Source organism: Siniperca chuatsi, linkage group LG8, assembly GCF_020085105.1.
Source record: "Siniperca chuatsi isolate FFG_IHB_CAS linkage group LG8, ASM2008510v1, whole genome shotgun sequence".
Lineage (NCBI taxonomy): Eukaryota > Metazoa > Chordata > Actinopteri > Centrarchiformes > Sinipercidae > Siniperca > Siniperca chuatsi.
Genome location: NC_058049.1, coordinates 1,502,503 through 1,574,591, shown reverse-complemented (window position 1 = coordinate 1,574,591; position 72,089 = coordinate 1,502,503). Strand labels below are relative to the sequence as shown.

Sequence of the window (72,089 nt, the reverse complement as noted above, 5' to 3'; positions counted from 1 at the left end):
AGAATACCATTACAGAAGAAGAGGGCGCAACGTGCATAATTAAAAGAGCAGCAGTCAAACTTGAAATGGTGGAAAGACATTTACAAGGTTCCAGCCTCCTCATCGCTCCACGCAGACCTGATGTTTTCAGCTCTTCACTTTAAGTCACATGCTTCATGTACGTCATCCTTTATTCTCTGAGTCTGTTTCCATTGCACTTTGCCACATTTAGCTTTTATTTTGATATTTCTGTTCGTTTGTTTTTTTTTTATTTGGCTGTTTCCACTCCATTTTTTTAATGCGCAAATTGAAAATGCGCATAACAACAGATGGATGGAAATACGGCTACTCATGTCTTGTTTCTGTTGTAAATTTCATGTAAAAACCTTGGGAATATGAATCCGTTGTCAGTAAGTAAAGTATTAGCATCCCAGAGTAAATTAAGATGGAACAAAGTAAACATTTCTATTAATTCTCAGATCCTGTGCATAGTGACATACCATAACTGCTTCCTCTATGTAACTAACATGGAAGGAGTCTCTGTCTGTCTGTATGTCTGTCCTTCGATTATCTCGACAGCCGTTCATACAATCGACTTCACACTTGGCGGGTGTATTGCTGAGGATCCCACGAAGTGGAGTGTCGAGTGTGAAGTTGTTTGGGTGAACGGTTCTCGAGAAAGCCGCAAGCAGCAATACTGGAGGCCAAGCAATCGGCCCGATCCGAACAGGCACTGCAGTTTATTAACTAAGATGGCGAAATCACAAACCACTACACTTTTACAGAGTTTTGAGCAGGGATTCACAAAACATGCTACTATTACTTACCCTGAAATACTGTTGGCTTCCATCGCTGGAGACTTATCAGGGTTTCACTAATGTCAAAAATTACCTGTATTTCAGTATCAATACATTTTAATTTCCTGTGAGGTTACATTAAGACAATGAAGTTATTGAAAACGTTATTAGATTTACTGTATATGTAGTGTCCTCCATCAGGTTTTGTGTAATCTGATTTGAATGTTTCTGACCTAATTGGTGAAGCTGTTAAAATTTTAAATATTTTTTAAAAGTCTCTCCTCTATCTCACATAGTTGTTGGAATCAAATCATTAGCTTTATGGATCAAAATCATTTATTTATTTAGAATTTATAAAACTTATTTAGGTGCATCAGTGTGAGTGAGTCCTGACACCTGGGTTGGAAAACATCAAGTCCCGAGGCTAACAAATATCTTTTTTCTTATTATTATTTAGCAAATCTTTGATAAATAATTTAAAACATTTCAATTTAAATATGCATTTTTCTCACTCTATTTTTATTAGCAAAGACATGCTATAACATGCTAAACATTCAGTAGCAGCTTCTCTTTTTTAGCCAGCGTTTGAAGATGAGAACTAACCTTAAATAGATTCAATAAGGGATTTGAAGTAGCCTGACTACCAGACTGCCTGGCCATTTCATTTCACTTTATTATACATTTGAATAATTAATTAACAATGGAGATGTGGGCAGTCAATGCGAGGTCTGAAACCAGGCGACATATTTGAATGAAATCGATACTGGATTTAGATTTGATAAAATGCTATAAAACCCCAACTCCAAAGATGCACATCTCTGTCCTTTAGGTCCCGAGTACAGCCAACTGGATTCTTTAGAAATCTCTTTGTTAAGTTAGTTTGCGCCAGGGATTCGTGCATACTCTCTGTTTAGTGTTAAAAACATTATGGATAAATTTTATTTCTTTAAAAACACTGAATGTTTTTTGAAAAATGTAAACGTAGAGACCCTGTCATGGCCTCCCCAGGCTTCCGTAGGATGGCCTCCTTCTCCTCTTTCCTCTTTCGTCTTTGTATAGCAGCAGCAGAGCAGTTGTCTGGGAGGTAAAAAGGAGGAGGGTAGCAGGTTTCAAAACATTACAAAAAGGCATCACATTGTGTTAGGAGGTTGGAAATGCACAGTGGTGGAAAGTAACTAAGTACATTTACTCAAGTCCTGTTCTAAAGAACAATGTTTAGGTTCTTGTACTTTACTTGAGAGTTTCCATTTTATGTTACTTTATACTTCTATTCCACCACATCTCAGAAGGAAATATTGTACTTTTCACTCCACTACATTTATCTGACAGCTGGAGTTACTTTCCAGATTAAGATTTTACAAAACATATTATCAATTTATATAATATGATAGTTATAGATTAAACTCTCTGACAGTATATAAAGTATTTAAAATTAGCTCCACCTCCACCAGCTGTAATGTTAAAATGCTGCTTGTGCGTTACTACTTCATAAACATTCAAATAATATGATATATATGATATTTTATCACTCTGAAATATACCCAACAAGTACTTTTACTTTTGATATTTTAAGTACATTTTGCAGATGATTCTTCTGTAGTTTCACTTAAGTCAAATCTTGAATGTAAGACTTGAAACAGAGTATTTGTACATAGTATTATGGATTGCTACTTTTACCAGTGTGTGGGATTTTGTAGCATCTAGCGGTGAGGTTGCAGATTGCGTACCGTAGGAGAAACTACCATGGACGCGAAACAAAAGACGCGAAAGGCCCAATCTAGAGCCAGTGACTGGTTTGTCCGTTCTGGGCTACTGTAGAAACATGGCGGTGCAACATGGCGGCCTCCGTGGAAGGGGACCCGCTCCATCTGTAGATGTAAAGGCTTATTCTAAGGTAACGAAAAAACAGCGATTCTTATTTTCAGGTGATTATACACTAATGAAAAATATGAATATTATATTCCATTTTCTGCCAACAGATCTCCCTAAATCTTACACACAGTAATATATGAGTACTTCTTCCACCAAAGGAAATGCATTTAGTGTGTGAAACTTTATATGCACACATCAAAGTACCTTTAACATGTGAAAGCAGATAAAAGCGGATTCCTTGTGTTGCTGCTCTGTAATGGAAACCCACAGTCAGGCTGATGATATGTTTTTCCACTGTATTGTACACAGACTGTGGTTCAGACCTGCACATCTCTGGTCACTGAACCATCAGCAGGAAAACACAGATAGCGAGCGCTCAGGATGAAGCGGCCGTTGGGATATTTGCTGATTGAGAGCTTTAAACCTACAAAGAAAGTGGAATTGAAAAGGCGAGTTTAGCCCAACAGCCTTTTGTGATATCTTTTTAATTAAGTTTCCTTTTCTAATGTGCGATCAGAGGGAGCGATAGAAGCGGCGGCGACACGCACAAGGTTTTGTTCATTAAAATGTGGATCTTCAAGAATGTAGCGCTAATTAAAATTCAGCCAGATGAGAAAAAAGCTGCTGTGGATACACAGCGACAATGAAACACAGTGAGTCCACTTCACAGGCAGCTGGGAGGAAATACACAAAGGATGAGCTGACACTGACACATACATGTGATTATTAGGAACACCATATGTTAGTGTTGTACAACATATATATATATATATATATATATATATAGTCTACAATTTATTATTATTATTTTTTTATCTTATCTTACTTATCTGTATATATTTTAATAGCAAATTTCTTCTGTTTATGTATATGTTTTGTATTTCACACTTGCTTTGGCAATGTTAACGTCTGCTTCCCAATGCTAACCTTGCTAGCATCACAGCACACTTGTTTATTGTTCCCACATAGTGAATTGAATAAAGAAAAGTAAACCTTTAACTCAGATTTAGCATGTTTGTTTGCATTAGTTTTCAGTCAAGTACAGTTGAGGTTGATAGGAAATCTGTCATCGTTTTGCTATCCTGTCATTAACTTTTACGTAGTCTAATATTTTGACCTGCTGGTGGTGGTAGTTGGAAAATATCCCAAAATGTAGGACCAAGTCTGAACCAAATGTCTTGGCGATCCAACCAGTTATGGAAATATTTCTGTCGGACCAACGAACCAATCAACACCTATAGAGCCCTGCTGCCATCGCGGTCAATATAAACAGTGAAGTGTGTGCAGGTGTAGTTCTTGACACTTACGAGGCTGGTGTTTAGTTTGACAACAGGACACTGAGTGTCTTTGATAGCTCTGAAGAGAGAAGATGGCGTCTGTCTGAAAGCAGAGAAGCCTTTGTCTATAATCGAGCAGAAAGAGGCGAGAAGAAGACGTCGCTCTGAATGAAAAGAAACCCTGAGGAGGGTTTTCAGCTGGAGCAGAAAGACCCCTCCAGTTTCCCTTTTTCAACATCAGTGAAGTCAGACAGTGAAAGCCCAATCAGAGCTGTGGGGTTAAAGAATACATTCAATAAAAGAGAGTCACCATAAACACAACAGTTTCTTCTGACAGCGCTGATTGAGCCACAAGAAGACACAAACGAGCAGCTGTTTGGGCTGTGTTCACGCTTACTTCCGATTTGTCTTTGCAGTTTAAAGAACTTTTTTCTTCAGTTAAGGCCTATTCAGCCTCTATGGAAACGGGCGTTCTGCCTTTTGTGCCATGTTGATGACTTTGGAGGCGAGTTAATGAAGAGCAATGCTGAAGGCAGAAAGCAGGCAGATGAGGAAAAATAAAGACCGGAGTGTTTTTTTTTAAAAAACACCAAATGCGACGCAATTATGGGATGTGGATTACTGCTGAGGGAGGAGAGTGTGTGTCGATGTTGATGTGTGTGCGTCTCCAGTGAAAGTAAGTTTTTGTGCTCTTTGTGGAGGTAGAGTCCATCCTGTCACTGAAAGTTTAAATATTTAAACAAATGAATTTAGGAGTTCTCTTTTAATGAGCCATTAATGTTCCCCAACCTAGAAACACAGCATCCTGGGTGATTTAACCACACTGGAGATTTATGTTGTGACCATCAATTTGAATAATTTCAACTCTGTTTCTGAGCAAGAAGACACTCAGAGGCGCGAATTGTCTTATGATCACATAAATGCTTGACATGCTGCACTGTTGGACCTTTTCACTAATCATGAGAACTAAGCTACACGAACCAAGCTTCGCGTTTTGGTCAGGAACTGTTTTAGGCTTGTTGTTTTGGCGGCTCCGTCCGTGAAGCAAAGAGCTCCCCTGCTCAGTTCAGATACTGGTCTGTGTGAGGCGGTTTCCTGTACACTGTCATCTTCATGCTCCCGTTAACTCTCACGTGAACACAGGTGAACAGCAGCTGAGTGCCTGAGGACTGCTGAAATGATCCTCGCTCAGAGCATACGGTCCCATTGGGGAGCCTGGGGGCCTGGTGTGGCCCCTGATTAGGGACCCGGAGAGCACGGCAAATCTCCAAGTCTCTGTCTGGAGCTGCTCTCATCTTTTCCCAGCATGCAACAGGGTTATCTGGAGGCCACACGGCGCCATCAGTTCCACGCCGCTGGTCACATAATCCTACAGGTGAGGTCAGGTGAGACGAAGCCACACGCTTGTTTTTAATAGGCTGTGTCAATAATTAGAAAGTGGACACATGCATGTGTTATAGAGGTGTTTGTTCATTATATTGCAGTATATTATATCAGTTTTTATTGTACTACAAAATATTTCAGATGCATTTATATAAGTAAAGTGTATTACAGTCTAAATCTGAAGTATATTGGACAAAATAATAATACAACAATGCACAATAATATTCTCGTGTTACAGCACTCCAACATGTGCGGTAGTGAACAAAATGTGAAAAAAACATAAATAAAATAAAAACTACCAAAGATTATAGTAGACTAATTACTTATTGTTTTTGATATTAAACACAAAGAGAAAAATTGGATTTTACAAATACCATTTGCAATGCAAACATTTTGGGGGTTTTCACGAGCTCCGAGACACATAATTACATAATCAGCTGCTAATTTCCACACAGTCCACAACCTTTCAAACATTTAGTGACCAAAAAAAACCATTTCTTTATTGTTATTTTCAAGAAGAACAAAATTATCAGGCCCAGGCAATATTAAAAACATGGTACACACTGGCGGCATCCGTCATGTTAAACCACAGTTTTCAGTGTAGAACACACACACAACTCTTTCCCAGCGTTGGTGCACTTCAGCTCTGCAGGACAGTTATCACATTCACTCCCCAAACCGGCACATCCCTGCTCCTGAACCTTACGCTCTTCTGTCAAATAATGGGACACACGAGGCCGGTGTGCTTCACTACAGTTCTTTACCATTGTTGTAAAGTGAAAACTGTAGAAAGTGCGCCACATGTTCCAAAAATTCTAACGTAGTTTTTGTAAAATAGCTGATAAGCAAGGCAAGTCCGGCAAGAGACTATACATCTGCAAAACTGAGTCAAGGTCTTTCAGTTACCGAGGTCCTGAAGTCCTCTGAATGAATAATCAGAATATGTAGTTACTTAATCAAATCATGCACCTTTCCCAAAACCAGATTATCTTTGGATTGACCCTCGTGCCATGGAACAAAGAGCCCTCGTACAGTTTCCACTTGATGCAGGAAAATGACTTGATAAATGATAAATAAGTCACAGAGAGATCAGACGTATCTTTTAACATTTTGAAAAACATGCACACACCAGCTCGCATGCATATTATAAGCCCTGTTTCACCTCTGTGTGTGTGTGTGTGTGTGTGTGTGTGTGTGTGTGTGTGTGGCTGCACTAATGAATTAAACAGCAGGCTCATTACACACCTAAACACACACATACAAACACACACACTTTCTAAACAGCCTCCAACAATGGCCGCTCACTGAATCCCATTCAGTCCCGATTTAATCAAACCCCGCTCGGCCTTTTGTCTTTTGTTCTATGATTATATTTTCCCTCTGCGGTGTGAGCGGCTGCAGGGGACGGACAGAGAGAGAGAAAGCTGCGGTCAGATAAACAAACGGGACGAAATAATCTTTTGTCACAGATTAAATAGCGACTCTTCTGCCCGGCAGGTTTTTGTTGTGAGGTTTTTATTTTTGATTCATTCAGTTCAGTTCATTAATTGCTGATGACAACAGCGAGGTGACGGAGGTGAACGGAAAATTACAGACATCCTTCAATAAAGAGGAGGGTTTCAGGAAGGAGAGGGCATTCACACAGAGCGTACGCAGGGGAAGGGTTTCGCTAATGGGAGTTTTCATTCATGTCAACTGAGCTGTGACTGAACCTGAAACGCACCTTCACTTCGGAGGAAACCAGACCTCACACGCTTCATTCACTGCACTCTCGAACAGTAAAGTCATCATTTTTTTAGTTGTTTGCTGCCTGTGTTTGTTCAGTGTTCATGCCCCCCAATGCAAGGGGGGAGCATGCAAAAAAATACATCGCAGTAAATCCCAAAGAGCAGGTTAAGGCGCACACGAGTTCTTTTCCTGCTGTTGAGTCGCATTACTGTCGTACCAGCACAGAAAGGCAGTCCTTTAACTGCCATAAACATTATATTATTAGATTTGTTTCCATATATTATTTATACGATTTATTTTCATTAATATTAATTTCTTTTGTTTCAACACTACGTAGGAACTAAGTATACGTTCTATGTTGTGCAGGGACACATTTAGTTGTTGCAGTTTCCTCCAAGAAGACACGTGAAACAGGAGAAGTTTTCATACTCCGCTCGAAAGAGTTTAAAGCGAGGATAAAGACACTCCTACAGAATGTGATTTCACGCTCACGAGCTGAAATTAGCTCATCTACAAGCGAAAACTTAACTTGTATCATCTCACTGCTACAAACTAAGAAGGGCCATTGTGCTTTGGGCAGAGGCGATATCAGGGAGGGGAGCAAATGATATAGCAGGTGCAGTGATGAAAATACAAGAACAGGTTGTGCATGATCATCCAGACGCCACTGAGATAGTAACATGGAGTGACAGCTGTGTGCCTCAGAACAGAGACTCTACAATAGCTTTCGCTGTGGCAGACTTCTTGAAAAGGCTTCCTCAAATAAGAAAGATTACAATGAAGCACTCCACTCCAGGCCACTCCGCAGTACAAGAGGTAGATAACACGCACCGCCGTACTGAAGAGGCGATGGCAGTGTCTGACTTCTGTTCACCGCTGTCTTTCTGTTTTACACAACCCCGATCATACAGATGAAGAATACAGTTACAATACGTTTCTGTGACTTTCGGCCATGTTCCAAGCTGTTCCAGTACAAACAGGTACCATTTTCTGAAGTGTCTCAGCTTTACACAAAACCACATGCACAGCCTCCAGGTATAGACCTGACGGCCGGGCCACACTGCCTGCCTGAGCAGTGCGCGTGCGTCACAGAACCTCTTGGTTTTCATCCCGGCGGCCATGTTAACAGATTAGAGCAGCCACGCAGCCCGCGCGAGTCACGCACGGCTGCATCGACGCTTCATCTGGAGAATACAGGTCTCGCCTATTTTTTAAAGAGCAGCAGAGTATAAAGCAGGATAAAGCTCTGTTTCGGAGAGAGAACTACATACATTCATGTACTCTCCTGTAGTCAGCTGATATTGAACTAATAGTGGAATAATCCTGGAGTTCATTTGTGAAACGCCCAGCGAATAACACAGTATGAATCCCTCGACTCTGCGGGAGCTCACTGAGCAGCAAACAGTAATTCTCTGTTCAACTTGAGTGCAGCCAGTTCTTCCATTAAAGGTCTGTGTGCTGTTTGCTCTGTAATTACTACAGCAGCTAGGAGCGGTCACTGCTAATGTTCAGTGTGTTAAAGTGGCTTCAAAAAAACATAGTGAGCTCAGTGCTGCTGTGCTTTTGAAACGACCATCGCATTAATAATGCAGCAGCAGCAGGAACGACTTTTTCACAACTGGACTAAAAACCTCCAGCGAAGAGTTTACCTCCTGTTTGTACATTTCTTCGAGTTTTTTTGGATGCTTTTGGACCGATAAAAGGAGTGGACGAAGGACATAGAAAGACGTTAAAGGGAGAGAAGATCCCCAGCGTCATTTTCCATATGCGTTATTGGCAATATTTCACAATGTTCCCTCTTTTTCACAAACAGCAGAGAAGGCATACGTCAAGTTTTAAAGGAGCAGTCAAAACATTTTGCGAATCGTATTATTTTTAACAAAATCTCATGAGAAGATCTGTTTTACCTCTGTGTGTCCAGTATAAGACATGTCCAGGACGTGATTAGCTTATCGTAGAGCAAAGACCGGAACGGGGGAAAGTGCGAGCCTAGCTCCACCAGAAGTGAAGAAAACGGTCACGGTCCTGGATGGTTACTCAGAGGTACGTAAAATTTGTTACGGGAAACATGTTGAACACAGTCTGAGTAATTTGTGTTTTTGTTAGTGTATTCGAGGGCTCCGGCCTGGTGTTGTTTTGTAACGTGAACACTGTAATTGCTGTTTGCCTGGCGATCATGGAGACGGAGGATAAAATGATCGGCATCGCTGTAAGTTGTCAAAGATCCAGTCTCGTAACATTAGAAACCACTCTGCAGTGTTTTGGTGTGGGATGAACCTCCAAACTCGTGGATCTGTTTCCTCAGGTGCCCTTCATTGTGTGCATTTCATCATCTCAACAGTTGCTGACAACATTCGCCCACCAACACAACCCCTTGTGTTTTTAAGGCAAGTCTGTTTTTGAGTGGGTGTCTTCCAAAGGTAGTCTTTTATGAAACAAATTTCCTCTTTTGGCTCAGACCTGGCAGTCACATGTAGGTTTGTTTCCAGGACACAAGACTGGCAATAAACCTACACGCGACTACCAGGACGAAGACACCCACTTGATTTATCTGAGCTTGTAAGTGAGATGTTTATGTGTATCTTTGGAGAACCATAACTCCAGCCTAACTCAGCCTGTGACTGTGGATTCTGTGCCCCGGGTCTCACAGTACGGTTGCGGTAGGAAGGTATCACTTCACAGTCAGAATGGACAGGAGGAATGATTACAGTGACCAACAAATCTTTCAATGCACATATGGCATGTGAGTAAGACTGACTCTAAAAATCCTTTAACGTGTGAGCTGCCAGTGTGTCCATTCCCAACATTTCAGTTCCCTCTCTAGGTATCAAGGAAGTTACACTTTATTCTGGAAAGTTCTTAAAAGAAGTTTAAAACAGAGGTATTTTTCTGTCTACACATGTCCTGTTTGTTTACACTTCAGTGGTGTTATAAAGAAATGTCCCAAGTTTTATTAACTTTAATAACTTTAAAAGTTCCCAGCTTCAGAGTGAGGAGTCAGTGTTTTATAATGAAGCCAGCAGCAGTTAATCCTCAGAGAAAAGGTTTTACTGGTAAGGAGGGCACAAATTCCAATTCTCAGCCTGTGGTGGAATAATCAGGGCCAAGCTGACATTAGCCTCACGCTAGCAGGACGCCCACTTCTCATGAAGGCCAATTACTGTACCTCCACACAGGCTGCGCTGGGTTTCCACGACTTTCCGCTTCTTCTTTTTTTATGTGAGGTTAAAAGAGGTGAGAAGAAGCGACTGGGTTTTTACCTTTACAAAGGGACAGAGCAGACACGTCTGCCAGACCTGACATGTTTTTTCTTTCTTTCCCCTTTTTTCTGCTCGCCCAGCTGCTGTGTAATGAGCCTGTCTGGCCTTAACAGAGAGCATTAGCAGTCCGCCGGCTCTCTCTGCTATCTGTGACACTTCACTGCTAAGGAGGAGGAGAGCCATTTTCTCTTTGAAGAAGATATCAGAATCATTTCATATTTCCTGCTCATCATCTTTCTGAGCAGCGCTGCAGGGCTGCTGGACTCCATCACGGCTCAACACTTCATACTCATGTCAGGGTCAGTAGGGGATTTGTAGGTATACAGGCCAGGAGGTGTATTTCTATCTGTTGGGACGTTAAATTACGTGGTTTTATGGATAACGACTCTGGCAGTGGGGAAATCAATGAATTAAAGTCACTTTTCAAACAGCTGTACAGTATTACTCTGTGATGATGAAATATAACAACAGTATTCACTGCAAAAAACCTACATTTTTGGCCAGAAATTCAGTTATTTTTTAATATTTCTTGATTCCTCAATAAGAACAAGTGATTTTGTACTTTGTACTATAATTAGTTTTAATAAAAGAAACTTTTAAGACTCAGTAGAAACTAACTTAACTTAGCTAACTTAGCTTAGCTGATCCTTTTCCAAATGCAAATTAAATACCCGGAAATTTGTGCTCTGTCTTTAAAAAATAATGTTTGGGGTTGTTGCTACAGGAGGGTGCTAATGAGCAGTTTCCATGGCATTAGTGCGTGGTCGCTGGGTGGGTGCTTGGGTGTTCGGGGCAGCTGTTGGGGCGTTAACAAGAAGTTGCTATGTGGTTGCTTGGGTCTCTCCAGACGGTTTGCAGGATGTGGGTGCCAGCGTTTCCTGGTTAGTTGTTCGGTAGATACTGAGGAATACTGCATCGTTTCGTTCTCGTCACGTTTGACATTGTATATTGTTTTGGTAATTTTTGATGACTCATCCCCCGATTGAAGTTCCAACTGCGATTTCACTGTTACAGACAACGACAATAAAGTACTATGTGTTATAGCAGTTAGTTGTTTTAGGCACCAGTAGTAGTAGTAGCCGTTTGTATCCAGGCTTCGATGTGCTCCAGACCTAACATTGTTTTACTTCCAGAACCCTTGGTGCCTCACACAAATCCTCCTGCTGTGCTCCTCTGTAGCCCACGTCCGCCCACCGAGCTCCACACGTGTCTGTTCTGGGTTCTGGTCGTGTGTTGGCTGCAGTATTTCACTGCCATGTATTTACACACCAGCTTCGCTCTGTGTTTGAGTGGAGCCTTTGGGCGTCGGCCGTGTCCTCATCGTGCTGTGTGTCACAGTCAGACGGCCTCGCAGCAGCCGGCCGGCTATCTTTTGTCTTTTGAAAGGCCTGATTAAAAAAAAGAGGGGGGGGGGGGGTGAGCTCCTTTAATCTATAATGGAACAGACGTTATCATTATTGTTAAATAATGCACAGCGGCCACCAGCATCAAGTATTAATAACTTATTGAACAGAGCAGTTTCCGGTGACCTGCCTCTGGGCCCAAACCATGACTTTGAACAGGACCTGTGTGTGTGTGTGTGTGTGTGTGTGTGTGTGTGTGTGTGTGTGTGTGTGTGTGCGCGCTCTTTATTGACAACAGGCCACTGTAATATCGGGGGTTGAAAAAGCCCAGGAGGGGCAGCAGAGGAGGATTTAAAACATAGAAGTTTGTTTTTTGTCGCCTCTGCTGCTGTGAATTATGCTCTTAATTCTGGTATTTATTCATATTTGTTTTCATAATTTCAAAAACAAACACAAAGCTTTCTCAGCTTGCTCATAAGAGCTGAATGATTTTTCAGGATTATTTACTCCTGACCTTGTCTCTGATCTAATGAATATTTTACAGATTCGAATCCACTCGCTCTCTGTTCTGAGAATTAAAATGTTTTCTACCGATGCTGTAATTCTGCTAAGAATTAACACTACTGAGACCAAGTCCATCATTAGCATGGTTAAACATAATCAATATACTGATGTGATGATAGCACAATAAAAACAAGTGATGGAGAGTTTGTAAAACCCAGACAGGTTCATGGAAGAAACCACCATCATTCTGGTGTCATTCATGAAATATTCTTATCACAGATTGGTTCTAAAATTATGTGCATGTATTCAAGTGGTACAAAAAGTACTCAAACTTTTAATAATAATAATAATAATAAAACTTTATTTATAGAGGCGTTATCAAAACAAAGCACAAAGTGCTTCACAGAGAGAGAAATAAAACACCGCAGTGAATGATAAAATATATTAAATACATAAAAGCAATCATAAATAATACACAATAATAATAAAACAGACAGCTCAGGTAAGCTCGGGATCTGCTTTCAGATAAAAATGTGTTTTGAGAAGAGACTTAAACGAAGACTCTGACTCAGACAGCCTGATGTCTTCGGGCAGGTTGTTCCAGAGCCTCGGGGTCCTGATGGCCAAAGCTCTGTCCCCCTTAGTTTCCATCCTGGACTCAGGAACAGACAGGAGATCTCAGACTACGTGAAGGTTCATAAGGGATTACAAGGTCTAAAATATAGTCTGGAGCCATGAAGAGCCTGAAAAGTAATCAATAATGACATAAGCAAAAGCAGCAGAACCACAGCAAAGAATGCCAACATTTCAAGTGAAAGTCAGATGCATCAAATTGTGCACTTAAAGCAGATATAATCAGTATTTTTTATATTAACAGTGCATCAAACGGATATGTGCAGTGTGAAGGGCGTATCCTGACTCAGCTCTACTGACCGTTTTAGCCTCTTTTAGCTCCTGGTTTTGGTTTTGTGGTTGAGTCTCGGTGTTTCCAGCAGCAGCAGCTGTGAGCTCCGATGAGCCCACTGAACACGACAGCAGGCAGACTCAGTCAGAGAGCAGCTGGTGAACAACGTGGAGCATTCAGCAGCTAAAGAGCCTGATGTTTCCCTCAGGAGCTGGTGGAGACCAAACCAGAGCCAAAAGGAGAGCGAATATTGGCCACAAACACGACTCCAGCGGGATGATCGTGTTGCTCTGTGTCCGCTGGATGTGGGAGTAGGCAGCTGTCTGCTAACACATGAAACATCTTTTGAAGACTACCTTTGTGAGAACCAATATGAGTTTATACCTGACAGTCAGGCAGGGGTCACGCCCCACCCGATATATGAAATATGGAAATCCGTTAACGTTCACTAAACACCTCCTGCTTCATGGATGCCTGGTGTTCATGTCAACCAGCAGCAGTGAACTCAACAGCTGTGTGCGGCTCAGGAGAACATGCCAAAGTCTCCGGTCGCTCTGGATCCTTCACAGATCTCTGCTCTACAAAAGTAAAACGTTCTGTTTCAATCATAGCATCGCTGATTTTGAACCTGTGTGTTGCTGCTGTTGTCCATTATGTCTGGACGGGTGTTTGTCAGTGCAGCAGGCTGGAGGACGATCGCTCACTGAACTGTGAGGCTGTGAACTGATAATTATGTTGTCGGTCAAACTGCACACACGCTCGTGGGTGACAACTCTGTGAACTTGCATGCGAACCGCTGTGTCTCCTGTGTGTTACTGAACATCCAACATGTAGCCGCCGGATACAGAGGAATACACAGTTTGATCATTTTTTAAAAAACAAGCTCGTATACGGACTTTGCACCAGGTGTGTGCGTATTTGGACATAAACAGGAGGCGGACTGACTAGTGAGACAATCTGGCCAGATAACATCAGACTGTCTACATAAGGAGCCAAGAGGACCTGCTGATGCTGGTGTGGCAGTATATATATATGTATGTATGTATGTATAAAGGGTTCCACGTACCCACCAAGCCGGCTGGTCCCCCCGAATTTCCAACTGAAGATTTCACCCTTGCTGAAAGTGAGGATAGGTTTAGGATTAGGGCTTCGGGTTGGACATGCAGTAGAGATGGATGGGGCTAGGGAATACATTATGCACTGTAAATAAGGTTCCTCCCATGTACAGAAGTACAAATGTGTGCGTGTGTGTGTGTTGTGCAACCACAGCACTAGACAATCTGGTCAAGTGAACTGGCAGCCGTGACCTTTGACCCCTCTTTATGTCCAGAGTTGTGTCTTTGCAGAAGTTTGAGCCTCTTCACAGATTTAAAAGGTTCACATCACGACGGATGTTTGTATTAGTTTGTTTGTTGGTTTGTTTGTCTGCCCGTAGTAGACTTTCCAAGCGTCTCGGCGGAAACACAAAAGTCCGCCTCCTGTCAGAGTCGATCCATTTCTGCTCGCGGCACACACACACACACACACACAAAAACTAACTAAAATGAAAAACGAAACGGGAGTTAACAAACATTTTGGCTGCCTTTCACTCAGTGAGCACCAAACATCCAGTATAAAAATCTATTTGCTGGACGGCTTGTAAATTGAAAGCTTTAGAGATGGTTGTCTAGCAACTGGGGCCCGGTTGCCAAGCTCGGCATTACTGACAATTATGGTGGGCAGCAGAAATTTTCTTTTTTTTCTCCCCCTTTTTCTGTCTGCTGAATGTCTCTTTTTTCCCAGAAGCAAATCAGCCCTCACTGGAAGATCTAACATTACTGTCGATATCGCCAGACATGAATGGAAAGTGATCAAAACACAGCAGCAAAGTTGATGAAAAAATCTCTTAAAATCACAGTTTTTTTAAATGGAGTTCTGTGAGGTTTTTGTTCGTGTGTGTTTCCTGCTCCATCGTCGTGTCTGTAATAACATAAATCAAACGGCCATTTTCAGCCGTTTGATTTATGCTATTACAGACACGAGTCTGTCACATCATCATCCAGTTTCTCATATTATCATCTTTCACGCCGGGACTCGCTCACTTGCTCGTTTTCTCAAAACACGATCCAGAAGTTTTGTAGTGGAAAAAAATAAAAGAAGAAGAAAAAACTGCAAACAATCCCAGAGTTAATGCGGTTTTTCACAATTAGATTTCAGCAGACATGTTTTGCAGCCCCACCTAGCTGCTGGGGGGACACTGATGAAAACTAATGCTGTAATTCTGCTCAGATATTGCCACCTGACTATTAGATTTTGCCCTTTCTCTTGTATGGGGGCCAATGTGCTTGTTGGTTAACCGAATTAGCTTTTGTGTGTTATTGCTTTACGTTCTCACCCAGAGGACAGTTTCAATAATCAGTCGAGGAGGAGGGCGGGGGTGAGGAGGGCGGGGGCGACGAGGTGCAGCAGGAGTTGGGGGTGCAATGGAACAACAGAAACCTTAACCTAACATTTTCAGTTCAATCAGGTTTCTGCCTCCCTGTTTTGTAAGTGTTTCAACAAGACACAAATAATACATCTGATTAGTGATAAAGGTCTGTTTTAAAGCTTCAAAGTGCTACAACGACACAAAACTGCTCCTGATCCACGTCTGTAAGATGTGTCCCAGACAACAAACTAGATCCAAATCAGGTATGAAATCAGATCAGACATAATTAGGCATTGTAATAAATGTTAACATAGACGTGAAAGCATTCTGAATTGGCTTGACGTGCTGTTGATGGACCCTGTTAGTCTAAAATGCAGTGCACAAAAGAAATGGAGCAGCAGCTTCCAGCCTTTTTCTGGCTGTATGTTCCCTCCAAAGCCTCTCCAGATAATGGGGGAGAGTGGATGGTGGTGAAGTTCTCACTTTTTCTTTGAAAAGTTTAATAGGCAGTAGCTGTGGGCTCAAAGTCACCTAAAAAGTGAGTACAAAAAGATAAAGTGCATTCTTTTTTGGAAACTAACTGCAAAAATAGTATACTGTGAAGATTAGTTCAAGCACAAAGACAATTATCATTTCATTTCATCATCAGTGGTGGAATGTAACTAAGTACATTTACTCAAGTACTGTAGTTAAGTACAAGTTTGAAGTACTTTACTTGAGTATTTCCATTTTCTGCTACTTTCTGCTACATTTCTGAGGAAAAATGTAGTGGAGTGCTTTTTACGCCGCTGCATTTATTTGATAACTTTAGTTATTTTGCAGATTGAGATTAATAACTCAAAATATAATCAACAAATAAATTATGATGCATTATTATAAGTTAAGATAAAATGAGAGTTTATTGATCCCTGGGGGGAAATTCACAAGCTAAACAGCAATTAGCCCCACCTTTACCAACTGCAATAAAAAATCAATTACACATGAATGCATCAATAACTATAATCCAATAATATAATATTCATTCTTCTGAAATGGCACATTCTGCATAATGAGTACTTTTACTTTTAGTACGTTAACTATTTCTAGTGTGGTATTGCTGCTAAGTAAAAGATCTGAGTACTTCCTCATCACTCTGAGGCTCCACTCAGTTATTATCCAACGATTTCACTGGGAACAATAATCTTAGCTGAAGAATATTTAGCCTTACCTGTTTTGTCTCTCTGCAGTCATTACAGCTGCTTCACCCCTCCACCACTGCCCACCCCCCACTGTCCAGGCCCTGTCTATTGGCTCTGTGAGGGGATCTCCTATTGGCTGCTTTTATAGGGCTCAACCCCCATGAATCTGTCTAACTCTCGGGGTCAACGTCAAAGTATTTATCAAATAAAGATTTGCACTCTCCTCTGCTTGTGTTTTCTTTCGTGAGTGAACCTTCTTCTGTCATTCGGTGGTCATAGAGTTTGTTGAGGAAAAAAATGTTCATAGCAACCAATCAGGAATAAGACGGTGTAGTCCCTCATTCGTCCAGGAGCGTTCTATCGTAGAAAAGGTTTCAGTCGTAGTCATCTGGACACTGTTTTCAGAATCAAGACGTTTCGGCTCCCATCCGGAAGTCATTCTCAATTGTGAAAAAATGGGACGGGAACTCAGAAATTTAAGCTACTCTGTGTTACATAAGCCCCGCCCTCAGGGAGGAGTCTACCTGAGTATCTGTTGATTAGCTAGTTTCACCTGAAACTGACCTAATTGTTTCCATGATGGCCCAGTAATCAGTAATCAGGCCTGTTGGCAATTAAATTTCTAGTTCCCGTCCCATTTTTTTTCACAATTGAGAATGACTTCCGGATGGGAGCCGAAACGTCTTGATTCTGAAAACAGCGTCCAGATGACTACGACTGAAAGCTTTTCTACGATTGAACCAATCAGGAATGTCAGATGGATGTGACAAAGCAAAGCAACCTTCTCAGAGTCTGGGTTAAGATCCTAGATGGTGCATTGAAATAATCAACTTTATTTATATATCACTTTTCAAAAACAGGTTTACAAAGTGCTTCACATAAAAACCGAAAATACACAGTACAATTACAAATGAAGTTCTATGCAGTCTAGAAATAAAGACAGTTAAAAGACACTGAATACAAATCTTTCAACAAATAAGAAGTCTAATGAAGCCATTTTAGAATAAAAAAACATTTTAAAGAGCTTTAAAAGAGGACACTGAGGTAGCTTGTCGGATTCTCAGTGGAAGGTTATTCCACAGTTGTGGAGACTTACGGCTGATGCCCTACTAGCGTCTGTCTCAAGCCTTGCCCTGGGGACGGAGAGCAACAGCTGGCCTGCAGATCTGAGAGTACGAGCAGGGGTGTAGAAGGGTGAGAAGGTCAATAATGTAAGGAGGGGCAAGGCCGCTCAGTGATTTAAAAACAAGTAATAACATTTTGAAATCAATTCTGAACACCATGTGTAACCAGTGCCATGAGGCGAGAACAGGGGAATTGTGCTTGTAGTTTCGAGTTCTTGTAAGAGCCCTGGCTGCGGTGTTTTGTATAAGTTGGAGGCGGTTAATTGATTTCGGGGGGCAGTCTGGTAAACAATGATTTATAATAATCCAGATGGCTAGAGACAAAAGCGTGAAGACGTTTATTTCTTCCTCCCTCGTGATTTAAGTGCTGCATTGCACTCAGTGCTGCCACTTGTGGCTGGAAGACAGACTGCACCAGGCTACACCACATAATGTACATCAGTATAGTTTACCAAAGACTGCAGTTCCTCAAATGGCCACTTGAGACTTGCTCCAAAAGCGAGTCAATCTCCATAACTCCCCATGTTCAAATGCCAACTTTACAGCAGAAATAAACGTTTTTACAGCCTGGTCCAAAAAACATGACAACTGTGAGGGGGTGAAGTTTTATATAACTCACCGGTTTAAATTATATTAAGGCTTAAAGTTACGCATAATTAAGGACGTGGCCGTTTTGAGTGACAGGTGGGTGCCGTCACAGGTGGCTGCTTTCAGCAACCGCCTCAGCTCCACCCTGCTCCACGCCATTTTTGGATTGTGTGAGCTTCACACCGTGGGTGACGTCACAGAGGCTACGTCCATATCTTATACAGTCTGTGCTTTGAGTCTAACAACTGTCTAATGCGAAAGTGTCTTTCTGGTGCTTAACCAACTGAGAATCAACACCAACCATGCAGCTCCACGCGGCTTTTTAGCCTCTTTTAAGCCTCTTTTAGCTCAATATTTTGGTTGCTGTGCATGTGCATACCTGTGTGTATATTATAAGGTTTATGCTTTAGTGTTGACAGTGCACTGTTTTGTCAGTTGGTACACAAGAAAATAAAATGCTGCACTTACTATACTAACTAGAAATGACACCGTGCCTATGCTGATGACTTTGGGACACTGCAAAATTTGGAAAACTTCATAAAATTGTGACTAAAAAATCATTTCCAAAGGCTTTATCAGTTTATGTTGATGTTTCCCGAGTTGTCACATCAGACTTTTTCTCTCTCCTTTTTTCAGCTTTAGGCTTTTAGTCTGCATGCTGCCATTTTTAAAGTAAACTTAATTTAGTCAGTTGTGTGTCACAGCACCGCAAACTCAAAGTTGCAGTCAGTTCAGTTCACAAACAGACATAATGGCTGATTTAAAGGCTGAGAAAGAGGGGCAAAAACAGCCATTTTCAGGTGTGCATGTCTTGTCGTGGTGAAACACACGCACACAAAAAAAATAATCTGATTTAGTTTTCTGCTCCGAGGCTCTGCAGCTGCTGCCAACTGTGGAAGATGACGTGGGGCTTTTTGGCTTTCACTTTGAGAGAAACCCTCCAGTTCAGAGCTGTCCCGCTCCACTGCGAGCGAGGCAACACTTCGACAGGCTTCTCACCGAGCCGGAGGAGGATAAACAGCGCGCTGAAAACCTTGCAGACAGCCTCTCACCTTAAAAACACACCTGAGGTGGCAGCCGGGGCTCCTCGGAGTCAAATGGCCTTTTAATCTCGCTCTGAGGCACGTCACGCTCGCTGTAGTTGGCCGCCACACCGTGAGGCGTTTTAATCATGCCAGGGATGTATGAAGTGGCGGGGCCCAGGCCCGGCCCCGGGGCCGGGGAACAGGGGCCACCGGGGTTCAGATTGTGTTCAGATTCCCTTCAAAAGGTTGAGCAGACAGAACGGAGAGATAATGCCGGGATAATGAGAATTCTCATTACGGAGCCAGGTGGGGAAAGTGAGCGTTTTGTCATCGCTGTCACAGACATCGAGCCGGGTCACGACTCGTGTCGGCCCAGAGTCGAGCGCTCGCGTGCGTCATTATGTGTGGGCTGCAGCCTCGGAGCCGCCGGCCTCTCGGCCTCCAATTGCTCGGGCTTTTCACAGAGGACACAGAGCCGGAGCAATTACCCACAGTTCAAAGTGGCTGTGTTACAGGAAGGACAGCTGTCCGTCGCACTTCCACTTTGAAGCTCTCAGTGTCCAAATAAAGCGGTGGACTCAGTGCTGCTGTCAGAGGTTTGATGCCATGTGGCTGCAGCTCGTTACAGTGCAGACGGATCTTCATCTGGAAGAGAAATCATACACATCCTGTTTTCCAACTCCAGCCTTCAGTAAGTGAACGGTACTGCTGCTTGGAGCCACCGGGGGGCGCTAAAATGAGCAAGTTCCAAACTGTAGCTGTCCAGTGAAAACCTTGTATCCCCACAGTCTCAGCCTGAACTGTAAGAACAGCAGAGCAGTTTCTCCAAATTCAAAGGTTGGAGTTTTCACTTTAGTGTGATTTCAAGGTCACAGAGACTGAAACTACATGCGAACAGGTGGACAGCGACTTTGTACGTGTACTCAGGTACTGTACTTAAGAACAATTTTGTACTTAACAACAACAAAATTCTGTCACCATAAATAAAGTTACTAAACATCATATCTTCTTACACAATAGAATACCTAACAGAACAGTATATAAACGTATTAGATTCAGCACTGCCTGGACCAGCTACGCTATGTGGTCAAACCAGAGATCAAAGAGAAATCCATCTTCTCATCTGACTCTTGGTAACAAAGAATTCAGTGCTCCTTTAAAATAAGCTAGCCACATGCTACGTGCAACTTTTTGTTTTAGGTTTATACTTTGTGTTTTGCAAAGTGCTGTTCAAATACTGAAAGTTTTATCAAGTTTATAAGATGTTATCCCTACAGTGCAGAGAAGTTGAATTCCCTCCCTGCGTTTAAAATCTGAATCGTCCACATCATTCACATCAATCACCAGCAGCCTGTTTATCCTGATGAGATAAACTCACCATCTGTGAACTCCGAGCCGCCGAGGAGATAAAAAAACTCTGACCTTTAGTCGGGAAACGCTCTCTCGGTGTTTGTCTCCATATCTGTGAGACATGGATGTTGTTTTCTTTCTCCTTCCAAGGCTTCTGTTCTCTGTGCTCTGCTTAGAAAGAGGAAAATAATTACTGAGGTCGTGGCTCGGGTCACACGGCAGCTAAACGCCGCGGCTTTGTCGACCGTTTTAAACTAATGTTTGGCGAGACAGAAGGTCGTGGCACCGGGCCCATTACTGGAAACAAAAATCAGAAAAGCAGCAGAGTGTCGCTGTGGGATAAATAAAAAATGCCGCCGAATTTTTTTTTTTTTTAAGTTTGGTTGTTTTCTTTCAGTGAAGACTCTTATTGACAGATTCACATTTCATCACATTGATCAGTTACTTTGTAGATGGTTAAAATAAAGCTTTGTCATAAATTATTCACATTATAATCCATAATACTGAGTCTAGCATTGTGATTAATTAATGAGCGGCTGAACGTGAGGTGAATATTGTCTCAGACCTTGCTGCAGGTGGAGGCAATGTTAATAATTCAGAGATGAAATTGGCAGATTCAGAACGCTCAAATAAGAAAAATAAAATTCTTCATGTCTGTATTCCAGACTTTCTTCATGCAGCTGCAGGTGAGACGGCCGGGCCTCGCACATCATATCACTGCAGATGAAATATTAAAGAGCAGACTGAGATGAGCACTCTGGTTTGTATCAGCAGCAGCAGACCGAAGCTGCCGGAGGAAACAAAGATGGACGAGTGTTGGGAGAGCTGAAGCTCAGACTGAGAGAGAGACGATCACAGTGAAGACTTCTGATGAGAAAATCTGAGAATCCTGATTCGTCACTGTGGCGGAGTGATGATATGATGTCTGCTGAATGTCTGAGAGGTGAGGTGTACAGCAGTCAGCAGGTTCACTGGACTCCTGTAGAGAGCTGAAGTGAAACCAGAACTCTGAGGTTCTGTTCCAGAAGAACCAAAACTTTCAAAATCACAGTGACATTTTGTAAAAACATAAACAGCTACAGCTCGACATGACTGTCCGGCGTGTGCTTCACTCCATCTGTCTGGACAGGGCTGATAACAGTTTTTTGAAAACAATGAAATATTGTTGTTTATTTAATATTTCTAATGAATAGTTTTTATCAGCCTTTAACAAACACCATTTCCCACAGGCGGCCGTAAAGCTCTTCAGCTACACTGCGCACAGACTGAGGAGCTGAGAACGGACACAGAGGACTGAACGGTGCAGATGTTTTTAGCCATGCTAGCGGCAGTGGCGGCCAATCGGTCGGTCCACCACTTAGTGCTAATTAGCATATGTTAGCATTATAACATCAGCATGTTCTCAATGTCATTGCAGACATGTTAGCATGCTGACGTTAGCATTTAGCTTAAAGCACCACTGTGTCTAAGTACTGCCTCACAGAGCTGCTAGCATGGTCGTAGACGTTTATCAGATCTTTTTGTCTGATAAAATCACTGAAAATCAGATTAGACGATTATAGAGTCAAAAATTCTTGCCTGACATGACAGACTACACGTTGGTCCCCGACCAATCATAGCTCGCCGTCTGTCACGACCTGCATGATGTCACCAAGAAGGAGGTGACTGAGACTGACTTCCTGGATCATGAAGGTAAATATCTGCCCGAAGCGGTGTGTATGATACTGCTGATGTGGTGGGAAAACATCATGGGAGCTGTAACAAATGAATCGTTGTTTAACTTCTAATATCACGTGCTGCCGTAGATACTAAGCTACACGGAACACGTTTCACTTTTTTCGAAAGACCAATGAAAGAAACCCTGAATGAGATATTTTGATAAATAGTTCGAGCACATGACTTCCTCTAAAAACACAAATTGTGTTTTTTACATTTCTGTTTGAGATTTGGAGGTTAAAGGCAGAGGAACTTTAGACACAGCCAGGCTCGCTGCATGCTAAGCACCCGGTAACAGCGCTAGGCTGTGAGGTAATTCTGGCGTAGGGGCCTCAGTCAGACCTGCAGGATCACGTGACACCCAAAAATACTTTGTACCAATACACATTCATTACAAAAGAGAAGGCTGTAAAATGATGAATACATTTTTCTGAACCTCACAAATACCCTGAAATCAGAATTGCATCCATTCGGTCCAATGAAATTTGAATGAACAGTGAATCAGTTTCATGTGCAGAGAGCCATCAGGAAGTCAGCCAACATTAGGTCTTAAAAGTCTTTTACGCTCATGTTCTTTGGACCCAAAAACATAGAACCCTGAAAACCTTTTCTGGGTATACACCCAGTGAGCAGCTTACTTTAATGGGGGGCCATCTTGGAACATGGTATCAAGCTCCACCCTTAGCTAGGCTAACCTCGTCCTGACTCCAGCTCCGTACTTCACACACAGACATGAGACTGATATCCATCTGTTAGTTGCCAAAACACTCAACTATCCTTTGAGTTGAGGAAATGAATGAAAGAAGTTGAATTACTGAATTTGATAGAAAGGTTTGTGAAAAATGTTCTCCCTCATAATCTCTGCAGCATACTGAGACTTATTTAAAGTAAAACAAAGATGATTAAGACCACAAAAAACTAAATAATCTCACCTCTTTCTCTGATTTTAATGCTTTTTTTTGTTTTTGTTTTTTACAAAAATCTTTTCTGTAGAGCTTTGTAGAGCAGGCAGAGCTGCAGCCATCAATTCTGGGAACAGACTTCGAGTCAGACCCAGGTCTTTGATAACCTTCCTGGCTCTGCTTCATCTGCGTCTCTGCTCATTGATAAAACGTCCTTTTACAAACCCTCATTTCTGTCAGACAGTAAAAGTCGAGCCAGACGACGAAGGCAAACCATCAAACCATTTTCTTTGCCATTACTGTAACAACGTTGTGTCTGTGTCGGGCTGATGGCTGGCTGGTCGACTTAAGTTTAAACTTTTAAAAGTCTCCTTTAAAAAGTCTCAAGTCCCTCCCACCAGTGGCTGACTTTAAAAAAAAAAAACTGGACCAAAACACACACATAGACACCGAGGGCGTGTAAGTTAGTGTCTGAAACGTCAGTGGGGTCGGACACTTCCTCTAATTTGCCACAAAAAAAAACAGAAGCCTTGTTGTTGTTCAGACTGGGAAATACAAAAACACACAACAAACTATAAATGAGCATTAAAGAGACACGAGCACATCCACTTCCAGAGGACAGACACATCATTTAGTCTGGGAGAGTGAGGAAAAAAGTGAGGAGAGATGGCAAATAGATAATGAGATGGCTAAAAGCTTGATCTTGAGAATAATTTGCTTCTTTTGCAGCATGGCCTCGAGTGGGGAAACCGTTAATCAAAGGTTAGAATGAAATAAACTTTGTTCAAAGATCCTTTTCCCCAAACATTTAAGACTTGGAGGGTGAGAACGGCAGAGGGAAAAAATCCAATTATTTTTCTCTTTTATCACTTCACTCGTTACAAATAAGACATGCTTTCTGAGAAGCAACAAAGTTTAGTTTTATAATTGCTGTTTTACCACCTGCCAGTTCAGCTAACAGTCACTCCGTCTGTGTCCTCCCCTCTCACGGCCCGAGATAATCAGCCCGGCTCAAATTAGACCCGTCGCTCCTTCTGAAAATGACAAAGCCGTCGATCGTTTGCTAACTGAAATCCAAATGAAGAGCGGTGAAAATAAGATGTTTTTAATGTCCGCCTGCCCTCGAGGCCTATTAGTCAGTTAAAGGTGACCCTGTTACCTTCTCCGATGGATGCTCGGGTCAGGAGGATGTGAGTGGGTCGTCGGCCACGTTGGAGGCTCAGGAGGGAAACAAAACAACAAAGAGGTGTCATCTCAAAGAATGCTTGGAGATGGAGCATCTTTCTGTGGTACGTCAAAACGTGTACCCACTCCGCTTAAAGCAAAACACTCTTTCTTTTCCGGATCAAAATATTTCTATTTAGTTTCAGATTTCTGTCAGTCCATCCAAACCACCCCAAAAAAATAAAGGCAAAAAAGCCCCAAAAAATACTAATAAAAAAAAAAGAAAAAGCTGTGGCTGTTTATGGTGCCCTGAGGATGAACCCTACAGATTATGGTCCAAACCTTTCCTATAGTGCAACTATCAAGCCAAAATGTCCACTTGTACACAAAACATTTCAAAATCTGTTATGTAGATTAACGTAAACCTTTCTGATCATGTTCCTGCTCCCCAGAGGATGAACTTTTTAGATTTTAATGAACCTATGACCTTTCTTCTACCGCCGCCCTCTGGACAAACTTTACATTTTTAGCCCCACCAATGCTAAGGCTCTATCTGCTTAGAGGGTTCAAATACAGGTGTGTAACGTACTGTAGTGTCATATATTATATATTATATCAATATATGTAGCGTCCACTCTTTATTTAGCACTATGTTGTTTACTCATTTATTTATACATACAGTACATAATGCAATGATGATTACTGATGATGATGATTACAGTATGAATCACAGAAATAAGGTGTTGCTTTATAAAAACTACAATACATGGTGGCCAGTAATGCAAGTAGCCAAGCTACCGAGAAGAAGCCTACTGATTGATTAATGTAAGGGAACGTTTGCTGACTGTAAACCGTGTCGTTGCCTGCCTCAGACCAGAGAGTGGCACGTGCTCATGTAATAGGTGGTGCTCGAAGATGGGTGACGTGCGGGACTAGGTGCGGGACTAGTTGCGGGACTAGTCGGTGAACTACTGTGGCTGGCAAGTTAACGGACGCCTAGCGAGCTGGGAACATGCCACTAGTCAATCAAAATACCTCAACAAGCTAGCAAGCAGCTGAACAATAATAGCTAGCTCGATCACGAGCCAGACCATAGGTTGACCCAGCTGAGACATATTTGTGCCACTGATTCCTCTTTTTCTTTTAGACGGCGATAGCAGAGACAGAGACAGGAAATGACGGACAGAGATGGGGGCACGGGGGCGCCTGCACCATGACTGTAGACGCGCTGCATCTCTTTATAGAACTGGTGACACAGCTAATATGTTCGTTTTTTAAATTTTGAACTCCGTTCCCTCAAAGGTCAGCACTGTCAAAACAGTTTGCTATTGGCCAACAGCGCAACTTTGCATTTCAAAGTTCACGAACACAGCTCGACTTGAAATGTTTGAGCAGCACGCAATTTCATTGCTAGCAGCATTTCTATTTAAATGAAGTGCTGTAAATGCTCACCCTGACTTCCTCACTGCAACCTTTTGCCATTGTATAAAAACATCATGTAACTTCTTGCTTTCATAACATAACCTTAACCTGTTGGAGTGACCTAAGGTTACTGGCTAATTTAACTTCTGCTCAAGCTTTATGTTGTGTAAAGCTCAATGGTTACACAATGAAGATGGGAGTGAGGGAGACACTAATCAAAGCTCAGACCTGAGTGGAGGTCTAATCAGGTAAAAGAAGTGGAAACACCTGTATGGGTGAAACATGGCTGGAAAGAAACGACCAGGACAATCTCCTTGAGACTGTACGTTTAGTTTCTTTTCTAGGAGAAAGCCCATTGTGTGTGCTGACACTGACATGTTCGTGTCATCTGGAAATCGTGTTCTTCTTAGATTAAATGTTACCTTATAATATGGTGTGACAGCCTAACAGTGACATATTGTGTTCAGAGATAATGTCTTTAAGTACTCATCTGGTCTTCATGCAGGGACGAGCCCTCTGGCACATCAAATGAATTCCCTTTACCTGCAGCTGGTGTTGTTTCTCAAGTTTTCGTATTACATGTGCGTACTGAAGCTAATAGCCGTGAAAATATTCTGACATGTTACATGTTTACTCCTGAATTTATAAATAAAGTCCTGGGGAAAACGTCAGGAATAAAACTAAACTATCAAACTTCTCAGCTCCAGTGTGAGGACTGGATGTTCCCTAAAACAAATGATCAGAAACAAACAGAAACCAATAACCTGTTCTCTCCCCCTTCCTCCTCCTGCGTCCTCCAAAATGTAAAAATTTCTCTTGGCAGCGTCGACACCCTGCAGCCATAAACGCCAGAAAATATGAAAAGAGAAAAGAACAACATCAACAAAACAGGGGGATGAAATTTCACCATGAGGGCGAAAATGAGAAACGACATAATAAAGCGATTCTATTAAAAAGCCATCTGACCGTTAATAAAAGTAATGATTTGATGAGAACGTCCCGCCGCAGAGCCAGAGGCGGCACAGGAGGAGGAGGAGGACGAGGAGGAGGTTCGACTGGCTTTTATTTTTATGCTCCCACATTGCAGAGAAGGGAAAAATGAGACGAAATGTGTGTGTGTGTGTGTGTGTGTGTGTGAGGAGGGACAACAACATAAAGAACAATTGCTGCCTCTCCCATCTCTGACTTAATGAGATTTGGTGGCTGCTGCTGCTGCTGCTGATGTGGCCGAGGCTCAGGTATTATTTGTTGTTGGAGGTGATGGCAGGATTGGATAAAACACATCTTGCAGCGAGGCGTCGACTTTCTCATCTGCTGCAGAATATCAGACTCACCTTGTGTTGGTCTGCAGCTCAATATGCACAGCAGGGGAGAGATTTACATACAGGGACAAATACAGATGGGGATGTTTGTGAACAACGTCACGTCAACGTCAAGAGTTGTGTTAGAGACAGGTGAAGCATTCTCTCCCCATTGGCTAACTTCTTTTAATGTAGCACTGTTCTGCTCCAGCTGGCTTTATAAACTGCGCCCTATGTCCGTTTACTATCAACTCAATGATAGAAAAGGTTTCAGTCGTAGTCATCTGGACACTGTCTTCAGAATCAAGACGTTTTGGCTCCCATCCGGAAGTCATTCTCAACCGTCGTATCAACTCAATGGTAATGATGATATCTATCTTGATTACCTCGATTCTGCTTTAAATAATGAGTTGGAGATAATCTACCCGTTAGAAAGAAGTGTGTCCTCACTTGTGTCTCATTTCCCCTGAGTTTAAACCCTTTAAACCTGACTTACTACACTAGCAAGGAATCATGAACTTTTTGCCAAAGAATTTATTTATTTATTCAACTAAAGTTAGATACCAAAATAATAAACGAAATAAAACCCTTCTCCTGTCAAACGACCCTCCTACTTAACAGCACGTTTAAATTGGCAAGATGTCTATAAAGAAATAAACGCCCACCCGCCCACGGCGGGCGAGCGCCTCTGGTAGCTGGTGACTGCTGGCTGAATTCGTCAGAGGTTACTTGTAGCGACGACAGGAGGCGGACGTGTGTTCTCGGGGACTTGGCGGGAACGTTCTCAGTAAGTCCGTGAGTCTGCCAGTTCTGCAGGGAAGCATTGCTTGTTAAGAAAGAGATTTTTGGCAATGCTGTGCGAACTGTGTGATTTGGGGCCGTCTCAGAAGGTTGACAGTCGTGAGAGAAACATGATGAAGTCTTTGGTCGTTGATCCACAACGGTGGACTTTGGCAACTAAAGACCTCATCACACCTGCACGGACAAAATTTAAAACCAATTGGAAAATAAGCATGAAACAGTCTGACGGCCATCTGCTGTGATGAAGCGTCTTGCTGAAGGGAAAGTGGGGTGGTAACCCACATGTATCCTGCTGGTCCGGTGATCAAACCAGCAACCTTCCAGTCCTGAGATCACCTCTCTAACCTTTAGACCACTACTGCCTTAAGATGTACTGTTTCGCTTCACCACCTCTAAATTATAAATATTACAGTATATATCCAGTCTGTAAATAAACCATACTCTTCTGTTTCTTTGTCACTCTTCTACCATCTGCTTGTTGTCATTGTCCTCGGCCCCCTCGAGACAGTTTTGGGGGACGTGGTGATATCGTTAGACTGATGGGCACATTTAGACACCATCAAACTTTTAAAACATGAAATATTTACCTATGAAACGTCTCAAGTCCTTGTGAATTCATCCCGAAGCCTCTAAATGGAAGCAGTGTTTCACCTTCAGCTGTTTGGCATCAGAATAAAAACTCAGAACCTTCAGCTATTGTGGTTGTTGCTGTAGAGAGGTGGTGCAAAAAAAAAAACACCACCTGTCTTTTCAAATGATTTAATGAATTTTATTTATGTAAACCACTTTGAATTGATTGTGGGATTGATTTTGGTGTTGCACAAACTTGTCTTCCCTGCTGCCTAATGACATTCACCACACTGAACTGAAAATGCCAGCATGCAGACTGAAATCAGTGGATGTTTGATTGTGGCGTTGATGGAACTGCAATGCAACTCAGGTGAAATACAAGAGTTTCTGAGTGTGATAACTGTCCCGCACAGTAATCCGGCAGCAGACTTCCGTCCAGTTGCCTTGTTACTGGGCCTCAGTCTAATAAAGCACAGTTATTAGCTCCCTCAGCGGCTAAAGTTAACACAATTAAAATGGCCCCACAGCGTGGTACTGATAGAAGACGGAACGTGTTAAACACAAAGAAAAACAACAGCAATTTGTGCGCAGCGGTCCTTTCCAAAATAGGCAAAGGACAATTCACAACAGTGAAACTTAGATGAAGCTGGGTCCAAAGGCGAAACTGTTCCTTTCGTGGCAGCAAAGGAAAACAGCGGCCGGCATCGGTAGGGAGACGGGCTCAGCGGCGAGCTTGCTTTCCGTGAAGGGAACGGTCAGTCCGTGTCTCTTCCTCTGGGATCGTTATGGGCAGTAAACGATCAGGATCCAGAAGTGTTCAGCAAACACAAAACAGTCTGTTTCTTGTCCAGCGAGACTCTTCCTAGGGAAATTAAAGCTCACATGAAAAGCGCCTTCTTGTGGTCATGGTTACCGTGGAGAGAGACGTGATGCGCCTCCTTTCGTAAACGGGTTACTGTGGAACAGCCTCGGGCAGGGTGGAGCGCCAGGCTTTATACAGTTGGTGTCGTCATAGCTGTGCGCTGAGTCTCATCCAATAGGAGTCTGTTGTTTAGACTCAACTGAGATCTCGTCTCAATTTCACGTTCAGGTGCGAATTAACGGCTGTGTCGGCTTGGCGCCTTCCTATTGTCTGTTCTTTGTTTCTCAGTCAAGCCTTCGTGAAGGCTTTGTCCTTTCCAGATAGGCCTGTCTTTGTCCCTCACACATGATGAGACTAGGCATGGCCCAACACTGAGAAAATCAAAGAAAAAAATGTCAGCTGCTTAAAGCAACTATAATCAATATTTTCATAATAACAATGTGGGAAATATCAATGAAAACAATGTGAAAGGCGTCTCTGGTGGTTGTTGGGACTACATGAAGGAAACAAAGCTTCAACAAAGAGGCCTACATGTAGAAATAAAAGCCTGAACAAACCCCTCAGGTCTGGTAAATCTCACCTGAGTGTGAGATTTGAATCCAAATCCTGAATTCCTACTGGACGAGCCCCACAGGAGCTCCTGTGAGACTCCCGTGACGCCGCCCAAGGCGTCACCAAGCATGTAAAATCCAGCGTGTCGGTTTCACCATCGCCATTCCACTGCGACGCACGTTGCTACAGGAGGCGAGCTGCTTTAATCAACGCTGAACTTTAATTTCCCTGGGTGAAGGTCTTAACCAGCTGGACGAGACTGTTTTTGTGTTTTCTGAACACATTTTTGGATCCTGAAGGAAATCGTTATAAGTTTAGTGATCTCACATACCCGCAGAAGGAAGATACTAATACAACCGTTTTCTTTACGGGAGAGAAGGATAACCGCTAAGTCGACTCCGCTGTTTTCCTCTGCTGCCGCCCGAGGACCAGCTTTGCTGCTGAACCCGCCGACAGAGCAGGACCCCGGCCACCGTCAGTATCCGAGCCTGAGAGGACTCCGCCGGATAACCCAAACTGACTAAACTCATTACATCACTACCAAGAGCGATCCCAAGTACGAGGCTTGAGTCTGGGCAGAGAGTTTAAAACTGTGCGTTATAGTAACCTGAGCTTGCTGATTGTTTATGCTTTTATTGTGTTTAGAGCAGATAATAGAGGTTTATTGGCTGAGGTTTATTGATTATTGATCGTGCTAAAGCTAAATGAACTCTTTTGTATCTTTTAAAGAGCAGCTGCCTGTGGTTATTTGTGTAAGTGTTGTAATAGCAGCTGGTTGTGACAGTGTGCTCGGGTTCACCCTTCACTGTCCACCTTACTAATGTAAAATAGTTTTGAAATATTGGCATTTCTAAGTGGACAACCTCATTTAGAGACCTTCACGGTTTGGTTATTCGTTCCTGATCCCAGGGTGGTGCCCCAAAATCAAGAATCCTTGTTAGTAATTTTATTGATATTAATAATTGTATTAATACTAATAAATATATTTGATATTTGCTACTAACCAAACCTGCCCTACCAGATTCCCAACATGGTGATGAACTTGCAGAGAATTATCAGCTAAATCTGGAGCTCCCCTCGGCTTTACGAAGCTTTGTAGTCTGTCCGGCCAACAACTTTACTGTTTCGGTTCACTCACACCGCTCTCAGAGCGTCGTTTTCAGAGAAAAAGCTACAAAAAGCCGCTGAACTCGAGCTGCCCAGCAGCAAACAGCAGACAGACGCAGTCAGAGCGCAGCTGGTGAACATAGCGGAGCATCTAGCAGCTGAAGAGCCAGATGTTTCCCTCAGAGCTAAAAGAGAGAGAATAGTGGACTGACATTCATCAGGTGACACAAACGCGTCTCCTAGTGAAGGATCTTGTTGCTCCGTAACTGCTGGATGTGGAAATAAGCAACTGTTTGCTAACAAGTTCAACATGTCAACTTGAAAAGGCGATGACACTTCAATGTCGTGTTCACAGTTTGTTTCTGCTGCCCCAAAGTGGCCAAGAAAAATCACATAGGTTTGACAGTCTATTCTTGATCTTGGAAACAGGAGAGTGAAAAGTGTGAATATCTATAGTTTCATGGCAGTTTAGCAAACCTGCTGATGAGGACCATGTGATATGTTCCAGAACGTGTAAGCGACCCTTGAGTTGAGATTGTTTTGTCAGCTGCTGTTCCCAAGGCCAATAATGACAAACTGTGGATTACAATTTCCGCTACTCGTGAAGTCTTCAAATTTAAAATTGGCAGTGATTTTAAAAAAGGTCACATTCTGATTGACATCTGTCCCCTCCATCATTTCCTGTTGGGACAAAATGGCTCAGTACATTATTGTACTTGTATTCAAAATACTATGTGCTTCAGAATGTGCACTCACTTTACAGAGCTGGGAAGTATTTTCATCTCCTCTTTAATCAGTGTAAGAAAGTTCAAACTCTCCTTTTCACAATGTCCATGTTTGCTTTTTGTGCATCTTCGAGTTTGATACCAGTTAGATTTAACAACATGACACTTTTCAACTCACACCACATGACCAAAAGTATGTGGACATCTGAAAAAAGCATGTGGACATGTGTGACAGTTTAACGTGATTGCGACACAATGGGCATTAATCTACATGTCATTCTACATAGTCAGGATGTATGCAGAAGCACAGGGAAATGGAAACCTTTTATTATTCTATTTTGAAAAATCACCAACTCAGTAAATGGGCTCAGATGTGCAAAAACACTGAAACTGTACTTTTAAAAATGTTGGTGACTTTGCAGCTTTGCTTCTGAGTTTCATGGCACTTTGAAATAAGAGGAATGTGACAGTCTGTCATACTGGATGTCAGTTTGACTTTTAAAAAAAATAATAATAATACACCGTGCCATAAAACAAATCGATTTGTGTGCGGCGCCCAAATACTTCACTGTGTGGTAAACACTGGGACATGTTTCAGTTTCAGGGGACAGAGAGCAGGAAAGTCCTTAGATAGATGACTGATGATTACAGCGACATAAAGACATACAGATTTCTGTGAACGCAGCATAAACGCCACCCCCTCCCTCCTCCTCACTGTCTGTGTCTGTCGATGTTTTTCTATTCGAAGAGATGAAGACATGAATGGCAGCATCATTACCGTCAGCACGTCGCGATCAGAGGAAACAAAGAAGTTGCAGGTTCAGATGTTTTTCAGACGCAGAGGAACACCTTGAACAAACTGATCGTTCTCCCAGTTTCACATTTCAAAATCCGAAGCTGAAAAGCCCCTCACACACACACACACACACACACGGAAGAAAATAAATAAATATAGACACTATAACTTACAACATATGTATGTATATATATATATGTATCTACTAACAGGTACTGTGTGTGTATCACAGTCTGATGGATCTTCCTCCTCTGAGCCGCAGAGCTCCACTGTTGTCCAGAAACTATTGAAAACACATCAGTGAGCAATCACGTTAAACTGTCACAAATGTCCACATGCTTTTTTCAGATGTCCACATACTTTTGGCCATGTGGTGTGAGTTGAAAAGTGTCATGTTGTTAAATCTAACTGGTATCAAACTCGAAGATGCACAAAAAGCAAACGTGGACATTGTGAAAAGGAGAGTTTGAACTTTCTTACACTGATTAAAGAGGAGATGAAAATACTTCCCAGCTCTGTAATATATTCCCATATTATATTATATTATATTATATTATATTATATTATATTATATTTAGTGAGTTCACATTCTGAAGCACATAGTATTTTGAATACAAGTACAATAATGTACTGAGCCATTTTGTCCCAACAGGAAATGATGGAGGGGACAGATGTCAATCAGAATGTGACCTTTTTTAAAATCACTGCCAATTTTAAATTTGAAGACTTCACGAGTAGCAGAAATTGTTTGTCATTATTGGCCTTGGGAACAGCAGCTGGTGCAACAGTGTGGCTTTTATTTTGTGTGATTGTAATCATTTTGCTTTAAAGCAAGGGAACGAAATCTGTGCCTTATAGGAATAGAAGGGGGAATAAAGAAAAGGGGAGGAGAGAAAGAATTAAAGAGGGAGTGGGCGAGGGAGAGGAAGAGAAGGGATGAATAAAAGGGGGAGGAGAGTACAGGGAGACAGGGGAAGGAGGATGAAGGAGAAGAGGAGGAAGTAGATGATGAGGAGAACAGAAGAAGAGTATAGCGATGAAGGGAGAGGAGAGAAAGAAAGAAAGAAAGGGAAAGTGGAAAAGGAGAAGAAGGAGAGGAGTCAGGAGAAAAGAGGAAGTGAAGGTATTAAGAAGAGGAGGAGGAAGAAGAGGAAGTCTACTACATGTGTACAAGTTTAGTGACTGTTTCACATTAACACAGATCCTGGAATCAGTCTGTCGAACGAATCGCTCTGTGGACTCGCTTTCTTTTCATTCAGTCAACACGAGCCAACAGATTTCTCACCGGAGGTTTTCCCACCTGCTGCACGGTGGAAAACAAGATGAAAGAGAATAATAAACAGGTTAAAGTCCTGTTATTTCTACGGTACGTGATGAAGAGAGTTTAGAAAGCTTTGGTTTTTCATGCTGACTCATTTTACACAAGAATCTAGAGAAAATATTTTACTTCCCTTGACATGTATTACATTTTCCCTACACGTATGAAATGAGCTTTAACTTTGTCTTAAAATCTAAATTTCAGCCGCTGAGATTAGATCACATTTCAAAGATTCGGTCATTTTCTTGATTCTAGTTCAGCGATCTTCGTCTTGTTCTCACCTGATCTGCTGAAACCTTTCACTGCTTTCAATAAAAGAAGATTTCGGACTGAACACGTGAGACTTTTTGCTCAGGATTCTTCGCTTTCTCCTGTTTCTCATTTTGAACGCGTTAACTACGCTGTCGCTGTCTCTATACGTATTATACTGTACGTTACGGTGCATTTAAATGCATCACAAAGTGCCGTAAAGAGGCCGGCGCTGAGCTCTGCAGCTCGTCCCGTGACTCTCAGCCTTCTTTTAACTGATGAGGAGAAGGAAAGTGTGAAAATCTAAAAATGGCGTCTGGCTTTAAATCCATACGTCCGTTCATTCCTCAGTGGAAGAAAAAAGCAAGAGTGTAATTACATAGAGCTTTCTGGGCCTAATGTGGGATTGATTCGTAACTGCAGGACATCCTTGAACCAGATCCTTAAAAATGAAGAGAGAGGAAAAGGGGAATGGCGCCTTAAGTGAATTTAAAAATGCAGGAATAATTACACATATACTGCAAACTAATTAAGAAGCTGTGAACTCTGCGGCCTCATTCCTCCCTCGCAGTGATTACAGGACTCATATTTCAGACTCTCGCAGCTAATTCTTCTGCTGCAAATGGACGGAAGCAACTCGACAAAAATGGACCAGTGACATTAGACATGGACTCAAAAAAAAATGTATTTAAAAAGGAAGAAAGTCAGACTCTGGTTACTATTTCAAAGTCGTCATATTAATTGTGTTGGAGGAAAGAAAAAAAGAGACTGTCTGTCTGCTAAGAAACATGGATATTTTTATAATTCAATGGATGTAATTTATATCTGCAGGAGGCTGAAGGGGGCCGCAGCAGCAGAGAAGAGGACACAGACCACCAGAGTCCAGTCAGAAAAACGCCTAAAATCATATTAATAACAGTCCTGATTATCACAATTATAATGATAACCAGAATCTCAATAAACAGAAATGTGACAATAAGGAAGAACAGTCTGGTTTAGTCCAGTTTAACTACATTTAGATAAACATCAAAGTGCCTTCGGTTCCAGTTAATAGCTTGAATTTGTTGTTAGTTCGGATGAACTGGATAACTGTGACCACTTGACTCTGACCTTCACTGCAAAAGTCCTTCTGTCTCGTATTCAGCCTTTAAAGAAAAATCATTTTTGTTGTTTTTCCAGAACGGTTTCCAGTGTTTCAGTACCTTGACAGAGAAGATCCCTGCAGTACAGTCCGGATGGCACTCAGGTCGAGAACATGCTGCGTTGTATTGTAAACCTCTCACCTGATGTGTGTTTAGAGAATGAGTCCCGTGCTATTGGTACTTTGTATTTATGTTTTATTGTTCTTTATACAATGCATGAAGGAAAACCTACGTTTCTCTTGTCTGGTCGATCATAAAAGATGTCCACTGTGTTCCACAAAGGGGTTTTTATTGTTCATGTTGGAACTTAATTACAACTCATTTTCACCCCTGCAGCTGCATATGTTTTTCTTTTGTCAACAAATCTCACCTGCAGACCCAAACCAAATGTCTCTGCTAACAGGTGTGTGTGTGAGTCACAGTCTTCCTCCACTGTCGTCCAGGAACTGTTAAAACACATCAGCGAGCCGCTCTGCTGCGCTGGCTGACATGTTCCTTCATCACCGTGAACACACACACTGTAGTTTATTGTGACTCCGCCCCACACACACCGTCCTGCTGCCCCGAAGCTTTTTAAACATTAAACTATGTATTTGTGAGGTGTTTTTAAAGATTTACATTGTCAATAGGAAGCAAAGGGCTCGGAGCCGAGAGAAAGAAAAATACTGTGTACACCTCATTTAAATACGATCAATATTCCAGTCGGAGGTGGATGGTAAAGTATTCGTCCTGCTCAGAGAAAAGTATAATAATAATAGAACAAAAGGTCATTTGTAATAGACAAGGGTCTTCAGCAGGAAAATCATGTGACTTTTGTCACCAGTGAGCTTTTAATTCTCAGAGACCTACTTTCAAATAAAAGGTGTTTGTTTAAACATGTCTAAACATTTGGGAGGGCTAAAATATGTTGCGAAAACCAACCAGCAGGTAGAAAAAAATCACCTGTTGTGCTGTGCGTTTATTCAACCCGCTGAACGTCCTGCAGAGCCCCCAGTCTGCACGCAGCACATTCAATCAAACAATACTCTAACATATGCAAATGTAATTGTGTGTTCAGAGTAATCAGTCAGTCAGTGTGTCCATATTTCACTTTTTTAAGGCTTTTATTTGGTTCAGCAGTTTGCCCTCTCCCTCCACACACACACACACACACACACACACACACACACACACACACACTGAACTGATGACAGATCAGTGGCCAATCACAGCACTGTAATGTGTCTCTGTGTCTGTATGCTGCACGTTAAGCTTTCATCAACAGTGATGTGGAGGAGACTTTGGCTGCAGGAGGAGGCGACCCCCCCACCCCGCCGCCGCCACATCAGTCGCCAGGCTCGCCGGGGGAAACCAACGCCGCACCAAACTGCTTCCAAAGCCTCCCGACTCCAACATGTGCCGCCACTAGCATCACGCTAAATAACTGACTTACCTGCAGATGGGGCTCGATCGCCGGAGCCAAACCTGAGGAGCCAAACCTGAGGAGCCAAACCTGAGGAGCCAAACCTGAGGGGCTGAAAGCAGAGCCCGATCTCAGCCTCTGAGAACAAACCGTGTGTATGTTCATCGTGAAGCAACAGAAACCGACTGCACATATAAAGAGCATTTACATTCCACGTAAACTGTTCTTCACTCACCATCGAATCAGCAGCAATATTCAGTCGTCTCATGTGAACACACATGTAAACCAATGACCTAATCATGCATCTACAGCAAAGTGGACACAAGGCCCAGCGACATGTCACGGAGAACAAAGCAGCCCAGTATCTAAGGACTTACATGCAAAGTAACAGCACATTTAGTCCAGCACTGTACTCGAGTACAAAACAAGCTACCCAGCAGATAAAGTGTATGAAGCAAATAGAAGAGAGGTGGACAGTACAGGCCTGGAGGCTGTTGTGGTGGATGGATGTGTTGCACATGTGACTCTCATGAAGGGGACCAGAGGTCTCGTCCCAGACCTCTTCCCTGACCTTCACAAACTGGAGCTGCTCTGCCCTGTGGCCCCAAACATCCAGATGAAGTATCTCAGTGAGGTTTTGAAACTCCATGATTGCGAGAATTTGGTCCTAAATTTCAGAAGAATTTTGCCGGCGGTTGTCTTTGGTCTCCAGAGCTCTGAATCTGTTTCTCACAGCAGCTCCGTCTCCTAAACATTACATTCGTACATCATTTCATTCTTTTCCAAATTACATTGTGTTGACAAACGGATAATGTTCCCGGGCAGTGTTTTTTTTTTTGTTGTTGTTGAGTAAATGAAGCACATTTATGAACCCCAGCGGGGTCGCCGGGGAGGATGGTGGACGTGCAGGACTGTGGTTCGGTTTAGGCAACAAACTCTCTGGTTACAGTCAGAGAAAGATTGCGGTTTCAGTTAAATGTGGATGAACACTTTGTCTTGTGCTTCAAGGCCCTGCAGACGTTTCCTGTATTAAAGCAGAGCAGGATCTGTCCCTGACGTTAACCAAGAGCTGTGAGAGTACATCTAACCATTAAAATGTTGCTGTAGTCGCTACCAGCAGATGTCGTATTGCAAGATCTGACAAATGAAATCCGTCGTCAGCGAACATGTCCCCTTTGCTTTTATGGTTTCAAGCTGATTTTCTTACCAAAAGGTGTTCTCTGTTCGTTGTTCTCTGACCGTCCGAGAGGCGACGTGTTGATTCACTCGTCTGAGTCACCTTCACTCATTTCTGTTATTATTATTATTGTGCTTGACGAGCAGCAGCAAGTGCTCTGCGGACTCTATTTGCCAAAAAGAATCATTAAATCTATATTTTTCATTTTACAGTTAATACTGTCCTGAATGCCAGAATTGAACATAAGCAAAAAAAATGCGATAGTTAACCGCTCTTTAAACATTATCAGGTGTCTGTAAAAAAACACTAAAAAAGATTTTAAGCCGGGTTACAATACAGAGGTTAACATAGCTTTTATTATGGAAAACACAATAACCAATCATAATTTGTTATTCTGAAACCAAACCTACGCCACGTGACTCTAAACTTCAACTTCTGATTGTTTCTTGTCCTGACAGAAACACTTTTCACGGGCTTCAAACTTTGCTTTTCACTTGTCGTAAGACGTGGAAGAATTCAGCGTTCAATAATCAACTGGTGGTGATTTTTTTTCTTCTTTTTTAAAGCTGTAAAACTCCTCTAATGCCTCTCTTCAAGCCGGTGACAGAGCATGTCTCTGTGCAGAGAGAAGAAAGAAAGAAAAGGAGAGCAGGAAGAAGAGGAGCGAGGCTTTAAGTCGGCCTGGATTCGTCCTCCTCTCCTCTTTTTGTGCCGCCAAATCTGCCGAGTGGATTAACCGAATCTTCCAGCTGCTCTTCAAAGTCAACTCTGCTCCAAAAGCCCCCCTTCCCCCTCTCTCCAGTCCATCTTCTTTTTCTTCTTTAACTTCTTAAAGCTGCAGATACTCAGTGTGGTTTTATCAGCTGCTGTATAATTTAACAAAATCCTCCACAAAGACCTCAGCAGCGACTTACAGGCGGAGAACACGCAAAGAGAAACACACAGAGAGGCAACCCTGCCGCACAAATATTCAAACCTCGACTCCTGGCAGATAAAATGTGAATTAAGAGCAGCCGTGTCGGTGTATTCTGCGTCATTTTGCCTCTTTAAAAGCCAGGAGTCGCTCTTATCAGTCGTTGGAGTGGCGGAGCGACGATGTTCACAGGAGGGTGATAATATCGCTGAGGAAAATTTCATTTTGAGCTCCTCTCATCCTTCCTCTTCATTTAATTCTTCCTGTCAGTGAAATGTGATTGAAGGCTCTTTTTAAAGGTGACACTTGATTGACAAAGACAGACATTATTTGAAGTCTGTCCATCATGTCAATCAGAGCTGATTATAGCCTCAGCAGAGAGCTTCAGTCTGTAGGAAATGAAACCCAGACGAGTCTGAGCAGATTACAGATGTGTTTATTCAAATGGAGTCGGAGGTTCACACTAAAACCTTTGAATAGTTTGTTCGAAGAGTTAAATCACACCACATGATCCAGACTTCTTAGAGCTAAACATGTAAAGTTTGGCATGAGCTGGGGGTTAGGGTTTCTTCTGTCGAGTCGTGATGTTTATCTTGGGCTTATGGGAAATGGTGTTCGTTAAAAGTAGAATATTTCTACTATAACTACTATATTACCGTCCTTATCTAAACATATGAAGCGAGACACATGACATACTGTTGAGAAAGACTCATATATATATATATATCAGTGGCTGATGGAGGTAAACAGCTGGTGGAGCTGATCCTCCAGCCGCTGCCGTTAAAGCGTCGCAGAAGAAGATGATGAGCTCCAGTGGAAGCTCAGACGATGGGAAACCACGTGGGAAACATGATGGAAACATGACGTTTCTGTCGGCTTCATGTGAGGAAGGCTCCAGCCTCCTCATCGCTCCACACACAGCTGATGCTCTCAGCTCTCCGGGCTTCGTGACGTCAGCAGTTATTCTCTCAGTCTGCTTCTGGTTTCAGCCACTAACAGCTTCCACGCCTCAGACAACAGGAAAGTCTTTTTTTGCACCGTGCATAAAAAGAAGTGGATGAAAACGCACTTACAGACATAGTTTACTCTTCAGTGAGCAGTAAATTATCATTTCAGACATTTATGAATCATCATAGTGTCACACAACTGTAATTTTCACATTTACATTGCATTGTGGGATTGTTAGCAGAAAGCAGCGTACATGGAGACTACTACAGATGAAATGTGTGAGGGTAAATATTGTGCGCTATATATTACATAGGGAGCGATGTCAGACACACTGTTAGAATCGAAACACACTGTTCAAAGCGCCCACATTAGATCAAGTGTGTGATATTTCCATATATTTCTACTAAAATATTGTGATATTTCATTTTGTAAATGACGGGAAGTCTGAACTGTAACTGATCCAGAAACAGGAGGACAGTTAAAATACCACCAAATGTAAAACCCCCTTGAAGGAAGCCACGGGACCTGTTTGATCACAGAGCACGGACAGCTTCACCTGCAGTATTTGCCATTCAGTGACACCGCCCTCTCCCTGCGCATTAACACGGCCGACAGTCGGGCTCCTGACGTGGCCCCCGCCGAAACCGGGCTGACAGAGCCCCGCCGCTAATCCGGCGTTAGCACGGTAGCTCTTGGGCTGGCGTCTCTCCCAGCTGGAGTAAATACCTGTTCACACCTCTCAGATAAGCAGCCGAGAGCCGAGGCTTTACCGTCTTTCCTCCACGACTTTCACCTTAATTTACTCCATCTCACAGACGAGCTGCGGGCCCGAAAGGAGAGCTGCGAGCAGCTGAGTGTCTGGAGGTCTGAGTGGAGGATTTTCCTACTAAACAGTTTCTGTTGTACATTTACACCCACATGCATTTTATTTTTGGAGACAAGAACTCATTAAGATCACAGATGGTTTGATTTCTCTTCTGGTCAACTGGTGTTTCCTAAATACGAATAAAATATTCAGATCGTCTCTTCTGGAAGACATCGTGTTGGTTGTTCGCATGAAAAGCACCGTACTTGATGTATGTATCATATTTGTATTTCGTTTTCATGCCTTCCTACTTCGACTAAATTCAGAGGGAAATATTGTAGGTACCTTTTACTCCACTACGTTTATTTGATGACTTGACTTTAATTGCTACTTTGCAGATTCGGATAAATAATTCCTTATGTAATATATTTTGATGCTAACACTTTTGTACTTTTCTTGAGTTCTCCACCGCCGGTCTCTGACTGTTCTTTGTTACTGTGGGTGTTTTTACTGTGAATGTTAAATTTTGTGCCCACGCTGCAAACCAGTTTCCCTAAATAATAAAGTAATCAATCAATCAAATAGTTGTGTATGAAATTAAAAGAGAGAGAGAGAAGTTCAATGTTAATAATAGAACATGTGTGTCAGACAGTACTGAGACGCAGACTAACACATTGTTTGGGTCTGCACAAGGCCACCAAGTGGGCAAAGTGGCCCCAGACCTCCAGGGGGCCCAGAAGCCCCAGGTTTACACCGTTTCATTTGGGTTTACTTAACTGGAATAGTTGCAAATCAGTTAAAAATTTGCACCACAGAAGAACAACATCAGGTCCTCCGTCTTGTGGCCCCGGTCTTGTAGAGGGACCCTGTGTCAGAATCGACTTTTAAGACCTTCGTCGTTTTAGTTCATACTCTGCTCATTTGTTTAGTTTTATCAAATCGTGTGTCAAGTAATTAACGCAGAAAACTTCGAGCTAGGTGGTATCACGGCTGAAACCAACATTCATTCATTTTTTGCATAAAAAATGACTTAATCAAACAGTCAGTCGAATAATCAATCAATCAACTTAGCATTTCAGCTAGAGTTGGTTTCTGGGTGCCTGGGGAAATAATGAAACTGCCATGTATGGTGGGGGTCAATAGGGGCCCAACAACAAATCTTTGCCCCAGAGCCCCCAGGGACACCCGCCTGGTCCTCTATTATAGTCTCTGTACATGTTTACTTTATTTCACTGGCATAGATAAGAGAGCAAGTAGTTCAGTCTGTGCAGAGCCGGCATCTCGAGATGTGACGGGGATTCTCTGGAGGCCGGAGCAGCTCGACTCTGTTGCAGCTGCAGCGGGACACGATCGTGGGAAACCGTCAGCCGCGGCTTTTAAACAGTCAAATCTGCTGTTTCGGTGTGTGGTGAAGCCTGGAGCCGCTCGACCCTCGAAGAGGACAGCTTCTCTGGGCGTCCAGGTGAAACCTAGACTACATCTTTCTTTCTTTTTTCTTTGAGAAGTGAACATTTTCGACACACACGCACAGATCCAGATTGAACCTGCAGGCGTGTTCTTGTAGAAATCTCTCACCTCTCGTTCTCTCATTCAGCCTCTGGAAAAGTGAAAGAAACATAAATAAAAAGTTGACTTCCAGCAGCAGCAGCTGTACGTCCCCGAGGCCTCGTCCTCTGTTCTTTACTCTCCACACGGCTGCTCATCAAACCTCTCCACACTGTCTGGATCCAACACTCCACCTGTTTGTTTCTGCTCGCCTCGTCGTCCAGAAAAGTTCAGACGCTCTCATTTGTTCTTCTGGAAAATCTCAAAGCCAACAGCACACAGAATCGCACATGCTGTTAGGCTTATCTAAAGTGCCAAATAAAATACCAACGAGTCCCAACAGAAACCTAAACAATTCAGACTGATAAACTCACATTTCCCACGACTTGTCGGGGCCGAATCCAAATGGAAGAGCTTCAGTAGTGTCTCGTTTTTCACAGCGTCTCTACCACCTGCTGATGGAGATTCAACTTCATCCCGACCGCCTGCACTCCAGATTGCCAGATTAAACATCAGTACTTCCCGTATCAACACCCAGTGCTCCTGACATGTAAATAACTAGTTTCTTTTAAGCCAAAGCGGTGTGCAGAGGAGCTCGCTGTAATGTAAAGTAACCGCAGGTGTCGCCAAATCAACAAGGACTGAAATCTGAAGGATTCCAACGTTAATGTGAAGAAGCCAACCTAACATTTGGTTGCTTTGGTTTGATTTTATTCTGTCATAAAACAACCTACATGTTACACTCTCTTCCTACGCCTGGTGTTGTAACTGTGCTGCTCTCGAACATGTAGACAGTCTGCTGCCACACAGGACGTGCTGGAGGATCCTGGACGCTGTTGGCAAAGCCCTTTTCTTTGAAACATGAAAATAATTTTAGAATTTGGTCTTTGGGTTTGCCACATTTAACATCTCTCCACTATATTAACATTAATGTCAAAGCAGTTATTTTTAATTTGTAATTATTTCGAATGAAGGACAGTGCAGCTTCGCTCCTCCAGGTTTATATTTTAACATCTGTGCAAAAAGAAATCTATTAGGATTAAATGTCAGAAATGAACAAAGTCCTGAAAAGGAACAGGTAAATTAAAGTGTAATATGCACACAGAGAGAACAAAATGAGTTTATGATGGAGGTTTTTTATGTATGTGTGGAAACGTGTTCTTCAGTGTTGGGAGTTTTTCCCCTGCGTCTAATTTTATTTAATTTTTTTCTACCGTGAGGATTTAAATTTAGAAAGCTCGTGTGTTACGAGCAGCCGGGGGATTTGATTCTTGAAGAGTAAAAAGAAAAAGACAATAAGCTTGATGTTTTTATGGAACAGGATCAGGACCCCCAGGACACCAAACCCAGCGGGGTTCAGACAATCTTCCGACCATCCTTCCCATGATGCTTTGCAGATAACCGACCCAGTTCCCCCCTCTCCATTAAAACTTTTCCTCTCTCGGGCCTCTCGCCGGAGTCGACGTCGCAGCTGCTGATGCTGTTTGGCTGAAAACAACAACCGCCGCCGCCGCCATCGCTGGCCAGCTGCCTAATGGCTGCCATGAAAGGAGACAGAAGAGAAGGGAAACAAAACGAAGCAGGAACACTTGAGATGGTCCTCTGGGTCTCTCGGGGGCCCCTCAGGGCAGAGCACGGGGCCTGAGAAAGAGGAGGCTGTTTGCAAACACGTGATGAGATGATACACGACCCTGGAACAGCAGGAGGGGAGCTGGAAACTGACTGTTCACTGTAGAAATCCAACCAGTTATTCAGGCTCACGCTAGAAAAATCTGTTACTAAAGTAAAGAAATCTGCCGGTGGGGTAAGAAATTTGATACCTGATTAAGATAAAAAATCAATTTGTTTCAGGGTTTGTTTGTTTTAATAGAAATGAGTGTCAGTGTCTTGAGACAAGACAGAATAAAGAAACTAGAATCAAGGAAAACACCATTGCCTTCAGTTTCAGAACCTTTTTGTACCTACTTTTTCTATAAATATAGATTGTGCCTAAAGTTTGATTATGTTTCTTCTATGTGGCGACAGACTGGAGTAGCAGCTGCTGGAAACTAATTCACTTTAATTGAAACACGATTCTCCAGAGTGCAGAAGTGGTGGTAGGGTGGTGTTTGGGTCAAACAAGCACAGGACTTTCCCCCCGGAGGCCGAGCTTCGAGTCCTGTGTGAACCCAAAAGTAAAGTACGTAATCGAACTTCCGTAACGTGCAACAACAACGTACGGGAGGTACGACGCAGGCCTACTTCCGTCACATGAGGTACGTAACGTAACTTTCAATCTTTTCCTAAACTTAACCAAGCAGTTCTTGAGCCAAAACCTAATCAAAGTGTGATCGTTTGACAGCGTTAACCACACCAGTCTAACCGGACGTAGCATATTTATTGTTGCTAACTTGCCCTGCGCAGCGGAGGGCCACTGACCAAGCAGCGGTATTTGACGAGTCGGGGTGAGAACGTGTTGCGTGTACAGAACCGCGGCCACTTAGCAAAGGTAAAATATGTGTAGTTGAAGGCCCACAGCCATGTGCATTAAGTCATTTAAAATAGCTATTAAAGCCATTTACAGCCACACATCTGTGTGAAATGTGAACAAAGCGAATGTGTGTGAGCTCAGAGTTTATTTGGCTTTCATGAAGCAGGATCAGCTGCTGACAGACTGTAATTAACACTCCACTTCCATCCATCTTACAGAAACGTAAGTGCTGTGTCTCTTCTCTTTCCCTCCAGAGTCTGGACACCTGTATGGATCTCTGCTCCTGATTGGCCGATCGGATGCCCGACGGGGCGTCCAGGTGTCGGCGGCGTCCTGCTCCTGTCGGCAGGATTCATCCAGAGAGACACATGCAGGGGGAGGTGAAGTTTTACAGCTTCATTTGTTGGCGAGGACGAATCGGCGAGATCTCCCCGGCGAGATTAATGGCATGGCAAATCATGGCTCATGTTGCCGCGGCGACAGGCGTTCCCCGGGTGTCGTTCCCCGTGGCTGCAGCTCATTTAAAAGCTGTATAATCTTGGCGGTGGCGGTGACGGAGCGGGGGAAATCGCACCGTTGGACCAGGACGCCTGACAGCTGCATTAAGGCCTGCCAGGGCCGATTCATGCCCACAGGACCCCCCCCCCCCATCACACCCACTATCATCCCCCAGCATGCCTCAGTAACAGAGGGCTCTTATGGAGGCCGCTGATCTCTGTGGAGATACAAGAGAAGAGGCTGCTGCTTCACCCTGCTCTCCTCCATCAACCACGATTCTTTCTTCAACCTTCATTTCAGCAGAAAAACCTTTAAGATTAAAAGTCTGTCTTTCCAGAGTGTGCTGACAATGACACCGAGCTGCAAACAGACTACACTGAACATTTACCACACGCACGATATATAAAGAGCCTAGGACTAAATTAAAAGAAAAAATTGGACAATGTGGAGTCGTTATACGGATGTTGAAATGATTTTCTTATGAAGCTGAAATATGATTTTTATTTCTGATGAACTGAAAATCATCAAAGTGGTTTAACTACCAATATTAAATTAGGTTGGTTTATCTACAGACCTTATTTATATATATAGGTCCACCACTTTGGTCCAGACTGATTAATTATACTAATAACATAGACAATTAAATAAATTAATACATTTACAATAATGTAAAGTTATTAATAAGAAATTAAATAAATAAATATCTTTCTGCCGAGTGACAGAGCAACCAGTCATAACTGTAGATCCCGACCCCAGAGGGTGATTGACAATCAAGTGTCACCCTGAAATAAATATGCAAATGAAAAAAGATTTCTCCCAGGAGAAAGAAATAATCCTCAGGGAATTAATTACTCGAAATCCAATTCATGGAGGGAGCTACAACTGCATTTTATTGTGAAATCCTGTGTTGTATAATGACAATAAAGCTTCATTAAAGCATACACAATAGAGCTGAAGTGGAGTTTTATAATAATAAAATATTTATTTATTTGTTTGAGTGGATACTGATTTATTTAGATATCTGTTTTATCACTTGTTTATTTATTTCATTGCCAATTTATTAATTGATTTTTGGAAAGACTGGCACAAAATGTGGTTCACACGTTCATGATCCCCTCAGGATGAATCGTTTCCCTTTAGCGCCACCATCAGCTCAAAATACTGGTTTATGACCAAATATCTGCAGAACTACTGACGCTCCCATCAGCCTCAGCTGTACTTTGTGTTTAGTGCTAATTAGCATGCAGGACTTTTACTTGTAATGGAGTATTTTTACATTATGATTTTTACTTCAAGGACCAGTGTGTAACATTCAGGAGGAGCTGTCGGCAGAAATGGAATATAATATTTCTAAGTGTGTTTTCATTAGTGTTTAATCACCTGAAAATAAGAGCCATTGTGTTTTCATTACCTTACAATAAGCCCTTTATATCTACAGAGGGGGCGGGTCCCCTTCCACGGAGGCCGCCATGCTTCTACAGTAGCCCAGAACGGACAAACCAAACACCGGCTCTAGAGAGGGCTGTTTACGTATTTTGCGAGTTTCACGGCCACCGTAGTTCCTCCTCCACGCTTGGAAGGGCAGGGCGAGGCGAGCGGTGTTCACATGGTTGCAAACTGCAATTTCACCACTAGATGTCACTAAATCCTCCACACTGGACCTTTAAGTAAATTATCTAAGAACTTCTTCCACCACTGAAGCCCCGCCCACTGGGTTCACAGCCAGGTCACACACACCTGCACAGGTGAGCCCCATCAAGACATTTAAAGGCTGCCAGTGGACTGTGTGGATGTGAGTGCTTTTACATGCACTAAATAACCTGGCCAGCAAAATGGTTTCATGCTGTGGATTCCTCCTTCACACTAAAGTAAGAAGAGTTTATTTGTGCAGAGTAAAGTCTGTTGGAGCCTGAATGTTTCTCTCAGCTTCCCTCCAGAAATGAGGAAGTTGAGGTCAGCAGTTTGATATCTCTCTGAGTTCAGCAGCAGAAACTCTTGTCCACAGCAGTGAAACACCCACCAGTTTGCTTTGAGTGTTTCTTCTTTTATTTCCTCTTCTGCGTTTCCATCAGCAGTTCAGGTTTCATGGAAAGGGCAATCTGCTGCAACGAGCCGCCGTTTTATGACACTAAACAGAGCAAATGTGGTTACAGAGATCCAGTTAGGGAGAAATGATTGCTTTTCAGGAAGAAGTCAAACTAAACACTGGTGCTAATGCAGCGCAATCTTAAGAACAGTGGAATAAGCACATTTAACTTACAGCTAAATCAAATAAGTCTTAAATTAGAAAGCGCTCGTTTTGTTCTGCTGGCAAAAGCCCCCCGGGAGGAAGAGAAGCAGCGCTGAAGAAAACAAACAACAAGCTGTCTGAGCGTCTGACAGCACAGCTCACAGCTGCTCTGCTGCCTACAAACACTCGTTCCTCCCAAAATCCCTCCCCGCCTTTTCAGGTGAATCTAAACGGCTAACTTGCTCTCTGCAAGGTCGGCGAGGAAAGCTGAGGGCCCAATCAGGAGGTCCCTGAGCTGAGCCGCAGGAAACGCTCCACCCGCCAAACCTTCTTCTTCTTCTCTGTTTGCGGAGGACGAGAGGGACGGAGACACCTCGTCGGCTAATTAAAGAAGTCCAATTAGAGTGGCATCAGATGGGTCAGCAGGCCGCCGGAGGACAGCGCTCCCCCCGACATCAAAACAGCTTCAGACAGCGCTGGGAGAAGAGTCGCACCGCCGTCACCGTTTTAATCTCTACGCTTCATCCAACCAGCAGAAGCAGTCCTCCTCCTCCTCCTCCCCCCTTCATCCCTCCATCTCTCCACCTCAGTTTCTAAACACAAGGGAAAGTCAACCAGCTGTGTTTGACTTCATAAAGGGAGAATGAATCTTTTTGTTCTTCTGTACAGAAACACTTTAATAAATAGAGCTGAGGTTGAACTGATTCTAACAGCAGAGAAAAGAGAACACATCGATGGCAACACTAAATATAAAGTATTTAGTACTTTACTTTCTCTAATTATGTAATATCTGTTCCAGTTTCCTGGTTCACTTTGTTGAAGTGACACTAATTGATATTTTTATAATAATTTATGAAATGACAATGTGAAAACGGAGCTTTATAGAGACTTCCAGCTCGTTATTTATCTGTTGCTGTCCTGGTTCCCTCTCAGCTCTCATGGCGTCGTTTCCAGAGAAGAAGAAGCTGTAAAAAGCCTCTGAACGCTACCTGCTCGGCAGCAAACAGCAGCCAGACGCAGTCGGAGAGCAGCTGCTGAACATAGCGGAGCATCTAGCTGCTGAAGAGCCAGATGTTTCCCTCAGGAGACCAAACACAGAGCTGACAGAGAGGAGACCGGACTGACATCCATCAGGAGACACCGACACACCTCCTGATGAAGCGTCATGTGACTCTGACACGCCTCCCGATGAAGCGTCATGTGACTCTGACACGCCCCGATGAAGCGTCATGTGACTCTGACACGCCTCCCGATGAAGCGTCATGACTCTGACACGCCTCCTGATGAAGCGCGCCTGACTCTGACACGCCTCCGATGAAGCGTCATGTGACTCTGACACGCCTCCTGATGAAGCGTCATGTGACTCTGACACGCCTCCCGATGAAGCGTCATGTGACTCTGACACGCCTCCCGATGAAGCGTCATGTGACTCTGACACGCCTCCCGATGAAGCGTCATGTCGCTCCGTAGCTGCTGGAGGTGGAAATAAGCTGTTCTCTGAAGTTCAACATACCAACTTAAAAGTATGTCAGTGTTGTGTTCACAGCTTGTTTGCCCCAAAAGTTGAATCACAAGGGACTCAAATATCAAGTTCTGAGAATCTGGACTCCAGAAATATGTTTCGCTTTTTCAGAAAGACCAATTAAAGAATCCGTCAGTGAGCGATGGGACTGAGCAGGACGCTGGGGCCAGGCCCTTCGCTCCTGTAAATCTGAGGCTTAGAGCAACTTTGGGGGAGATTACAATATAAAGTATAAAACTTCAAACTCGTTTTCTAGGTTTATTCCAGTGTTTCCAGGCCCAGTATATTTCCATCAGGATTCAGTATTTCTGCAGGACTGTGTTCTTGGTGACATGGAGAGGCTTTCTAACAGCATTTAGACCTTCATCTTGAAAAATAACTTTACCTTTAATTAAACTCTAATTTCCTAAGCACTTTCACTGCTACAGTAATTATGGTCTTAATGGGCTTAAACAATTTGTAATCTAGAGATAACAAGATAATTACTTCCTGATCTCAAGAGAATGAGCCTAAAAAAAGCACGAGCAAAATGTTAGCACACATCATGTGTTTTCACATCTGTTGACTCCACTTTGGGTGTTCGTAAAAGCACGAGTGTTTTGTGACATACAGTAAGAAGGTCTTCTTTTTATCGGCCACCGTCGGCCTCCGATCACCTGACCTACATTCTCCTGAATCGCTCCAGATCCACGGACAAACTCCCACAACCCAGCAGCAAAAACCCGGACCGGACTCTCAGCCTGAAACTATTTTCTTTTACTTGAAGTTTTCTTTTGTTTTGTTGCTCAACTGAACTGAACTGAACCTAATCTTTATTTTTCTCTTTGGGCAACAGAATGTATCTGGACTAAAAAACATGTGAAAGAAAAACCCGAAGTGGAGTTTTGAGTTGGACTATCCTTTTTTTTTTGAATGTCTTTAAATATATGAATATTTTGGTTTTGCGCTAAAATTGTGTTTGTGGTGTTCTTGCTGGTTGTGGTCATTCAATGGTAGGGTGCACATTTTGATTGTGTGCATCCTTCGCGAGGTTTGATTTAAACATTTTAATAAAGAACGAACAACTACAAAACGTGACTGACCAATCCTAAACGCCGGGCGAGAGACCTGGCTGGCACCCTTAACCAAAATGAAATAAGAGAACACAGAAAGTCAAACTGTCAGTTTGTTTCTCGTCTGAAAAGAGTTCAGGTTATATTAAAATAGTTCCGTAACAGGACAGGGTTTCACTGATTTGCTTTGGTCCACATTGTCCACAGTTTTTCACATATTTGAAAAGATTACAGATCAGGTTCGTACGTTGCAACTCGTGAACTTGTAGCGATCAGAAAACGTCCAGTTTTGAAGCTGTAAATATCGTTTTTGTCTGGTGGTAAACGCCATGTTGGGCTCATTAATGGGGGCCCATCTGAAGGCTCCAGTAATGAGCTCTTGCACGATGCAGATGCTGACTGATGATGAATGAAAAATCATAAACTCTGAATCTGTCAGAGTGTCTGTTGCAGCTGGAGATGATTGATTTCCTGCTTCATCAATCAGACTTTCTGGATACTTCCGCTGTTCTCACCGTGGGACTCAGACTCCTTCAGTAGTGATGAAGCTGTTTGTCAGACTGTTTGAAAGCCAGGGATTCGCCTTCATTTGGAAAGTTTCGCTGCTCTTGGCACTTTAGTTCTCCACAGAAGTGAGAGAAGTGTTACAATCGTTCGTAAACACTCAGATGGATATCAATCTCACGTCTGTGTTCAATACAGAGCTGGAGTCAGGATGTGGTTAGCCTAGCTTAGCATAAAGACAGGAAACAGCTTGTCTGGCTCGGACTTTGAACTTTAGACAGAGCTGTTTCCCCCCGCTTTCAGTCTTTATGCTAAACTAAGCTAAGCTATTTGCATTTTTTAACGCAGAGACACATAAGAATGATAACAATTTTCTCACCTCACTCTTGGAGGGGGGGGGTCAAAAGGTGTATTAACTAAATTACTGAACTATTCATTTAAAAGTGCACCAGACTTGGTGTACGTGTCTGTGCTTAACAGTTTTTTCATAAGATAAAAAAAACACTTGACACCAACTAAATCAAATGTATTGGTTTTCTGCTGCTGAAGGTTATTAACATCAGTGAAGTCTGTAATTACATTTTCAGCCGTGATCTGTGGAAAGACAAGCAAGATGCAGATTTTTCCTCTGTAACTGATATTTGTGATTTTAACTCCCTGATTGATTTGCTCACATCGTGACTGCCGAGGCCTTTTTAAGATGTATTTTTGTTGCACAGTGGATCCTGAGAGGAAACCCGGCTCTCCGCCCGCCCGCTGCCGTCAGGAGCCTCGCTGCTGTAAGACGGCGACAGATTTGTGATTAAACGGCCACTTTGTCATGCGAGAGGGACATAATGCATCAACACAGGTGAGCGTGGAAGCCTGTTGTGGAGTTTATCATCATGACTGCTTCAAAAATTGAAATAGGTTATTTATTGGGTGTCAGTCCCGTCAGGAACACACACAGCTGCATTTCCCCGTCTGACTGTGGCACTGTTATTATTATTTTCTTTTTCTTTGACAGATCGCCCAAGCCGCAAATCTTTAGCTGCAGCCCATTAGTAATCCTCCGCCGCGTCGGTCTGATGTTTATTATTTCCCAGCAGCAGGACGGATAATTTATGAGGGGAAACCTCGTCGTCTACCTGCAGGTTTCAAACAGGAAGCAGGTCAGAACCGATATTAAAGTCATCAAAACCAAATTCACCAAAGTGACTCCGGCAGCGCAAACTAAAGGTACTGTGGCATGTTAGATTCATGACGGCAATAGAGATTCACCACGAGGAGAGGAGGAAGGGAGAGCGGTGGAAACGGGAAGGAGGAAACAAAGGGACAAAATGGGGAAGGAGTGATGGGGATGAAAGAAATGAAGAAGAAGAAAAAAAGATAGGAAAAAGGAAGGAAGAAATGAGAAGAGAAGTTAGGAACAAGGAAATGAAGGAAGAAAGGTGGATGGAGGGAAGGCAGAAAGAAGTTAAGAAAATGGTGGAAGAAAGAGAGTGGCAGATAGAAGAAAGAACAAGAAAAGGAAGGAAGACAGTGACAGAGGAAAGAAGAGTGGGCGGGGGGGGAGAAGGGGGAAGTAAAGATCAAAAATGAAAGATGGGAACAAGGATAAAGGGCAGGGAATAAAGGAGGGAAAGGTGAGAAAGAAGGACGACATTTTTAAGGAAAAAGAGGTCAGAATGCTGCGATAAAGGGAAAAAGAACGGGCGATGGGAGAATAGTTGATGAGGAAGAGAAGAAGCAAAACTACTGTCAGTAATCATTTATATCGCTGAGAAATCCGAATTACGCTCAACTTACTTCCCCGGTTTTGACTGCTGCTTTGCTTGTTGTTTCAATTATTTTTAAATGTGGGCTCGTCATAGTCTTATTATTAAGATTTCTGGTGGACATGGAGACTTACTTTCCCTCCTTAACAAGCAGCGTTCAGAGGGATGATTAGGACAAACTATACTAAATGTCTGAAAGCACAAAGCCTCACGATTCTTTCTCTGTGAACCACTGTAGCGTCCCGATGTCGCTACGACGACCGCTGCATCATCTGGAACAGGAGTGCACAGGGAATCAAACCGTCCAATGATCTGTCATGTTTGTCAATCTGTAATTCTGGTTCAGTACTCGGACTAATTCGGACTTTTTAAACTCTAAATAGTTACCTTTCAGAGGAGGAGGCTGTGGTGACGAACAAACACAGCCGCTGCCTATTCGGGCTCACTGGAATAAAAATGCTTTTTCTCAGCATGTTGTTAGAAAACTGTTTATCGGGCGTGTCTTCGTCCAGGTGACCCTCTCTCTGAGCTGTTGGAGGTTTATATGAGTGGTCATGTGACGCGGCGGCGGAGGGTTAGGGACCCTGAATGGAGGGGAAGTTGGGCGGATGCAAATGAGCTCTCGGTTAAATGGGGCTGTTTTTTTTTATTCATGAAGGATTGATTGAGTCACGGTGTGGAGGAGATGAATGAAATATGCATGGAGCGGCCGTACTGTACCCGCCTGCCGGCCCGATGATTAATTTCAGCTCAGTTGTGTGTGGGCTCGTCGTGCTGCAGTGCCGGGTGACTCACGACCGACCAAAAATGGATCTGACACCGTTTGACCGCACGGTGTCGATCCACAGACTGATACTGACCCACTCTGCTCCGACAGCAGAAACAGGAAGTGTTTAACCTCTCGGCCCTGATTTTCACCCTTAGAGTGTCCCTTAAAGGACCAGCCAGTAGTTTTTTCACCATAATAATTTACAGCAAAGTATTGTGTGTTTCTTAGCTGATCATACTCATACTTAATAAACCTTTAACAACATTGGAAAATATCAGCTGAAATGTAACTAACTAAAAAGCTCCTTATTAACTAATATTAAGAGAAAATGGGACTGTAGGACTTCTGTCTCAGCTTTTACTTTGGTGAGTACAATGTTTGTATTACTTACAGAAAAGAACTACGGAAACAGGACACAAGTTGTAATAAAGCAGAATTATCCGTTAAACATTCGTTGGCCACAGCTCAGCTGTTGATGTTGCATTGTAAATTCGTTAAACACGTTAATACTTTCCCAACATTTCCATTTCCTAAAGCGTTACTATTATATTTGTGTAGAATTTGTGTATTTTCTATAGGAGAGAATGTTTTTTTGAAGTTTAGCGCTTGTTTTATTATGAACCGTGTGTGATGCCCCTCCACTCGCTTTACCTCCTCCTTTTTTCCAGGAAGGTCCACATTTAGTTGTTTTTGCTGTAGATGTGATGTAAAATGAATGGATTGATATTTTTACGTTTTGGAGCTAAAGTTTAATTTATTTTCGTGCAAAAGTAGAAGAGACTCTTGTGCATGTGTAGCTGCAATGCTACAATATAATGTTGAGACCATGTTGGCTAGCATTTCATGATGTCACACAGGCACAGAGGGCATTTCTGCAAGAGGTTATTCATTTATGTATTTATTTTGTAAAAAATGTTGATCTGTAAGCAGTACTGGTGTGCATTATGCTCGTTTCGTTCTGGACAGAGAGCATTTCTGCAACAGACTGACCGTTTTGTTGCTGTACGGCTGCAGGCGGCTCGTGTTGCCACGTCTGGTGTCTCGCAATTACGTGTTGAAAGACTAAAGTGCGGTCACAACACAGCAGAGTCCGACTCACTGCCAGTGCCAGGACCCGGGACATTTTCAGCCCTGAAACTGGGGCAAAAGAATCGGCACGTTGTTCTTTCCGTCCAACAGTTTTAGATTTTGGTGCGTGATGAAATTTTGAACGCGGGACTTTTACTGGAGTGTTTTTCAACGATTCCACTGCAGCTTTTGTTGAAAAATGGCGAGATATAAGGAGGAAGGTGATAGGGCGATGCTCTCAGTGAGAACTTTACTCCAATGATTTAGCAAAAATAGAACAATTTACAAATAAACACATCTACAGGAAATGTCTTTTTGAATGGAGTACAGACCCTATTGAAGTAATATACACAGAATTTCCCTGAGACATAATTCTTTCTTTCTCTTAACCTTCAACTATTACTGTCAAGCACAAAGTAGCTTAAGCTCAGTAAACTCTCACAAAACCCACCAAAAACTCACTAAAGTGCATGAAACATATACAGATCACAGTGCGAAATATATTACCATATGTACATGAATGGCGGCTCCCCTCACACACACTTTACACTCAGAGAACTTAACTCCAACTCACTCAAAATGTTACATAAACACTCTCTTGAACATGTTAGCGCGTTGTTACCGCCAAGTTAACACTAATACGTCTTTAAATGTGACAGTTTTAAACATTTTTAACCTTCATAGACCATAAAGTTACTCTGCTTTTTTAGCTTTTAACAGACTATGAGTGTATTATGTTTTAACTTGTCACACTTTCACTCCAGTAAATGATCTGAATACCTTTCTCCAGCTCTGCTCCTGTTTCCTCTCCGTCCCAAAGCTCTCTCAGCTGCAGCTCCTTCGTCTTGTCGTTGTCGAGCACGTCGGTGCCCGAGGCGTGAGCTTCCCTCTCCGCCTGTTTCTGCTGGAGGACGAGCCGAGGTGCAGGATCGGCCAAAAGCAAGCAGAGACTTGGCCTGCAGGAGGGTCTCGTGTTTGTGTTGTGACCGGCGTCCAGCTGCCAGGTGAACATCCTCAATCACCCTCATGTTTCGGGAAACGCGCTCATCGACGCGGCAGAATACAGACTCGGCGCCTCAGTCGTTCAGAGTGTGAGCCCTGAAGCCGGAGCAGAGATCAGCACGCCGTCTCATTCCCAGTGAAAGGAAGCAGATCGCTGTTTCTGTGAAGAGAGCTGTGTGATAATCCTCATCCCATCTGGTCACTGTAAAACACCGTAACTAGTCGTTTAGCTCACTGCTCTCTACCAAAACACAATGTTTTCAATTTTTCTTAAAACAAATTACATAACATTACTCCCCATATTTTTCACATAAGAGTGTAAGATGCTTTTAACAAGTAATCTAGTTCGTTACTTGGCCCTCAGATCACTCATCTTGTAACACCTTACTTAATATTCCCAATATTTTTAATGTGAAATCATTTTACACTGCAAAAAGTGCAGCACTGAAGTACAGTTTTGAGGTACTTGGCACTTTATACTTCTACATTTCAGAGGAAAATGTTTTTTACTCTATTACATTTATCTGACAGTTAGTTACTTTTTAGATTAACATTTAAGAATATATGAAAAAGATCATTTCTCTGCATAACGAGTACTTTTACTTGTGATGTTTTTAGGACATTTTGCTGCTAATACTTAATCTGTATTTTTACTAAAGTGGGATTTTGAATGCAAGACTTTTTACTTGTAATGTAAAATGTATTTTTAGATTTATGGAGAATTTTAAAAAAAAAGTTTTGTTACGCTTTTCTAAAGGTGGTATTAAAGTTTTTAAGAAAAGCAAATCAATTCATTTCAGCAGCGGGGACGGAGAGCCAGAGTATAAACTGCTCCACAGCACGGTTAGGACACAGGACACAAATGCATTTATTGCCGTTGTATTCAGTTATTAATGTTAATAATTTGTTAATAAATAGATTTTGGTCCAGTTAGGTGGTAATAATCCCACCAATTACAACTTTTATAAAAGTACCATAGTAGAAAGCAGTGCCAAATTATTTATCAAACTTTAAAGGTACTTTAACACAGGTTTTCTACAAGGTTCAGCAAGTTCCATTTAAGACTTTTTATGGCCAATTTAATATGATCAGATGATCAGATCATCCAAGGCACAGAAGTATGATGGAAGCCAGCAGGGACGATATGACTTATTTATTATTGTATCACGTGTTGTCAGTACTTCCCAGCAGTTTGTAACAGTCATTCCTGATAACATAATGAATTAAATGAACACAGCTGGACGCAGATTAGCGGCAGAAAATGGATGGATGGATGAACTAATTACAAATGATTGTCTTTGCTAAAATATTCACTTGTCCAGTGTGAGCTGACGAGCTCCCCAGTAGTGACGGCGTCTGCTGCAGGTCTGATGGTGCTGACTGAAACAGCCTCCTGCAGCACAGTCCACTGTCACGACCATCCACTTGAGTTTAGAGGTGTGTGACATCTATAAGAGACACGATTTAAGACTTTTGTTAGTTAAATCTAAGACTTTTTAATACCTTCTGAGGCCTTTTTTTTTTTTTTTTTTTTTTTTTTTTTTTTTAGAAACTGAATTAAATGCTTTTCAAGACTTTTCAAGGCCTCCAGATGCTCTGTCAGTAGGAAATTTAAGGGCGAAAATTAGAGAACAGAGATAGATATTTGTGATTTTAACTCCTGATTGATTTGCTCACATCGTGACTGCCGAGGCCTTTTTAAGATGTATTTTTGTTGCACAGTGGATCCTGAGAGGAAACCCGCTCTCCGCCCGCCCGCTGCCGTCAGGAGCCTCGCTGCTGTAAGACGGCGACAGATTTGTGATTAAACGGCCACTTTGTCATGCGAGAGGGACATAATGCATCAACACAGGTGAGCGTGGAAGCCTGTTGTGGAGTTTATCATCATGACTGCTTCAAAAATTGAAATAGGTTATTTATTGGGTGTCAGTCCTGTCAGGAACACACACAGCTGCATTTCCCCGTCTGACTGTGGCACTGTTATTATTATTTTCTTTTCTTTGACAGATCGCCCAAGCCGCAAATCTTTAGCTGCAGCCCATTAGTAATCCTCCGCCGCGTCGGGTCTGATGTTTATTATTTCCCAGCAGCAGGACGGATAATTTATGAGGGGAAACCTCGTCGCCTACCTGCAGGTTTCAAACAGGAAGCAGGTCAGAACCGATATTAAAGTCATCAAAACCAAATTCACCAAAGTGACTCCGGCAGCGCAAACTAAAGGTACTGTGGCATGTTAGATTCATGACGGCAATACAGATTCACCACGAGGAGAGGAGGAAGGGAGAGCGGTGGAAACGGGGAGGAGGAAACAAAGGGACAAAATGGGGAAGGAGTGATGGGGATGAAAGAAATGAAGAAGAAGAAAAGATAGGAAAAAGGAAGGAAGAAATGAGAAGAGAAGTTAGGAACAAGGAAATGAAGGAAGAAAGGTGGATGGAGGGAAGGCAGAAAGAAGTTAAGAAAATGGTGGAAGAAAGAGAGTGGCAGATAGAAGAAAGAACAAGAAAAGGAAGGAAGACAGTGACAGAGGAAAGAAGAGTGGGCGGGGGAGAAGGGGGAAGAAGTAAAGATCAAAAATGAAAGATGGGAACAAGGATAAAGGGCAGGGAATAAAGGAGGGAAAGGTGAGAAAGAAGGACGACATTTTTAAGGAAAAAGAGGTCAGAATGCTGCGATAAAGGGAAAAAGAACGGGCGATGGGAGAATAGTTGATGAGGAAGAGAAGAAGCAAAACTACTGTCAGTAATCATTTATATCGCTGAGAAATCCGAATTACGCTCAACTTACTTCCCCGGTTTTGACAGCTGCTTTGCTTGTTGTTTCAATTATTTTTAAATGTGGGCTCGTCATAGTCTTATTATTAAGATGTCTGGTGGACATGGAGACTTACTTTCCCTCCTTAACAAGCAGCGTTCAGAGGGATGATTAGGACAAACTATACTAAATGTCTGAAAGCACAAAGCCTCACGATTCTTTCTCTGTGAACCACTGTAGCGTCCCGATGTCGCTACGACGACCGCTGCATCATCTGGAACAGGAGTGCACAGAGAATCAAACCGTCCAATGATCTGTCATGTTTGTCAATCTGTAATTCTGGTTCAGTACTCGGACTAATTCGGACTTTTTAAACTCTAAATAGTTACCTTTCAGAGGAGGAGGCTGTGGTGACGAACAAACACAGCCGCTGCCTATTCGGGCTCACTGGAATAAAAATGCTTTTTCTCAGCATGTTGTTAGAAAACTGTTTATCGGGCGTGTCTTGGTCCAGGTGACCCTCTCTCTGAGCTGTTGGAGGTTTATATGAGTGGTCATGTGACGCGCGCGGAGGGTTAGGGACCCTGAATGGAGGGGAAGTTGGGCGGATGCAAATGAGCTCTCGTTAAATGGGGCTGTTTTTTTATTCATGAAGGATTGATTGAGTCACGGTGTGGAGGAGATGAATGAAATATGCATGGAGCGGCCGTACTGTACCGCCTGCGCCGCCCGATGATTAATTTCAGCTCAGTTGTGTGTGGGCTCGTCGTGCTGCAGTGCCGGGTGACTCACGATCGACCAAAAATGGATCTGACACCGCTTTGACCGCACGGTGTCGATCCACAGACTGATACTGACCCACTCTGCTCCGACAGCAGAAACAGGAAGTGTTTAACCTCTCGGCCCTGATTTTCACCCTTAGAGTGTCCCTTAAAGGACCAGCCAGTAGTTTTTCACCATAATAATTTACAGCAAAGTATTGTGTGTTTCTTAGCTGATCATACTCATACTTAATAAACCTTTAACAACATTGGAAAATATCAGCTGAAATGTAACTAACTAAAAAGCTCCTTATTAACTAATATTAAGAGAAAATGGGACTGTAGGACTTCTGTCTCAGCTTTTACTTTGGTGAGTACAATGTTTGTATTACTTACAGAAAAGAACTACGGAAACAGGACACAAGTTGTAATAAAGCAGAATTATCCGTTAAACATTCGCTGGCCACAGCTCAGCTGTTGATGTTGCATTGTAAATTCGTTAAACACGTTAATACTTTCCCAACATTTCCATTTCCTAAAGCGTTACTATTATATTTGTGTAGAATTTGTGTATTTTCTATAGGAGAGAATGTTTTTTTGAAGTTTAGCGCTTGTTTTATTATGAACTGTGTGTGATGCCCCTCCACTCGCTTTACCTCCTCCTTTTTTCCAGGGAAGGTCCACATTTAGTTGTTTTTGCTGTAGATGTGATGTAAAATGAATGGATTGATATTTTTACGTTTTGGAGCTAAAGTTTAATTTATTTTCGTGCAAAAGTAGAAGAGACTCTTGTGCATGTGTAGCTGCAATGCTACAATATAATGTTGAGACCATGTTGGCTAGCATTTCATGATGTCACACAGGCACAGAGGGCATTTCTGCAAGAGGTTATTCATTTATGTATTTATTTTGTAAAAATGTTGATCTGTAAGCAGTACTGGTGTGCATTATGCTCGTTTCGTTCTGGACAGAGAGCATTTCTGCAACAGACTGACCGCTTTGTTGCTGTACGGCTGCAGGCGGCTCGTGTTGCCACGCCTGGTGTCTCGCAATTACGTGTTGAAAGACTAAAGTGCGGTCACAACACAGCAGAGTCCGACTCACTGCCAGTGCCAGGACCCGGGACATTTTCAGCCCTGAAACTGGGGCAAAAGAATCGCACGTTGTTCTTTCCGTCCAACAGTTTTAGATTTTTTGGTGCGTGATGAAATTTTGAACGCGGGACTTTTACTGGAGTGTTTTTCAACGATTCCACTGCAGCTTTTGTTGAAAAATGGCGAGATATAAGGAGGAAGGTGATAGGGCGATGTTCTCAGTGAGAACTTTACTCCAATGATTTAGCAAAAATAGAACAATTTACAAATAAACACATCTACAGGAAATGTCTTTTGAATGGAGTACAGACCCTATTGAAGTAATATACACAGAATTTCCCTGAGACATAATTCTTTCTTTCTCTTAACCTTCAACTATTACTGTCAAGCACAAAGTAGCTTAAGCTCAGTAAACTCTCACAAAACCCACCAAAAACTCACTAAAGTGCATGAAACATATACAGATCACAGTGCGAAATATATTACCATATGTACATGAATGGCGGCTCCTCTCACACACACTTTACACTCAGAGAACTTAACTCCAACTCACTCAAAATGTTACATAAACACTCTCTTGAACATGTTAGCGCGTTGTTACCACCTAAGTTAACACTAATACGTCTTTAAATGTGACAGTTTTAAACATTTTTAACCTTCATAGACCATAAAGTTACTCTGCTTTTTTAGCTTTTAACAGACTATGAGTGTATTATGTTTTAACTTGTCACACTTTCACTCCAGTAAATGATCTGAATACCTTTCTCCAGCTCTGCTCCTGTTTCCTCTCCGTCCCAAAGCTCTCTCAGCTGCAGCTCCTTCGTCTTGTCGTTGTCGAGCACGTCGGTGCCCGAGGCGTGAGCTTCCTCTCCGCCTGTTTCTGCTGGAGGACGAGCCGAGGTGCAGGATCGGCCAAAAGCAAGCAGAGACTTGGCCTGCAGGAGGGTCTCGTGTTTGTGTTGTGACCGGCGTCCCAGCTGCCAGGTGAACATCCTCAATCACCCTCATGTTTCGGGAACGCGCTCATCGACGCGGCAGAATACAGACTCGGCGCCTCAGTCGTTCAGAGTGTGAGCCCTGAAGCCGGAGCAGAGATCAGCACGCCGTCTCATTCCCAGTGAAAGGAAGCAGATCGCTGTTTCTGTGAAGAGAGCTGTGTGATAATCCTCATCCCATCTGGTCACTGTAAAACACACGTAACTAGTCGCTTAGCTCACTGCTCTCTACCAAAACACAATGTTTTCAATTTTTCTTAAAACAAATTACATAACATTACTCCCCATATTTTTCACATAAGAGTGTAAGATGCTTTTAACAAGTAATCTAGTTCGTTACTGGGCCCTCAGATCACTCATCTTGTAACACCTTACTTAATATTCCCAATATTTTTAATGTGAAATCATTTTACACTGCAAAAGTGCAGCACTGAAGTACAGTTTTGAGGTACTTGGCACTTTATACTTCTACATTTCAGAGGAAAATGTTTTTTACTCTATTACATTTATCTGACAGTTAGTTACTTTTTAGATTAACATTTAAAAATATATGAAAAAGATCATTTCTCTGCATAACGAGTACTTTTACTTGTGATGTTTTTAGGACATTTTGCTGCTAATACTTAATCTGTATTTTTACTAAAGTGGGATTTTGAATGCAAGACTTTTTACTTGTAATGTAAAATGTATTTTTAGATTTATGGAGAATTTTAAAAAAAGTTTTGTTACGCTTTTCTAAAGGTGGTATTAAAGTTTTTAAGAAAAGCAAATCAATTCATTTCAGCAGCGGGACGGAGAGCCAGAGTATAAACTGCTCCACAGCACGGTTAGGACACAGGACACAAATGCATTTATTGCCGTTGTATTCAGTTATTAATAATTTGTTAATAAATAGATTTTGGTCCAGTTAGGTGGTAATAATCCCACCAATTACAACTTTTATAAAAGTACCATAGTAGAAAGCAGTGCCAAATTATTTATCAAACTTTAAAGGTACTTTAACACAGGTTTTCTACAAGGTTCAGCAAGTTCCATTTAAGACTTTTTATGGCCAATTTAATATCACATAGAATGCAATTTAATATGATCAGATGATCAGATCATCCAAGGCACAGAAGTATGATGGAAGCCAGCAGGGACGATATGACTTATTTATTATTGTATCACGTGTTCACAGTACTTCCCAGCAGTTTGTAACAGTCATTCCTGATAACATAATGAATTAAATGAACACAGCTGGACGCAGATTAGCGGCAGAAAATGGATGGATGGATGAACTAATTAAAAATGATTGTCTTTGCTAAAATATTCACTTGTCCAGTGTGAGCTGACGAGCTCCCCAGTAGTGACGGCGTCTGCTGCAGGTCTGATGGTGCTGACTGAAACAGCCTCCTGCAGCACAGTCCACTGTCACGACCATCCACTTGAGTTTAGAGGTGTGTGACATCTATAAGAGACACGATTTAAGACTTTTGTTAGTTAAATCTAAGACTTTTTAATACCTTCTGAGGCCTTTTTTTTTTTTTTTTTTTTTTAGGAAACTGAATTAAATGCTTTTCAAGACTTTTCAAGGCCTCCAGATGCTCTGTCAGTAGGAAATTTAAGGGCGAAAATTAGAGAACAGAGATACGTAGTTGACTATTTACATCACCCGTTTCCCCTCGCTCTTCTTCTTCCTCTACTCTGCCCACAATAAACAGCCACGTACTCTCTGCTGTCACTACCGCCCCCTTGTGGACTGATCATAGTGCTGCTATCTGGAGCCCGGATGCCTCTAGTGCCACTTTTAAAATTCCTGTGGTAATTTCGGACAGGTCCTTAGTGCGAAACAGACACAACCGACACAGCGACAATAATAACTTAATAAAGATCCGGGCCAGAACCCGACCTCCACTCTCAACATCAAATCTGAACCAGCACAGACTTTTTAAGATGGCTCTTCTGAATGTAAGATCCCTCTCTAACAAAACGTTTATTTTAAATGACTTTATCTCTTCCACTGAGTTAGACTTTATGTTTTTAACTGAATCCTGGCTACATCCTGGTGATCACAGTCAGCTGGCTGAATTGTGCCCTCCTGATTATGACTGCTTTAGTTGCCCTAGGGTCTGTGGTCGAGGTGGGGGCCTTGTTACTGTCTATAGGAAGCATTTTAAGTGTGACCTCATAGCTTGCAATGATTTTTCCTCCTTTGAAGTGCTCATGTTTAAACTTGGTGGCCCCCTCCCAGTCATATTTGCTATTATATATCGCCCCCCTAAACCAGCTGGCTCCTTCTTGTTGGAACTCCTGAATTTTTATCCAGTCTTGTGTTAAATTATGATAGAATTGTTCTTTGTGGTGACTTTAATATTCACGTTGATGACTCCTCTAATGCCCTTGCTGCTGATTTTTAAATATCACTAACTCTTTCAACTTACAACAACATGTGTCTGGCCAAACTCATTCCCGTGGCCACACCTTAGACCTAGTCTTTACTTTGGGCCTGAAAACCCCATCTGTGGAAACCAGGGACATGTTTGTATCTGATCACCTATGCATTGTTTTCAATTGTGAATTAGAGGCTGCCAGTTCTGTCTTATCCCGCTCTAAGTACACACGCGTCCTTAATCAGCATAGTGCCTCAAAATTCTGTACACGGTTCAATTCTCCGGGCAGTGTGTTTCCGATTCCTCCAACACCAACGATTTGGTTGATTATTTTAACTACCAGTGTTCTTCAACCTTAGATCTCATAGCTCCTCTTAAAAATAGACAAAACTCAAAGACTAGAAAACAGCCATGGTTAAATGACAGTATTCAAGCTGTAAAAAGAATTGCAGAAGAGCAGAACGCAGATGGAAGAAATCACGTCTCCAGGTCCACTTTGTGGCCATGAAAGAGTTATTATGCCTTTATAATAGGATGGTGAAGGATGCAAGAACATGCCATTTCTCTGCACTTATCTCTGCCCATCAGCACAACCCCAGATTCCTGTTTAAGACTGTGGATCAGTTAGTTAACCCTGCCTCTCCTTGTGCCCCTGCTGAGTGTGATGCTGATTGTGAAAAGTTTCTTTTGCACTTTGCTGGTAAGGTGGAGTTAATAAGATCTGATATCACCCCCAATCCTGCCTTTTTAGATGTGGATCACCCGCTCAGGGCTTCTTTGAGCAATTTTTCTGCTGTTACTCTGCCCGAACTCGCAGACATCATGTCTCTTATGAGAGTATCCTCCAGCCCTCTGGACAAAATCCCAACTAGGTTTCTATTGGAAGTTATGGATTGTATTGCACCCCTTTTACAAATAATTTTTAACAGCTCGCTGTCTACTGGCTGTGTCCCTGATTTCTTTAAAACAGCTTGTGTCCAGCCAGTCTTAAAAAAACCTGGGCTTGATCCCACCCTCCTGGATAACTACCGCCCAATATCCAAATTGCCTTTCATTTCGAAGATTCTCGAAAAACTTGTATCTAAGCAGCTCCTTGCTGCTGTGGAAAACAATAATACCTTTGAAAAGTTCCAATCTGGCTTTCGTCAACACCACAGCACTGAGACAGCCCTTCTCAAAGTCACTAATGACCTTTTAATAAATGCAGACGCAGGCATGTGTTCAATTCTTGTGCTGTTGGACATAAGTGCTGCCTTTGATACAATTGATCATGGCATTCTTTTAGACAGACTGAGGCACTGGGTGGGCATATCTGGAACTGCACTAGACTGGTTCGCATCTTATTTGTCCAATAGGAAATTCTGTGTTAGCATTAATAACTTCAAGTCATCCTTTTCCCATATCAAGTATGGTGTGCCTCAAGGTTCAATTCTGGGACCAATATTGTTCTCCTTATACATGCTTCCCTTGGGTGATGTAATCCGCAGACATGGTATTTCTTTTCATTGTTATGCGGATGACACACAGTTGTACCTCCCTGTCAAGCCCACTGACCTTAGTATGCTGAGTTCTCTGCAGGACTGCCTGTCTGACATAAAAAATTGGATGTCGATAAATTTTCTTCAGCTCAACTCAAATAAAACTGAAATCCTTGTTATTGGGCCCCAACACATCACTAAACAAATACTGCCATCCACTGGTAACCTGTCACAACATATCAAGCCTGTTGCACGAAATCTTGGTGTCCTGTTTGATAGCAATTTATGTTTTGAGCAACATATCACTAAGCTTGTCCAATCATGTTTCTATCACCTCAGAAATATTGCAAAAATACGATCTATTTTAAATCTTAGTGATGCAGAAACTGTTGTGCATGCTTTTATCTCCTCACGCCTTGATTATTGTAACAGCCTGTTCACTTGTCTTAATCAAAAGCTCTGACACGACTGCAGACTGTACAAAACTCAGCTGCTAGGCTGTTAACCAGGACCAAGAAGTATGACCACATAACACCTGTTTTAGCCTCTTTACACTGGCTCCCTGTTGGTTTTAGGATTGATTTTAAGATCTTGTTGATTACTTTTAAGGCTCTTCATGGCCTGGCCCCAGATTATATTTTAGACCTTGTAATCCCTTATGAACCTTCACGTAGTTTGAGGTCTTCGGGCAGGGGTCTCCTGTCTGTTCCTGAGTCCAGGATGAAAACTAAGGGGACAGAGCTTTTGCTATCAGGGCCCCGAGGCTCTGGAACAACTTGCCCAAGAAATTAGGTTGTCTGAGTCAGTGTCTTCGTTTAAATCTCGTCTCAAAACACATTTTTATCTGAAAGCATATCCTGATTTTACGTGAACTGGCTGTTTATTTTACTGTTTATTTTATTGCTTTTCTGTATTTCATGTGTTTTATTTCTTTATATTTCGTCATTCACTGTGTTATTTTATTTTTCTTGTTGTGAAGCACTTTGTACTTTGTTTTGATAAGTGCTCTATAAATAAAGTTTTATTATATTATTATTATAAAACAAAAAGAGTAATGGAGCCATGTAATAACTAGTATTAAATATAAGTGTTTTCTGCTCCACCCTGCACTTGTAGAGACACTTCTGTCTGAGTAAAGTTTGGTGACTGGAGTCAAATATTTCAGCGTGGGTCCTCCTGTTGTCCACCCACTCACGGCCTCGTGAATGTCAGACGGCTCTCTGCTGGCTGGGACTTTGAGTGTGCTTCTTTTCTCTTTCTGCGGTTTCCCTCACAGCAATCATCACGCTGCACTTTGCTCCTCCATCACCACCTCCCTGCCTTCATTTGAGACCTCTCTGTCCGTCATGCCAGGCCTGAACCATCTGAACTCAACCACAGACGCTATTTGGCAAAAAGTTGCATCTGTCCAACAGAAAAAGAAAAATATTACAGCTACAAGAAGAAGCTCAGTGAGTCCAGAGTAAAGGTTTAGTCATGAAAGGAAAAGCTGATTTTAAGTTCAGAAGTCATTTATCAGGGAATGAATTTTGAAAAAGGATATATTATATGTGTATATAGCAGTTTCATCCATAATATCCACCAATGCTCTCTTCTAATGTCATCTTTCCAACTTTATGCCTGTAATTTCTGCTGCCTAAAAAACGTTAGCACTGTTCTGTCCTCACTGTTTATTCCCATAGCTCGATAGCTTGTGGCGCTTATTAACCTGCTGGTGTTCGTCAAAAACTACCACAAACAGAATTATTAAGAAATAGGGCTTGAATTGCATATTTCATCTGTAATCATCTGTTTAAATCCAAAATGTATAAGCGCAACAAGCCGTGCCTAAAATGAACTGTTCGTCTGTTAGCTGACTTTGTGAAATGAAGCTGCCTCGTAACGTTAGCTTGTCACTCAGCGAGGCAGCAGATGCAAAATGATGCAAAACGCAGGCGGGGCAGGAAAACGCGTAGGCAGGGTTAAAGGCATAAAGGAGCTAGTGTGGCTACAGGCCGAGCAAAAGGACTCCACAGGTTAAACTCTGCGGGAAGCGAAGGCGCGGTTCGTTTGTGGCTGGAAGCCAATACATCTCCCCCGTGGATGTTTCAGATGGGATCGCTTTTAAACACGGCGCCTTGTTCATTCCTTTGAAAGTTGCTCAACTGAGCACATGCAGCTACTTCCTCTGACCGAGCCAGTTGACTTCCTGTTGGCTCCCCACACACACACACATCTTTTAGATTTTCCAAATGTTAATTGGACTGAAAGGCTCAAATTCTGCTAATAAAGAGTCATTACAGAATTTGTGACGCTCCTTTTCTGACGATTGGGAGAAAACGCTTCTTGGGCCAGTGCGCGTCACGTGATGCTGCCGGACGTGACAACACCGAATGTGACCGCTACGCCAACGTCGCCTCAGCACGGGGCCGTTCCTGGAGGCTTGGTCTCGCCCCATTCTTCAAAGAAATACAAGTCGAAACGTGTCAACCCCGACAGATAGCTACGTGGGGTGCAGGTTGATTTGAATTAATTTGGACCTGATCTGAAAACGCGACAGCGCTATCAAGAGAACAATACTACCTAAGTTTTAAAGAAGTGAACCATCCCTCTCTGGACATTTGGAGTGAACGACAGGAGACACTGTAAGGTTTTGTTGTAGGGCTGGATTCTTTTACTTCTGTCTATTAAAGGCAGGCGCGACTTTTTCACTCAAGTCCAACATTTTTTGCCTCTTTGCCCCAGTTCAAACCATCCTGCATGAACTCGCAACGTTTCGTGCCTACTTGCTTTGCGTTCTTTCTGTTTTTAAAGAGTTGATGTATCTGTGCATTGTGGCTCCGCCGCCTATCCCGAGTCCCCTCATAGCGTTGGTGGTGCACGTCCTCAGATCTTGACAAAATCAGGAACATTGTCAGGAAGTGAAGTAAGGTCAGCAGCACCTCCGCCTCTTTTCCTGCAGTAACGTCAACATTAACTAATTTAGCAACCTCGTAGAGTGTCATCATGTTTTTTAATGTGTATTTTGTATAAAATCACACACAAACTACACAGGAAAGTATGTGAACAGTGCTGCTACAGCCGCTGCTTGTCTGGAGTTCATGTCGGTGAAACACAGGTGTATCACAAACCTCAGTCTGTTCTCCGTCAGAGGCCAAATCCCTCCTTCCTGTTCAGACCTGACCTTCTGCAGGAATCAGAGGATTATGGGAAATGATCTGTGTTTTCTGTGCACTGAACGTACATCTGTCTCCGATAGGATCTGATGCCATCGCTCATGTCAATCTGCAGGTAAAATAAAGCAGAGATAAGCCGAGTGTGATAAGCTGCAGCTCCTTGAAGTGTTATATTCATTTCAGCGCTGGCTGTGTTTGATCCTATCACTGCAGGCCCGTATGCTAAATGGCAGCATTTCCATGCAGGCTGCGCTGTGTTTTAGCAATATATTCAGGGCGGCGAGCGGCCTCGCTTAGCCCGATCACATCACGTTAGTGATCCCACAAGAGGGCGAGGGGAAAGCCAATGAGCTGGCCCGACCAAACCCAAAAATAACAACAACAACAGCAGCAGCAGCACCGCAGTGAGACACACTCTGCCTCCCGATCATCTATCACAACACCGCAGACAGACAGCGGTTATAGTGTTTACAGGGCACTCGTAGAAACTGAAGTATGAAACAAGACATTGTGGTTTTAGGAGCAGTAAGCGTTGGAATTCAAAAGCGTTTCAGATGTCCTCATACTGAGGTCACATGTTTAAGTCGAATAGCTGGAGTGAGATTTGACATCGTGTGGATTAACGCATCTTATTTCTGTGGCAGGAGGACACTGCTATCACAGCTTCAGTAAAGGAACTTTTAATGTTTATTTCTCTCTCCAGTTTTTCTTTTCACGAACAACCGTCAGAGTCTGACGCAACAGCTTCGCAGTTTATTTCAAATTAGCTGGAAAGTCGTGGAGAGAGAAGACTTGTATCTGAAATTACAAAAACAGATAAAACCACACTGGAAATTACCACAAAATGAAACTTATTCTTATTTAAGACTTTTCTAAAAAAAGGTCTTGAACCAAGAAGACACACAATAATGTTCTCAAACTCCTTAAAGCTGCACTAATCAATATTTTAATAATTAAACGAGTACATGCAGTGTGAAAGTGGCCGCTCGTAGTGATGAACGTTGCCCTGAAGGTCAGGGGCGTAAAAGCAAATCACATCATTTACTTTTTGCAGTGGAGCATGTTTAGGATAAAGGTGTTTTACAGTGCAACAGATAAACGGACTTGTGTAAAGATGAACTGATGGAGATGGATATTATTGTTCTGTCTCCACGCAGGATTTAAATGCGAGGACATAAATAAGAAAGCAGAGCAGGCTTTTCTTCAGCAGAGCTCATGATGTAACAGCGTGAAAGTGTTAAACTGAGCTGGGAGGGGGCTGTGTGATTTGCATGTGAGATAATCTGCGAGCTGCGTTTCCTCTCTCACTGTTACGGTGAGATCAAAGGACACGTCACTGTCAGCTCCGTATCAGCTGATCGGAGCCGACCTCCAGGCTTCTCGGAGTGCGGCTGTTTCATGTTCACAAGTTCATCAAAGCCGTGCGGAAATCACAGCCGAGCTAATTACAGCCCCTCCAACACACATTACTGCAATTAACCTTATTGAATGTTTCCTGCGGTTTGCTGTTTGACAAAAGTAACAGAGGCTTTCGAGCTTCCTGGATCACATTCACACATGTTGTTTGACTTTGTTTCTGTAGCCTCGGGCTCAGAAACGCAGATACTGCATAAAAACAGCCTTCATTCAGTCTCATCTTTAGGCTTCGAGACTAAAAACAGCCCGTTATCACATAATTCCATTCGTTAGTGCCGTTTCTCTTGTTTTGGGAATTTTCTACAACTGAGAGTGTTTGCAGCAAGACAGAATGACGCACATCACTGCGTTAAAATAATGAAGTCAAAGCATCTCAACTAAACTCACTCCTTTGGTAGATACGTTTTTCTCTCTTGCTTAATATCAATCAACATCAGTCTTCAACTGGACGACTCAAGTATTTCCATGTTACGTAACTTTATACTGTACCCCACTACATTTATTTGACAGATCAGAATCAGAAATACTTTATTGATCCCCGAAGGGAAACTCTTTGTTACAGCAGCTCGCCTTTACGTCAGTGCACACAGGAGAAAGTACTAGAAAACGATATGATACACTATAAACACTCTAAAAACAGCTCAGAAAATAAATTAAGACGACGAGACGGAGCTACGGCAACAGGCAGCATGCGGGCTGGCGCATGCGCACTAACATGATTAAAGTCATAACTAGATATAGTTACTAGTTAGTTTACAGATTGAGATTCATGATACACTTCTAAAATCCAACACGTTGTTAAGATTGAACTAGTTCCCGAACCATTTGGCTCGTGAGCTGTCAGACTGGGGCCCCTGAAAGCACAATCTGAATAAAAATGAGAAAACTCCCGCCCGCTGTCTGGCTTACTGCTGCTTATTTCCATTTCTGTCAGTCCGTTCGATAAACCCGATGAAGGTTGAACAGACAGAAACGTTGTGAATACATTTTGCAGCAGTAAGTGAGACGGCGTGCTGCTGTTTTCTCATTTTTATTCAAACAGTTTGTCGGCCCTAAATATCTCGTTAAGCTCTGAATACAGCACAGTTATCGGAGTGTGTTGTGCTTGCTGCCGCTGCAGAGGAACGTCGTGTAGCCGCCGTCGCTCTGCCGGACGGCTGCTGCGGCCAGCAGACACAAACTATGGCCACGGTTAGGCAGCGTTCTGCTTTTTACACCTGCCGTAGTTCCTCTTTAATGACAGGCTATTTCGCTGCAGTGCGGTGCGGGTTGAAGAAGAGCGAACTTAACCTTAATTTTGGGTCACGACAGTAAACCATCACCATTAGTGATTTCAAAATGCTTCAAAGTGTTTTAGTTTAGTTTTTTGTCTCGTGTAAATTACACACAGCGTCTGTAATCTAACACCACCCCTGCCCTATACAACCCCCAGTAGCATGCTCTGTATTTTATATTTTACTCTCTCATAAGTATCTGCAAACATTCAGAAAACACATCTTGTTTTCTGATTGACCTTTTTATTCAGATTATTCTTAAGATAAAATGTGGAGCAGCACTTCCAGCTGCAAAAAAAGGCAGATTTTAAAGCTTTTCTTGGTGCCAGAGGCAGCAGACCTTGACTGTGCTGTGATCAGCCTGCTTCTCCTGGTCTGCACACAGATGAATAGAGTATAAAATGCTCAGCAGACTGGCAGGAAGAAAACCCCTCACCGGCAGAACAACTCACTTCAGTTCAATTCAAACCTTTAGTTAGGGAACATGCAGGTCCTGAAAAAAGTATCAAATGTTTTTTTGTCTGTCCCGGCTTATCTTTCCGCTGTTTCTGTGTCTGAAAAGATCTCCGCAGGAGGCACTGAATGTGAACTACAGTGTGTGCCTGCTTAGTGTTCAGTGTTCACGTTTGTGTGGCTTTTATTCTGTGACAGCCGTTTCCAGTGGCTGTTTTTTTTTACCTTAAAGTACAATTTTAGTACAACGTTGGTGTCATTTTCTCAGTTTTCTCCATCATTTCTGTCAGTAATAACATCGCTGTACTCACCAAGTTAGCTGTAACAGCTGAGATCTGGGAACATGGCGATATTACCGAAGGAGTCTGTGGAGGCAAGAACCCGAGCAGTCCAGCAAGTCTTCAAAACTAAACGGACAACATCATTAGTCAGTGGCTCTGATCTGCCGCCTCTGAACGGTTTGCCTCAGTTTGGTGTAGGGGCGTCGGGCCTGGAAGGAGGCCGCCTCGAGAGACTTGTTCAGTGACTTCGAATGATTTGTCTGCACCGTAGCACCAGATCACACAAACAAGTCAAACAACAACGAGTTTTTCCTTATCTGAACCGAGGGTCTAAGGACAGAGCGTGTCCTATGTTGAACAGAAAAAATAACTCCCTAAAATAGGCCGTTGAATCTCCTGAATAATCAGCCCAGGCAGAACCATGCTTCACTCAGGGGGGTCTCAGTCTCTGCGCTGGCTTTGGGATGGATGTAAACAACAGTTATGAAAATCTGTGGAACCTCACAGGCCGGCCAGAAGGGACGACCAGACCCGGATAGCAGCATACAGTCTCTGCACCACAGCTGGGTGACATACAGGCAGACCCCTCCTCCTTGAGACCAGAGTCTCTGACCGTCAGACCAGAATCTGAGTCCGTCTTTGCCACGTCTCTGTGGAGCCATAAAGCATCCCTGATATCGGCACGTGGGTCGCGTTGGCTTGGATCTCGTGTGTCTCGTCTCTGATCGACTTCACATTTTCCAGGACTGTAGTGGGGAGCGGGATCAGAATCAGAAACAATACATCATGGCATGTAACTCAGACATCCACCGAAGAGACGAAAAAACGTGGCAGATTTGTGTGGAGTGATGAGGAGACTGTCACCTTCCTCAAACTAATACATGAAACTAACATAAATGCTATATTTCCATCACGTTTTCTACATTGTTTTTCACCGTTTGAGGTTTGACTGGCGCTCATTTAATTACGCCATCTTGTTGTGTCCTCTTCTTCTTCTGCGATGGTTTAACAGCACCGACGTATAACGTAGTGGACGGAGCCGCACATTAAT

The 72,089-nt window shown here is 42.6% G+C and overlaps 2 long non-coding RNA genes across 3 annotated transcripts; both read left to right on the top strand.

Annotated features, from left to right (window-relative positions):
• The first annotated feature begins 43,501 nt into the window (after positions 1–43,501).
• On the top strand, positions 43,502–46,035 carry LOC122880190. The gene is made up of 3 exons (XR_006378859.1): positions 43,502–43,940; positions 44,162–44,624; positions 44,861–46,035. It is a non-coding gene; the product is annotated as an uncharacterized LOC122880190 (long non-coding RNA).
• A 798-nt stretch (positions 46,036–46,833) lies between these two features.
• Positions 46,834–55,874, top strand: LOC122880169. Of its 2 annotated transcripts, none has more exons than XR_006378851.1 (3): positions 46,834–46,972; positions 51,132–51,262; positions 54,827–55,874. It is a non-coding gene; the product is annotated as an uncharacterized LOC122880169 (long non-coding RNA). The 2 variants fall into 2 exon arrangements; XR_006378850.1 differs by having other exon boundaries at positions 54,797–55,874.
• Positions 55,875–72,089: the final 16,215 nt, after the last annotated feature.